Raw genomic sequence first — 72089 nt, 5'->3', positions numbered from 1 at the left:
GTTTAGCCTTGGTTCTATAGAGCTAATTTACTGGTCAATCTTAAATGTTAAGTTTAAGGAAGGTTTTTCTGCCTTCTGTTGTCGGGTGTGGTTTGTGTTTCAGTGAGCTGAGGCAGCGGACAATCGAAGCGCAGGGCTTCCCTTTAGATTAAAAGTTTGGCTTACGGGCGGTGGGCTTCGCCTGAGCTCGGGTGTGCCTCTTCGGTAGCGTTTGCTTGGTTCACATTTTGGTGGTCTACTCGACGAGGGGTTGCAAATGGAGCCACGTCTTGGTTCGAAGTTAAGTATTACTTCTCTCAGTCGGTTCCACCGTTCGTGGTTAAACTTCGGCCTTACGAGCTTGGACCTAGCTTCTAAATGGCTCTAAGCACTATGGGACTCAACTGCTGAGGTCATTAGTCTCCTAGAACTTAGAACTAGTTAAACCCAACTAACCTAAGGACATCACAAACATCCATGCCCGAGGCAGGATTCGAACCTGCGACTGTAGCGGTCTCGCGGTTCCAGACTGCAGCGCCAGAACCGCGCGGCCACTTCGGCCGGCGGACCTAGCTTCTGTTATTACACATTTATCATTGTACAAGGTTGTAACTTTCTATGCCCTAAAGGTCCACCTAACAAGTCAATGGGCATTTGAACAATTTCCTGATCCGCTCTGCAAGATTGCCCAAGTTAAGTTTAATAAATACGTTTTAAGCTTTCGTATTAAAGTTGAGGCTGTGTTTGTCAACTGTTATTTTATATGTGATGTTAAAGTTTGAAATGGGAAGGGTCTTAAATAAAGTGTCTTAACTAGAGTTGTCTGTTAAATTTATGGTTAAATTCAGCCTTGGTAGCCGGCCGGTGTGGCCGTGCGGTTCTAGGCGCTTTAGTCTGGAACAGCGTGACCGCTGCGGTCGCAGGTTCGAATCCTGCCTCGGGCATGGATGTGTGTGATGTCCTTAGGTTAGTTAGGTTTAAGTAGTTCTAAGTTCTAGGGGACTGATGACCTCAGATGTTAAGTCCCATAGTGCTCAGAGCCATTTCAGCCTTGGTGGCTTCTGTCAATTTTGGTGAGAAATCGTGGGCCACATGTAACTTAAAGTTTGAAATTGAAAGGGTCTTAAATAATGTATCTTAACTAGAGTTGTTTGTTAAAGTTATTTATTAACTCACTTATTATTTATGTAATGAATGTCTCTTAAATAATCTTTCCCGAGTGGCACCTGTCAAATTGTATCAGAAGTTTTTTTGGGTAGTTAACGAAACCATTGGAATTGAAATGTTCTCCTTATTGGGTCATCCCTTCCACCCCCTTTAGATTTAAAGCTTAAACAAAACAGCTGTTAAGTAAAAGCGTACCAGCTCCTCCAGACCAATATCTTCAAAAAAGACTTCCTGAGCAATTTATATGAGATGTTAAAATAATTGTCTGATGCGTCACCTGCCGACTAGAACGCGCAGGGGACCCGTCGTACTGGAAGAATATAATCGTATCTGTAGCCAACGGAACGTCTTCCAACAATGATGAAACCTTGTTGTCAAGAAAGTCTGTGGTCTTATAAGAAAATGCGTCAGTCTCTCCATTGTGGTGAAGAAACGCATGAATGTGGAATTGTGCGGTTAGAAAATCGTCTGTCGTATTCTCTATAATAAGCAGCAGAGTTTCCATTACAAAACCCATATGCGCACAGCATACAGGGTGTTTCAAAAATGACCGGTATATTTGAAACGGCAATAAAAACTAAACGAGCAGCGATAGAAATACACCGTTTGTTGCAATATGCTTGGGACAACAGTACATTTTCAGGGGGACAAACTTTCGAAATTACAGTAGTTACAATTTTCAACAACAGATGGCGCTGCAAGTGATGTGAAAGATATAGAAGACAACGCAGTCTGTGGATGCGCCATTCTGTACGTCGTCTTTCTGCTGTAAGCGTGTGCTGTTCACAACGTGCAAGTGTGCTGTAGACAACATGGTTTATTCCTTAGAACAGAGGATTTTTCTGGTGTTGGAATTCCACCGCCTAGAACACAGTGTTGTTGCAACAAGACGAAGTTTTCAACGGAGGTTTAATGTAACCAAAGGACCGAAAAGCGATACAATAAAGGATCTGTTTGAAAAATTTCAACGGACTGGGAACGTGACGGATGAACGTGCTGGAAAGGTAGGGCGACCGCGTACGGCAACCACAGAGGGCAACGCGCAGCTAGTGCAGCAGGTGATCCAACAGCGGCCTCGGGTTTCCGTTCGCCGTGTTGCAGCTGCGGTCCAAATGACGCCAACGTCCACGTATCGTCTCATGCGCCAGAGTTTACACCTCTATCCATACAAAATTCAAACGCGGCAACCCCTCAGCGCCGCTACCATTGCAGCACGAGAGACATTCGCTAACGATATAGTGCACAGGATTGATGACGGCGATATGCATGTGGGCACCATTTGGTTTACTGACGAAGCTTATTTTTACCTGGACGGCTTCGTCAATAAACAGAACTGGCGCATATGGGGAACCGAAAAGCCCCATGTTGCAGTCCCATCGTCCCTGCATCCTCAAAAAGTACTGGTCTGGGCCGCCATTTCTTCCAAAGGAATCATTGGCCCATTTTTCAGATCCGAAACGATTACTGCATCACGCTATCTGGACATTCTTCGTGAATTTGTGGCAGTACAAACTGCCTTAGACGACACTGCGAACACCTCGTGGTTTATGCAAGATGGTGCCCGGCCACATCGCATGGCCGACGTCTTTAATTTCCTGAATGAATATTTCGATGATCGTGTGATTGCTTTGGGCTATCCGAAACATACAGGAGGCGGCGTGGATTGGCCTCCCTTTCGCCAGACATGAACCCCTGTGACTTCTTTCTGTGGGGACACTTGAAAGACCAGGTGTACCGCCAGAATCCAGAAACAATTGAACAGCTGAAGCAGTACATCTCATCTGCATGTGAAGCCATTCCGCCAGACACGTTGTCAAAGGTTTCAGGTAATTTCATTCAGAGACTACGCCATATTATTGCTACGCATGGTGGATATGTGGAAAATATCGTACTATAGAATTTCCCAGACTGCAGCGCCATCTGTTGTTGAAAATTGTAACTACTGTAATTTCGAAAGTTTGTCTGCCTGAAAATGTACTGTTGTCCCAAGCATATTGCAACAAACGGTGTATTTCTATCGCTGCTCGTTTAGTTTTTATTGCCGTTTCAAATATACCGGTCATTTTTGAAACACCCTGTATCTGCGAGTGGACACCACATTATCGGCCTCCTTGACATTTCCAAATACGTGTGGCATGCTTAATCGATACGGAAGAATTGGCCAACAAATTACAATCAGAGTCGAAAGATTCCATAATGTAATCTCAATGACAAATCACAACTTTATCTTCGAACTATCGATGGTTAATAAACCACTAGCAACTGGGCACCTTCTAAAATATTAACTGTTCCTCTTAAAACGCCCTATACAATATAGCCGAACGACATATTCATTCTAGAAAAGCTTGTTCTTCTCAGAGCCTCTCCATATGAATACATCCATCACGACACTGTAAGCAGAACCAGAATTTGTCAGAAGACATGGTGTCACTCCTGTGTCCAATGCTGTCGTTGGGTGCACTGTTGTCTCTTGCACCTCGTAAAATGAAGCCATAACAACAGTCGCCCTGAGGACAGAGTGTGGTGCTCCAGATGTCTTCGCACTGTCCATGTCGACACCTGTCATTCTGCAAACAAGCCCATTTCCTGACTCAAGGTTGGTGATGTGGCTGTACAGTCCTGCGTGGGAAAGCAAACAACTAATCTGTCCTCTCTGGTGCTGGTCACTTGGGACCACTAAAATATTGTATGGAGTTGATCACTGCCCTCCTGAACCCATTGATCACATTTTCGTACGAAAATTGTGGGACTTCAACCAATGCAGGCAGTAATATCGTGGAATGATAAACCACAATAACAAAAGTACACCATCCTGCCGCTGTCAAATTCCGATATGTGCTGGTAGACGTTTTTCCTTCTTAAACGAGGCATAATACCATCTCCTCACGAACAAAATGCATTCCAATAAGATTTCTAAATGAGAAAAACGCTGCATTATCTTTCCTCGTGCTTTTGTGCAGCTCCACTGAAATACTAATCCTTAGCATACCAAAGCATATGGTACACTTCATGTATGTTCAGTATCTCCTCCCAATCACCCAGATCGATTCCAACCAAATTTGTCACACACACAGCAAACTTCAAAAGTAGGTTGGGTTTATAATTTCCTAGCTACAACAGTAGTGGAGATTTGGGAAAATACAAGTTTTTCATCCCCTACCATGTAGACTACCCTGCATGATGGCGTTCCTTATTGAACTGCTCTGCATAGCTGCCTACTGATTTGTAGGCTGCCCAACACAACATGTGTGTTGTGGCAGTAGTATCAGCCTGCTTTATCGACCTGATTTACAGGTGGCTGTTTGTGTGATTAGGCTTGGCTGGGGAAGTTTGTGGTGGACAGAGGAGGGGATGGACTGAGAAGAGGCAGGAGGGGATGGGTTGGACAGTGTGCAGAGAGGCAGGAGGGGATGGATTGGACAGTGTGCAGCAGAGAGAGGAATAGGAAACGATGGACAGAAAGATGAGAGAAGGGGAGAGGGAGAGAGGGCAGGTGGGGGACACAGAGAGGAGAAAGAGGAGACTGATAGGAGAGGGGACAGGAGGAAATTGATGGGGAGAGTGGGAGGGAGGAGATGAAAAGGGTGAAGTTGGGAGGAGGACATGAAGTGAGAAGGGGTTTAGGGGCAGATGGTTTGGGTGGCAGGGGGCATGAGGAGAAGGATGGAGAGAGACAGACAGACAGACAGACAGACAGAGAGAGAGAGAGAGAGAGAGAGAGAGAGAGAGAGAGAGAGAGGTGGAGAGAGGAGAGGACAGGGAGAGGGGGCAGGAATGGATTGGTGGAGTTGATGGAGTCAGAAAGGTTGGGCGGAAGAGATAGGCAGTGAGAGGGGGAGGAGGATATGGGCAGACAGGGGGACCTGGAAGAGATGGACAAAGAGGGGAGAAGGGTAGACAGAGAGATAAGGGAACAAGGATATGATGAGAGAGAAGGGGAGGAAAGGATGAGTAGAGTGGTGGGAAGGAGGTGATGGACCAAGCGTGGGAGAGAAGGGGACGTGTGCAATATGTGTGTTGAACACGTTTTCAGGCGAAACTGTGGAGAAAAGACTAGTAATTAAAGTAAGTCCGCTATTGTAAATTTTTGTTGGTATCCTTGTGAAGAGGAGACTGTTCAGTACTTTATTAAATGATCAACTCATATGGCTAGTAAGGCAACGCAAGTCATATGAACAAAGAGCAAGAGCGCGATTTGAAGGCGATTTTAGCGTCCTGGAGGCTGCCATGCTGCAGGTTTGATTCAACTTAACAATAAAAAAGTTGTGTTTCTCTGATGACAATGCCTCTTCCCCCCCCCCCCCCCCACCTCCTCGCCAGAGTAGGGCTGTGCCACCCTGTGTCCAGAAACAGTACCATCCACTTATTTTTTATTGTCGCATGATCATCTTTGTAAACGACATATTGTTTGGTGTGTGACAGATCGTCTCTCTACAAAGAGAGGAATTCGGTATCGTTACTAAATGTAGCAAAATACAGTATGTGACGGAATTGAACAAAGGCCCAAGGACACTATGTATCGCCACAGACCCCAGCCACACCAGGATGCAGCATGAAGCGAATAGTGACAAAGACAGACGTTATTGTCACTACCACCGACCCGATATCGCCCCACCAGATGAGGTGACACCTGAGCAAATCTGGCTCCTTTTGTAGTTACTGACATTTCTGCTAAATTATTAGCAACTGCTTTTGTGCTCATGTTCCTTACAGACCGTATTTTTCCACAGATGCTTGATTATCGACTGGCTTGACTGTGACCAATGGATGACCAAGACTTCAGTCTGTGAGTGAGTGTACTCTGCCCAAAGTTAACATATCTTTTACTGAAGAAACACTCATCTACACCCGTGCGACAACAAGTCATTAAGAGGATACGCCGATGGAGGTGCAAGAATTCTTGTTATAGAGCCACGATGGCGCATGGGTATTACATACTTTGCAGTAGTAGAAAGTCCGCAGCCTGTGTGGCGATGTCCACTAATGCGCCTCACTTAAAAGCTAAGTAAGGAACTTGTAAGAAGTTCACTATTAAAGAAGAATATTAATGTCAGATGTATGAGTGTTCACTTAATATAAAGAGTGAGGCAGCTTCGGCAGACCATCGAAAATGTATTCAAAACTAGTGAACATACTGAGGTGTGGTTTTGGCTAAATTACGCTGCCTGACCATAAAAGTGAAGCACCTCCAAGACATGGAGGATGCCAATGTAACTTTGTACACGAAGACACCATAATCATCTATGTGAACAATCAGAGTTTCAGTTCTCTCTGAGAGGTAGAACGGCAATGAGAGTCCATAAGTGTTCTTCGTGTTTAGCGTTGTTACCAGGCCTGATCCATACTTCCATATTTATACTACTACATAAAGACAAGTCGTTGTTTAACGTTGTCACCATGAACTTTCAGATAGACATAAAAGTTTTGCATCACCTCGATTCCGAGAGTTCCAGAACCTGTACAGAAAATTGGAACAGAGATCAACGTAAACATCATTTCCATACTCGACAGTTCCAGAACCTGTACAGAAAATTGGAATAGAGATCAGCATAAACATCATTTCCATACTTTTTATTGTTCATGAAAATCACACATTACATGTTGTACCACCATACAGCGAGACCTTCAGAGGTGGTGGTCCAGATTTCTGTTCGCACCAGTACCTCTAATACCCAGTAGCACGTCTTCTTGCATTGATGCATGCCTGTATTCGTCGTGGCACACTATCCACGAGTTCATCAAGGTACTGATGGTTCAGATTGCCCACTTCTTAACGGCGACTCGGCGTAGATCCTTCAGAGTGGCTGATGAGTCACATCATCAATAGACAGCCCTTTCCAAACTATCCCAGGCATGTTCGATAGGGTTCATGTCTGGAGAACATGCTGATCACTCTAGTCAGCAATGTCGTTATCCTGAAGGAAGTCATTCACAAGACTTGCATGATGTGGGCACCAATTGTCGTCCACGAAGACGAATGCCTCGCTAATATGCTGCCAATATGGTTCCACTATCGGTTGGAGGAGGGCATTGACGTATCGTACAGCCGTTACGGCGCCTTCCATGACCACCATCGGCGTACGTCGGCCCCATACGATGCCACCCCAAAACAACAGGGAACCTCCAACTTGCTGCACTCGCTGGACGGTGTGTCTAAGGTGTTCAGCCTGACCAGGTTGCCTCCAAACACGTCTCCGACGATTGTCTCGTTGAAGGCATATGCAACACTCATTGGTAAATAGAACGTGATGCCAGTCCTGAGCGGTCCATTCGGCATGTTGTTGGGCCGCCGGCCGGAGTGGTTGAGCGGTTCTAGGCGCTACCGTCTGGAGCTGCGCGACCGCTACGGTCGTAGGTTCTAATCCTGCCTCGGGCATGGATGTGTGTGATGTCCTTAGGTTAGTTAGGTTTAAGTAGTTCTAAGTTCTAGGGGACTGATGACCCCAGAAGTTAAGTCCCATAGTGCTCAGAGCCATTTGAACCATTTGTTGTTGGGCCCATCTGTACCGCGCTGCATGGTGTCCTGGTTGCAAAGAAGGACCTCGCTGTGGATGTCGGGGGTGAAGTTGCGCATCGTGCAGCCTATTGCGCACAGTTTGAGTCTTAACACGACGCCCTGTAGCAAAGCAAAAAGCTTTATTCAACATGGTGGCGTTGCTGTCAGGGTTCCTCCGAGCCATAATCCGTAGGTAGCTGTCATCCACTGCAGTAGTAGCCTTTGGGCGGCCTGAGCGAGGCATGTTATCGACAGTTCCTGTCTCTCTGTACCTCCTCCATGTCCGAACAACATCGCTTTGGTTCACTCCGAGATGCCTGGACACTTCCCTTGTTGAGAGGCCTTCTTGGCACAAAGTAACAATGCGGACGCGATCGAACCGCGATATTGACCGTCTAGGCATGGTTGAACTACAGACAACACGAGCCGTGTACCTCCTTCCTGGTCGAATGACTGGAACTGATCGGCTGTCGGAACCCCTCGATCTAATAGGCGCTGCTCATGCATGATTGTTTACATCTTTGGGCGGGTTTAGTGACGTCTCTGAAATGTCGAAGGGGCAGTCTCTGTGATACAGTATCTATAGTCAACGTCTATCTTCAGCAGTTCTGGGAACTGAGCTACTGCAAAACATTTTTTGATGTGTGTATATATATTGTCGCAGAGAGGAAGGTGTAAGTAGATGAATGACGAACATTAACTTCACTTAACGAAGGTTTATTCAGTACTTGCACATACAAGAGCACGGATCGAACTGCCTCCAGCCAGAACACATGCGGTACATATACAGCTACAGAACATCCCAGTACAATGATTCTTGCAATTTGTGGATACTTCTAGAGTGTACTCGAACCGGAGATAGAAATTAAAATTTTTAAGTTCAGGTGAGTTTTGAACTCACGTCCCTCGATGCAACAATCGAGTATCATAACCACTACACTACGGCGACTGCTCGGATGCTTCTGCGACATTGCTCCCTCCTTTAGAAAACAGCGTCTCGGTGTTACATCCTTCTAGTCCGGGAACGAGTCATCGGTCCTGCATACTCCGACTCCCGATTACTGATGTTCGCCCTGGCGGTGATCTTCTTAGAACTTCCCTTACCCCTATGTTCTTCGTTACCTTTCCGCTGGAGCTTCGAATTTACCCTGGGTTGCAGGATCCTTATAGGGCTTCATTCGAAGGTCGTGGACCGTATTTCTGATCTTTCGTCGCCTTGTGTCGGGGTTGAAACCTTCAACTTCATAAGTAACATCAGACAACTGTCTTACAACTTTATAAGGTCCACAGTAGCGGCTGAGGAGTTTCTCAGGAAGACTTCCTTCCGAACAGGAGTGAAGATCCAGACAAGGTCACCAGGCTCGTGGACAACAGGGCAGTGGCTCGCGTCATACCTTTGGCGATCGTTTTCTTGAGCCTGCAGCTTGCGGAGTCGAGCTAATTGCCGAGCTTCCTCAGCTCTGGTTAACACCTGGCCGATGTAGTCGTCGTCCACGTCATCAAGATGTAACGGAAACACAGTGTCCATCATCGTCGCCGCCTCACGCCCATAAACCTGGAAAAATGGCGTAAATCCTGTGGTGCCTTGTTTGGCGTTGTTTTAGGCAAACGTCACGAAAGGTAGCACCTCATCCCAGTTGCTCTGCTGCACATTGACGAACATTGATAGCATGTCGGCCAAGGTCTTAACAAGGCGTTCAATAAGCCCGTTAGTTTGCGGATGGTAGGCAGTCGTCACGTGATGAGTAATGTTGCACCAACGGTTTACCTCTGTCACAAGATTCTATTGAAAAACTTTCCCTCGATCCCTAATTAACGACCTTGGGACACCGTGTTTTAATACAATGTCTTCTACGATGAATTTGGCTACCTCGAATGCTTCGGCTGTTTTCACGGCTTTTGTAATGGCATAGTGCGTCAGATAATCAGTGCAAACAATAATCCATCTATTGCCTCTAGCAGACGTTATAAATCGTCCGAAGAGGTCAATCCCAACACGCTGGAAAGGCGTTTCGACTGGTGGAATTGGTATGAGTCGGCCAAGTGATTTCTGAGGAACTGCCTTTCTCCTATGGCACTCTCGACAGTGCGACACATAGTGACGGACACACCTAAATAAAACTGACCAGAAAAATTTCTTGCGGATCCTATCGTATGTCTTAATAAATCCTAAATGTCCGGCCTTAGGTGTGTCATGGAATTTCTGCAGAACATCTAAGCGCATGCGTTTAGGAATCACGGGTAGCCACCTCTTTCCAAACGGATAAAAGTGTTTCTTCCAAAGTAATCCATTAACTACCTTAAATTGTCCTTTCACATCCTCTGACCGATTTAAGGCAAGCATAATTTGAGATATCTTGGCGTCCTTCTTCTGTTCGGCAGAGAGACCCTGGAGTGCAGCGAGACAGTCACTATCATCATCAAAGTCTTGATGGTCTTGCACAGGGTTTCTTGAGAGACAGTCGGCATCTTGCTGTTTTCTTCCACTTTTGTACACTATGGTAATGCCATAATCTTGAAGACGTAGTGTCCACCTGGCGAGTCGTCCTGTTGGATCCTTAAGACCTGTCAACCAACAAAGTGAATCATGGTCTGTAACAACTGTGAATGGACTTCCATAGAGATACTGTCGAAATTTGCACATGGCTCAGATCCCAGCAAGACGTTCTCTTTCTGTAGTTGAGTAGTTTATCTCGGTTTTTGTAAGTGTCCTAGAAGCATAGGCTATAACCTTCTCTTTTCCATCCGAAATCTGCACCAGAACAGCACCGATGCCATACCCACTGGCATCTGTGTGTAGTTCTGATGGTGCTCTGTCATCATACAGACCAAGTACAGGGTCAGTCGCCAGAGCTTTTCGCAGCACATCGAAAGAATCTTGTTGAGCACCACCCCAGGTAAATTTAGCATCGGCTTTTCTCTTGGAGATGCATGGCTTTGATAAAAAAAAGTCTTTGATAAAACGATGGTAATAAGAACACAATCCGAGGAAGCTTGTCACATCTCTAATACTTTTAGTTACAGAAAATTCCGTTATAGCTCTCACCTTTTCTGGGTCTGGCCGCACACCTTCGTTTGACACAAGTTGACCAAGTATTTTGATTTCCTTTGCTCCAAAGACACTCTTTCTTGGATTAAGTTTCAGTCCACCTTGTTGGAGACAGTTAAGAACAGCCCTCAGCCGTTTTATATGTTCATCAAATGTCTCTGAGAACACAATAATGTCTTCTAAATAACAAAGACACATCGTCCACGTCAGGTGACGTAGAAGATTATCCATCATCCGTTCAAAAGTTGCTGGTGCATTACACATTACCTTAAACTCATACAGGCCCTCAGGGGTGATGAATGCAATTTTCTAACTATCAGCCTCATCCACTTCGATTTGCCAGTATCCCGAGTACATGTCGATGGCAGAGAAAAACTCAGCGTCCTTCAACAATAATCTAGTGTACCGTCAATTCATGGCAGAGGGTAAACGTCCTTTTTAGTTATTTTATTAATCTTCCTGTAATCAACACAAAAGCGCCAACTGCCATCCTTGTTCCTGACGAGAACCACTGGTGACGACCATGGGCTCTGTGAATGCTGAATGATGTCATTCTTCATTATTTTCCTTACCTCGTTGCGAATTATTCGACGTTCCGTTGCTAACACACGGTATGCTCTCTGGCTTAATGGTTGATGGTCTAAAGCGCTAATCCGGTGCTTCACCGTCGATTTGTCTAATTTGCTCTTCACCTGTGGATTGAAGCATTCAGAGAACTCATGAAGAATGGCAAGTAGCTTCTTATGTTGTTCCTTAGTGAGACCTGGTGATAGTTGAGCTAGAAGATCTTGTCTCGTAGTGGTAGCTCTAATTTCGCCCACAGACTCGGCATGCGAGGTTTCTATGACGCTCAACTGTTCTGCAATTAAGGGCTCAGCTTTTGCTACACACATGCGTCTTGGAAGGATCTGCGGTTCTCGGTGATAGTTAACTACCCACAATCACCTAATCCGTTCTTAAATGAGACGACAGAGGCTGGGATGACCAAGTCATTCTTCAGTGGTATGCTTCTCTTACATTCCACTACAAGATCCATGGGTTGATGCATGGCATGACACATTACAGCTACCTTTCTAGCGCTGGCTGCAGGAATGATCACTTCATCCAGCACACATAGTCTCCACATACTCTGATGCGCATCTTCCTGTCCACAGTATCTCATCTCGTCTAACATAATCTTCGAGCGACCACAATCTATAATTGCTTGAGAAGCTTTCAAAAAGTCCCACCCGAGAATGACGTCATGACTACACCCTTGTAAAACGATGAATTCTAACGGCTGTGTATGGCCACTTATACCCAAACGAATGACACACCTTCCTGTAGGTTTTGCATATTTCTCACTAGCCACCTTCAGCAGAGATGTTTTGTTGTCGACGAATACGGTTTTCTGCAACCGGCGACGGTACTTCTCCGAAATGACTGAATATGACTATCCGGAGTCCACGAGAGCTTGGGCTGGTCGGCCATCCATGAGGATATCGACGTAGTTTCCTATCATTTTTGTAGTGATCGACGGCAGAGAATTTTTCTCCTCGGCGGCCTCACCTCCAAGGAAGGCCGCACCCTTTATATTTCCAGGTTTCGGAGGCTAGGTAATCGGCTGGAGCTTCTAAACGGCGATGGAGACCTTCAACCTCGTGTTGGGGAGCGTGCTCTCCAGCGGCTAGCTTGCGGCGATGGTGACCTACGTCGTCCTGTACCCACCTTCTCTTGTTCATCTTCGTCGTCCCGTAGTTGGCGTCGTCTAAGATCGGTCTGCTGTCTTCTGGCGCGGGCGTCATCAAATATCCGCCGCCTTTCTCGACAATGGCGTACCACATGCCCTGGTCGTCCGCAGTGGAAACATACTGGTTGGTTATCCTGGGTCCTCCAGACATCGGTCTTCCTTGGTGCCCAAACAGGTTCCTCATGCGACATTATAGCAACGTAACTTCGCCTCGTTCTCGACTTTTTTACTGTATTAAAGGGAAATGAAGGACGAGAGATTGGATTCAATGTCTGTTCCACTTCCTTCCTTATGACCTCTTGAAGCGTCTCGGTTTTTTGCTCGCCGTGCAATCCAAGTGCCTTCTGAACTTCCTCTCTCGCTATCTGACGATGAACACTTGTGAAATCAGTTTCTTCCTCCGTCACAGACATCGATACGACGTTTGGAAGCCGTTCAAACTTCTTGCGTGTAATTCTTTTTTGATGCATTTATCTCGATATACTGACACCATTTTATGAAGTCGTCTGCTGTCGAAACCTCCTTCAGGAGTAGGGCTTGATACATGTCCTCAGCAACATCCTTCATGAGATTTGAAACCTTATCTTCCTCCTTCACTCGAGGGTCCACTATTTTACACGGCTCCAAGACGTCTTGAATGTAGGATGCTGTTGTTTCTCCTGGACTCTATGCCCTGCACTTTAATTCATCTTCTGCCTTGTACTTCTGTCGTTATGTGTCGCTGAAATACTTGCGCAGTTCCGCCTGGAATACTTCCCATATTGTGAGCTTCTCCTCATTGTTCTCATACCATTGCTTGGCAGTGCCCTCCAAGAAGAAAAATAAGTTAGTCAAACATACGGTATCATCCCATTTGTTACATTTGGCTATACGCTCATATACCTTCAGCCACTTGTTTGGATCTTGAACATAGTCACCAGAGAACCCGAAAGGACGTCTCATGTGGTGGCACACAGTTGCTGTCATCGTGACGTCCTCTTCTTCTTCTGTCTCCGATAGATTGTGATCTGTTGAATATGGCTCGAACTCGGGTTTCTCGGCACGTAAACGGCGGCTCTGTCGTGGCCTGATGGGAGCCACTGTGTCGTCGTTAATGTGCGGTGTCACAATTTCCAATACCCAGCGTCTCCACCAGAATAATGTCACGTAGAGAAGGTGTAAGTAGATGAATGACGAACACTAACTTCACTTAACAAAGGTTTATTCATCACTTGCACATACAAGAGCGAGGAGCGAACTGCCTCCGGCCAGAACACGTACTCGGCCTCTTCTGCGACAATATATTTTTAATATATGGCATACATAAATATATGTGTAATATTTAAAGGGGAAACGTTGGTACCAAACATCTCGAAAGGTTCGTGACTTAGTTACTTCAAATTTTTACACTGTGTTCTAAAGAACTATCGGACTGGCATAGGCTACATATTTTGAAATACAGTGTGTTCAAAAAAAAAGTATAGAATACTTTGAGAAGTGGTAGTACTCATCGAAACAAGAAAAATAATTCCAATAACCATGGGTCCAGAAATAAATATTTTAAAAGTTCAATAAACATGTGTCCGAAAATGCATACTTTCTGTGATAAACACGTTTTTACAGGAACGTTCAACGTGGCGTCCATTCATGACAATCCTGTCCCTTACCCTCTGGCTTAATGAATGACGCACCCTTTGAAGCATACCCGGTTGTTGTTGTACCCGCTCGCACGCGTTGAAGACGTGATCCTGCAGTGTCCACACATCATAGATCATCGTGGCGTAGACAAATTCCTTCATGTGTCCCTATAACCAAAAGTCTAAGGGATTGAGGTCTGGAGAACGAGCAGACGGAGGAGCGGGGCCTCCCTGACCAATCCAGCAGTCCTGAAATATCTGCGTCAGATGTTCGCACATACTGTGACGAAAGTGAGTATTTGCGCCATCATGCATGAACCACATTTGTATTCGTTACTGCAATGGCACAGCCTCCAGCAGGGTAGTCAATAGACTAACAAGAACGTCCAGGTAATGCACCCCAGTTAACCTTTGTGATAGGACGTATGGCCCTATTAATCGATCGCCAATTACGACTCAGTGTTGACGCCCTCTTTTCTGAATTGCTTGAGGATTTACATCTGCCGTTACGTGCTGGTCATGGAAATTTACAACGCCTTCTCTTTTGAACCCTGTCTCATCGATAAATCAAATCTTGGCTGTGTACAGTGGATCTGCAGCACACTTCTGCAACAGACATTGACAGAACCACTGTCTGCCATGATGATGAGTACAGCAATTGCTCATGAAGTACCCCCCCCCCCTCCCAGATAAGAAAGTGATACACGCCTTCTGCTGCTGCTAATCATCGTACACTGGTCACAGGGGTTTCTTCTATCGAAAGTATCACACGCTCCTTATATCAGGAGTGCGGACTGTGCTGGGCCGTTCACTGTCAGTCTTCCGAGATGCAAGGGGACCAATGTCCCTCGCACACTGGAAAAGTCTACCGAACAGCTTATCGTAGGGTACTCTGCGCTGTGGATATTTTTCAGCGTAAAGGGCACGGGCTTGCAGGCTAGGTCCATTTGCTAAACCGTAGCAGAATGTCATACCCGCCATTTCACTTGTTGAGTAATAGGCTTCCATTGCTAATAAGTGGTGTAAGAGAGAAAATGTAAAAGTACTGCACCGTTTGTACATACAAACAGCGCAATAACTGAGCCCTGCGTGGCTCCTGCTCATGCCATCTCTTATTTTACATCCTGTTTTTTTTTTTGCATGCTCCCACCTCGTCATGTTAGTATCAATTTCTGTTGTCACTGAGTTGCTGCTTTGTCTGCCCGTGAGCGGTAGCAGCAGCGCCTATTGATATAGCTCTCATGTGTTACCTTTGCTGCACTGCTATTACTTCCCGATTGTCGTCTGTCATGGGGTCAGTTGGAACGTGCCAGTCGTGGTGTTGGAATGTGGCACTAGTCCAGTCGGGTTGGAGCAGCAGTAAGGCCTGCATGTCCATGGCTCACCCGACCGTTGCTGCCACGCATCACTTGAGCCGTGACGGTCTTCGTGGATCGTCAGTCTACTAGAATTGGCTCGCCGATTGCTTATCAGTTGGCTGTGTGTGTATCGACTCCCGATTTGTCTCCGTGATTGCACAGCCACTGCTGAGAGTCGTTCAAGTCTTCGTGCAAGTGTTTGTCAAACTGTGTGTGTAGTTGGTGTCATTTCCACTGACAACTTGTTTTAAATGTTGTCGGCGTACTGGAAGTGGGTCGGTCGGTTGGAGCGGATCAGCAAGCAGTGAAGGAGCGTGTGGGGGCTGTTCCGAGTGCTACGAGGTTCGTGGCTCACCGACCCGGGACATGAAAGTTGAGTGGTGATTTAATTACCGAAGACACGTCTGATCACGTTGTCCCCTAGGTTGGTGGTTCGCTGTTGGCGCTATTCCTGGGAGCAACAGCGAGTGTTCGAGTTGGTGAAGATTTAGCCGCCGTGTGGCGGAATTAACTATATTTGTCGGTTTGAAATTCAAGTGCACCAGCGGAATTTTCTGCCTTGTGGCCGTTAGTGTTCCGGTTACCTGCCCTGGTCGCTGACGTAAAGTCAGGCAGTGTCCTTTCCTCACCTGTTGTCGCTGTCCAACGTGATGTGTAGTTTTTGATAGCTTAATGTATTGTTGGTTGTGGGCGGCTATGTCTTTAACGTTTTGGCTTTGGCATTCTCGTATACGGGTCGGTGGTTAGCAAGTCGTCTTGTCGGTGGGTCCCTGACTGTCTCTTGGTTGTGTTGCCGGCGGAGTATAGTTGGGCCGACTTCTTGTCCCACCGAAGCGAACGTTAAGATTTGAAATCAGATCGAGTCCCCTGGAAACGTCTGAGCACCATTGCCTATATTGCCTTTCTTGTTGGCGTTTAATTGTGTATTTTTAACGGCTCATAGCCAATGATCGGAATTTGTATGCTTGTAACTGTGTTTTTAAAATCAAAGGTCTTCAGCCGTTTTAAAAGCTTTTTCTAAATTGGGCAAGTCTTACATTGTCTGAAGATGGGGCCTTCTGTATGCTGAAAATTTATCGTAGTTGTATTGTTCTTAAAATGATGAGCCTTCAGCCGCTTTAAAATGTTGGATTCTTACTTATCAAGTCTTACATCACTTGGGCTTAAATACTATATAAGGGTAAAATTTGGGCCTTCTGCCTTGAACAATTGGTTGCAGTTTTTTTTAAACAAAGGCCTTCAGTCCTTTTGGAGTGAGGTTTCTTATTGGTCATAAAGCTTGGGCCTTCTGCCTATTGAAAGGATCTTGTAGTTATGTTGTTTTAAATTTATCGGCCTTATATATAGCGGTTGTATTTAATTCATGGGCCTTGAGCCGTTTTAGAATTACTTTTTCTGCCGATAGTCAAGGTTAGGAGTTGATCTGTAATGTTTGAACAACTAAATAAAGTGTTATGTTTGGAGTGTAACTGACAGCCGCTCATTCTGGCCCACTTCCACAATTCCTACTACTTGTCCTGTCCTGCAGGTTTATCAGAGCGTTTCAATAACAGTACAGATGTAAGTGAATCCGCGTTTGTAAGAAGGTAAAACACAATTACATGTATCCAGGGTTGACAGTAGTGTACAATAAGGCACACAAACACGACGAAAACTAACGTAGCCTACAACACGACTCGAACCACACAACTGACTGCAGATCACCTATTAGTAGGTAGAGTACTATGAGTAAGACATAATATTACCCTGCTGATACATACGACGGATTACCAACGCAAGACTGCGCTACCAAGCGTCGCACAGTCCTTCCCACAGACACTCGTTTATCACGGAAAGCATGCGTTTCCGGACCTATATTTATTGGACTTACTTTTCTTGTTTCGATGAGTACTGCCACCTCTCGAAGTGTTCGACACTCTTTCGAACACCTTGTATACATGGTGTCCCAGAAATGTTGCGACAAACTTGGAGGGGTTGTAGGGGATAGGAACCGGTGTCTGGAAACGTCATCCAACAGCGCTACAGGGCGCCGAGTCACAGGCACCAGCGCCTGCCATTAGGCCACCCCTCCGACAGTAAATGTGACTACCGGACAGTAGGTGGACTGTCTCACAATGTTCTTTGTTATTCAGTGACTGCGACTGATCGCCACGATCGTCAGAAGATGGAGGTAGCCGATGCGTAGAAAGGCCTTCTAAAACCTCCAATGCTTTTCAGTACATGGAAAAATAAACTACAAATGGAAACCTGGTCCGAAAACGTCATCCACCAAGGCAGCAGAGCATCGCATTCATAAGAGTCAATGCCTCTCTAGCAGCTAGCTCCATCTCCTTTGGCTATCGAGGCAGTCGGTCGCGATCACCGGATAACAAACAACCTTCCGAGACGTTCCGCCTGCCGGCTGTCAGCGTAAAAAGTCATGCTGCAGAAGGGATGACAGACTGGGAGGCACCAGTGCCTTTAACTTCGACGGTCTGTATCATCGCTGGATGACGTTTCCAGACAAGGGCTCCTACACTCAGTTTGTTCCTCAAGATACCCTCAACAACCCCTGCAAATTTTACTCAACGTTTCTGGGATACGCTGTGTATACAGGGTGTCTCTGCTAAGAATTGTCTCCGGCCGTTGTGGCCGACCGGTTCTAGGCGTTTCAGTCCGGATCCGCGCTACTGCTACGGTCACAGGTTCGAATCCTGCCTCGCACATGGATGTGTGGATGTCCTTAGGTTAGTTAGGTTTAAGTAGTTCTAAGTCTAAAGGACTGATGACCTCAGATGTTAAGTCCCACAGTGCTTAGAGCCATTTGAACCATTTTTAAGAATCGCCAGGAGCTTTTTCTCTATTGTTTCAGCAGACACTTGCAATTTTGTTTCTGCATTGTGTAGTTGGAATCAGACCAAACAAATAGTGCTCGTCAGGTCTTCAGTGGGACGCTTAGTGTGGACGAAGAGCGTCCACTTGTCTCCCTCTATAAACAAAATTATTTTATGTGCCCATTCGACAGAGTGATCCCAGATTAGTCCAGCGTGATATTTGTTTTATCGATGTGTATTAAAAGGGGCAGTGAACAGCAATCCAGTAGGATTCAGCAGCGCTGCATCCTTGGCGGTAGCTGTCAACGAGGACCAGGGAGGTACTGTCGCTGTTGGAGTACGCGTTATCCATTGAGTCTTACTGTCCCTGTTAATACAGGGTCCGCTGTATAGAATGGGCACGACAGATTCCACTTCAATAATCATTTTGTTTGCAACTAGAAACGATGCTTTCCGTCGACCTTGGGCGTCGCATGGAAGACATGGTGAGCACTCATGTATCGGCTGACTCCAGCTACACAATGCAAGACCGAAACAGCAGATATCTGCTGAAACGCCAGAGAAATTCGCCTGACGACTCTTACGAGAGGCAATATTTCCGGTATACCTGACATCAACTTATCAGTTTCTCGATCCCACGTACATGATAAAGGAAACATTCTACAGTCTACTTATCCAACACAAGGATTGTTTTTCTGTCATTTCGACATACTGCATAGATGTCTCCTGGGATACAAATGGAGGACTATTTTAGATCCGGAATATTTTACCCGCGCAAATGCTATCATCATCCAAGTATACAAAAGAGAAGCAAATTATCGAAATACAACGGGTGTACTTTCCCCTTGCTTTCACACGCGTCGCAGTACCAACATAACAAGAGCAGTTTGCCTACCGTTACAAGGTTAGCTCATTTTGTCATCCAGACTGCTGCCCATGAAACCACTGAAAAGACTGTTACCCCATTTCTTAGTCTGACATCTCCATAAGTATCCTTCTTACGAGATTAAACATACAGTTTGGGGTCAGTTATATCCTTGAGGTTCAAATGGTTCAAATGGCTCTGAGAACTATGGGACTTAACATCTGTGGTCGTCAGTCCCCTAGAACTTAGAACTACTTAAACCTAACTAACCTAAGGACATAACGCACATCCATGCCCGAGGCAGGATTCGAACCTGCGACCGGAGCGGTCACGCGGTTCCAAACTAAAGTATCCTTGAGGCATTCAAGTCTCCACACCGCATCAAGGTCAGGAGTTCGTAAGAAGTTTCGTAGGAAGTTTCAAGTCGTAATCCGGAGACCTGAACATTGTCAGTCTCCCCTTTCTAATGAACTACATTTTATGCATATGTTGAGTGGAAGCCTCTTGCAGGTTCTGAACCACTCTTTTAAAGTTTGGTAACAATGAATTGGTCAGATGGAACTCATTAATCCTAGAAAAATATAATTCTCAGCCCTTTCCAAAACTATACTAATTTTCCTATTTATCACAACGCTCTTATCACTGGCAAACAAGACAAATTTAGCATTAGTTTCTCTTGTCTTGTCTTCACAGTCTTTACGCGAAATGTCCATTGCTGGAAATAGAATCGTTCTGCAATCAGCCACAAATACCGATTTTCTAAATTTTGTCAGTATTAATTTTAATTTTAATAATCAACGGCCTCAGTTGCACCGTTTACCTAGAATTTACTTAGGTTTCAGCCGGGATAACTCAACCTTCTTCAGAATAACAGTAACTACCGTTTGTCCATAATACTAGTAATTTCAAGGTCAGGAGTCAAGTTCGCGTCTTGACCCATCAAGTAACTATCATACAGTTTATGCGCAGGCGCAAGGTATTGTGTCCACCTAGGCAGGTCAGTTCCAGTACAGCACTCGTGGCTGCCGCATCGTGGTCGCGAAGAGGGGCCGAGGCAGTTTCAGATAAGTTTTTATAGTCTGACGATAATTTGTAGTTTTAGTTTGACGATGTCCACTATGGACAAACGGTAGTTACTGTTATTCTGAGGAAGGTTGGGTTATCCCGACTGAAACCTAGGTACATTCTAGGTAAACGGCGCAACTGAGGCTGTTGATTACTAAAATTAAAATTAATATTTATACTGTTGCTGACAGGGCCGCGAAATATTGAAGATATTTAATTTCTCAGTATTGTTTTGCGAAAAGAGCGTCGTCTTTCATGATCTCAGGAAGCATCTCCGTAATACTCGAGTGCTGACCTACCTGTAGCAAATCCTGCAACACGCCTCTGAGCTGCTTCGATGTCTTCCTTTAATCCGACCTGGTGGATATCCCAAACACTCGGACAATACTCAAGATCGGCTCACACTATCATTCCGTACGTGGTCTCTTTTATAGACGAGCTACACTTCCCTAAAAATTCTCCCAGCAAACCGACGTCTACCATTCGCCTTCCTTATTACCGATCTTACATGCTCATTCCATTTCATATCGCTTTGCAACGTTACGCCTAGCTGTTTAATCGCGTTCATCTGCATTAACTTACATTTTTGTGCCTTTAGAGGAAGCTTACATTTATCACGCCAACTAGAAATTCTGTCTTAATCATCATGTATCCTCCCACAGTCAGGCAACGATACGCTTTTTAATACACTGCAGCGTCATCAGCAAACAGCGGCACGTTGCTGTTCTCCCTACTCATCAGATCATTTATCTAACTAGTGAACAAAAAATGGCTCTGAACACTATGGGACTTAACATCTGAGGTCATCAGTCCCCCAGAACGTAGAACTAATTAAACGTAACTAACCTAAGGACATCACCCACATCCATGTCCGAGGCAGGATTCGAACCTGCGACCGTAGCGGTCGCGCGGTTCCAGACTGTAGCGCCTAGAACCGCTCGGCCACCCCGGCCGGCGATTCCTTGTTGAATTCATATCACGCCGAGCTGCTGAACTACGCCGGAGAAGGTGGCCTCACACGATATTAGAAGGTATCCACGACTTATGTCACTTCAGTGTATAGTGGAGCGGTCAGACCTTGAGCAGTATACAGTTCCATGTATTGTGTCTTATCTAAAGACATTGACAGTTCATGGGCGGAGAATAAGTTTTTGATTTTCAAGAACATTGTATTTAAATTCCCTTGTGGTGAAGTTTCTCCTTTAACCTTTGTTCTAATACCTGCATCATCAGCAAATAAAATAGTTTATCCTTGTCGAACGTATACTGCCAGATCTTTTACAGTTACCAAGAACAACAGCGGATTCAGTATTATACTTGTGGTACGCCTGCGGCGAATATTTCCGATTCCGAAGTTGCTTTAAATGTTTGCACTTGCCCAGGCGACTTTGCCAATTCGTGTGACGTAACGGCCAACTGATTCCTCGCATCGGAGAAGGCCTCTTACAGGCCCTGAGATTCAAATCACACGCGCCGCGGGACCCTAACTGAATGGTTCCGTTGCGACATTTGGCGTAATGTGCCACACGCCCCGTTCTGAGTAGCTGACGGGACACACATTTCAAAGCGTCCTCGCTCCGGCCGGAGAGAACTATTACAATTCCTGGCAGGCGCGGTTGCCCGTGGGCCTACCGTGCAAGCCGCACGCCGTGGATCACGAGAAGGAACGGCGCTCGGCGAATAAGCCTTCCAGCGACTCAGTAAGCTGCGAGCTCCGAAGAAACGCACGTAGAAGAGAGCAAAGGCAGACCATTTGTGGAGAATTTTCCAGTCTAGTCCCGCTTCCGGGACTTAGCTGTTCTTTATTAAGGTGGCGTTTCAGCGGTCATAAATCACATAAATTTTCGGCAGTATAAAACTGTAACGTTTTTGTTCAAAAAAATCTACTTCCTTGCAACTGTATTTTTCATACAGGTTGAATCAGACCACGCACAGACAGGCTGTTAACAAAACGTGTTCCGTATTTTTTCAGGTGGTAGTATGGACCAATAAACATGGGCACTAGAATGCGAAGCTTAGAAGCTGTGAGCACTTGTTTGTTTTCGATACTGAGAAATACATTTCTTCTGCTGCAAGTTCTTTACTTTCCATATTGTTACAGATGACGGTATGGACCAACACAAGAAAAATGCTCAGTTATTTATTTATTTATTTATTTTAGGTATGGCAATACAGCGACAATATTTTATATAAGTACAACAATATGTAAACGAAATGTATAAAACAAAACAATGTGTAAATAGTACATGTGTAAAAGACAAGCAATAGCACAAAAGCATAAAGTACAAACACTCAAGACAAAATAACTACACGTTAAAAGCTTGGCAAGCCTGACTAGAAACTCATTCATATATTTAAAGCTCAATATCTAGATTGCACAGCCAATCCAAAGCAGAGGGTTTCACATATATAACCTCGGAGACAGGTACGGCGTATCTTCATAAAGGGCATTCCTCAATAATATGGTGGATGTTCTGTCCTGGTGCTCCACAGTCACAGGCAGGTGAGTCGCATAGACCCCACTTGTACTTATATGCATTGCATCTTACATGGTCCGTTCTGATACGGTTTAATTTAGTCCAGTTACATCTCTTCAGGTCCAGAGTAGGATCTTGGATACCTAGTTTATTAATTCCATAATCATTCCAAAAGTGCCGCCACTGCTCCTTGATGACAGGTTGATGTTCTTGTGTATTAACCCATATAGGCTTCCGTGACTTCAAGCGGGCCGATGGTGTTTCGTTCAAAACATCATGGTTTGATAGATTCTGTGGGTAATCGGAGTCATGAATTTTTGACCACTCTCTCGCTGCCGCTACTTGCCTTCTCAATTGTGGAGGTGGGATATTGCTTAGAGTATGCTGCCAAGGGAGTGGGGTGGATTTAATAGTACCCGTTATTATCCTCATACACTCGTTCAACTGGACGTCGATTTTCTTAGTATGAGCGCTCGAATGCCAGACAGCAGAGCAATATTCGGCAACAGGATATACCAGGACTATTGCGGCAGTACGTAAGGTGGATGCTTGAGCTCCCCAAGTCCAGCCAGACAATTTTCTCAGGATGTTGTGGCGACTCTTTAGCTTTTGGCTTACGTTTTCTAGATGTTTTTTTGAGTCAGGGAGCGGTCTAGTGTTATGCCAAGGTACTTGGGATTGAAGTTGTGTCTGACTCTTTGTTCACAGAAGTTCACATTCAGTTCCTGGTGGGCCATTTTATTGATCAAGTGGAAAGCACAAACCTCAGTCTTGGTTGGATTAGGGCAGATTCGCCATTTTTTATAATAGGAATTCAAGGACTCCAGATCTTCTGTGAGTACGTTCGCTCCTTCCCCAAGTGTTTTAGTGTGTACAACTAGTGCCAAATCATCGGCGTAGCAAAATTTCCTGCTGACTGTATTTGGCAAGTCGCTAATATACAAATTAAAAAGGGTTGGAACCAACACAGATCCTTGAGGAAGACCATTTTTTATTTTATACGATCTGCTGGTGTTGTGGCCGATGCTCACTTTGAAAGACCTGTTCGTCAGCATGTTGTTCATTAAGGTTGCCAGTTTTAAACTCGGTATGTGTCTCTTGAACTTAAGCATAAGACCCTGGAGCCACACAGTATCGTATGCCGACGACAGATCAACAAAAGCTACACTTGACTTCATTCTGTACTGGAATCCGCTTTCTATATATGATATTAGGGCTAAAACGTGTTCGCAACAGCTGCGCTTGTTTCTGAAACCTGCCCTAAAACACATACCTTAAGAGCAACTATCACTTGTTCATCTTCACTGCTGTGGAACGTATCTCTTCTACTGAATAAGTGCTCATAGCTCTTGACGTATGCGTTTTAGACACCTTGTTTGCTTCACAGTTTTTTCTTGTTTTGATTCATACTGCCGCCTGTGAATGTTCTTCGGTGGAGTTCTGTTTCATTCAGTATACTGTCGATTTCAAGACAATATTGTCTCATCTTCAGGTGCCGCTTGTTGTAGCATCATTCGCTCCTAACCTAAATTCTGTGATATGTGGTATGATGGAGACAATATTATGTTGAATTCGATAGTACATACATGAGATAAATATCAAATTAAAAATATAGCTGCAAGGTAACTGACTCTCATTAGAATCAATAAATAATAGCTTTTAGTCCTATGGCTGTCCAGTACGTAGTCACCTTCCCTAAAATAAATCTCCAATGCATCTACAGCCATGTTATTTTTATAGAAATCGTTTTTTTGCATGAATGAAACGTCAGACTTGTTTTGCGTTTTGAGAAGGAAACAAGGAAGCAAAGAAGTTTTCGTAACTGATTGGTAAATAATGTACTGTCAGTACACATGAGTGTGTTAATTTTATGCTGTGATAAGCAAGAAAAAAATTTCATAGATACTTATAATATTTTTATCACCTCAAATATTGGAATCGGTAAGTTAATCATTAGCTACTAAATTATTCCAGTTGTCAGTGGTGATTTAATTATCATCCAGCTCCGATATCATAAACTAGTGAATATGTAATGAATTATTTTGTTGTAGCATCATTGGATTACAATCTAAATTCTGCGGTATGATGAAGAATTCGAGGCATCCGAGGAATCAAACCATGGACCTCACGGCCTTAAACCGACAACAACAATTATTTGAATGAGCAGATGGAACAGCCACTAGTTGTCCATCATCAGAATTTGTTCTAGGATCATTGGATTACAATCTAAATTCTGCGGTATAATTCGAGGTATCCGAGGCATCAAACCATGGACCTCACGGCCTTAAACCGACAACAACAATTATGTTAATGAGCAGATGGAACAGCCACTAGTTGTCCATCATCAGAAACCATTGTCCTCGTGGTAAAACGTTTGGGGGTTGAAAGCACAGCTCGTACCACAGTCCACCTCAAAGTGTTATCTGAACATGTTCGCGCCTGACATGTTTATGCACGTAATCGCAGTAACACGCTAATGCAAAGATATAACGTACCATGTACAAGTGTAGGCAGCGAGGTGTATCGCCTAGTTAAAAAAAAAAGATCCTGTTGACCTTCCGTCAAACTATTGCTATAAAGATGTAATGCTAGTAAAGCTAGCCACATTACATGAATGCTAGTGGCATTATAATTTATTATGAGATTCTGTTTGTTGCTGTCACATCGACCCCAATCAGTGTGTCCGTAGACGACATGGTGAAAGCTTACAGGTAGCAGTGACCCTCGAGATCATAGGTTTTCGACTCCTGGTACTATATTGTGGGCAGTTATTGGACATACAATGGGACTGATTTGGTAATTATTGTGCAGAACCTGAAAGCTCACAAGTATGTACCAAAATAAGTAAACCGTCTTGTGATGCCAACAGAACAGACACCATTCAAATTTATACACTCCTGGAAATGGAAAAAAGAACACATTGACACCGGTGTGTCAGACCCACCATACTTGGTCCGGACACTGCGAGAGGGCTGTACAAGCAATGATCACACGCACGGCACAGCGGACACACCAGGAACCGCGGTGTTGGCCGTCGAATGGCGCTAGCTGCGCAGCATTTGTGCACCGCCGCCGTCAGTGTCAGCCAGTTTGCCGTGGCATACGGAGCTCCATCGCAGTCTTTAACACTGGTAGCATGCCGCGACAGCGTGGACGTGAACCGTATGTGCAGTTGACGGACTTTGAGCGAGGGCGTATAGTGGGCATGCGGGAGGCCGGGTGGACGTACCGCCGAATTGCTCAACACGTGGGGCGTGAGGTCTCCACAGTACATCGATGTTGTCGCCAGTGGTCAGCGGAAGGTGCACGTGCCCGTCGACCTGGGACCGGACCGCAGCGACGCACGGATGCACGCCAAGACCGTAGGATCCTACGCAGTGCCGTAGGGGACCGCACCGCCACTTCCCAGCAAATTAGGGACACTGTTGCTCCTGGGGTATCGGCGAGGACCATTCGCAACCGTCTCCATGAAGCTGGGCTACGGTCCCGCACACCGTTAGGCCGTCTTCCGCTCACGCCCCAACATCGTGCAGCCCGCGTCCTGTGGTGTCGCGACAGGCGTGAATGGAGGGACGAATGGAGACGTGTCGTCTTCAGCGATGAAAGTCGCTTCTGCCTTGGTGCCAATGATGGTCGTATGAGTGTTTGGCGCCGTGCAGGTGAGCGCCACAATCAGGACTGCATACGACCGAGGCACACAGGGCCAACACCCGGCATCATGGTGTGGGGAGCGATCTCCTACACTGGCCGTACACCACTGGTGATCGTCGAGGGGACACTGAATAGTGCACGGTACATCCAAACCGTCATCGAACCCATCGTTCTACCATTCCTAGACCGGCAAGGGAACTTGCTGTTCCAACAGGACAATGCACGTCCGCATGTATCCCGTGCCACCCAACGTGCTCTAGAAGGTGTAAGTCAACTACCCTGGCCAGCAAGATCTCCGGATCTGTCCCCCATTGAGCATGTTTGGGACTGGATGAAGCGTCGTCTCACGCGGTCTGCACGTCCAGCACGAACGCTGGTCCAACTGAGGCGCCAGGTGGAAATCGCATGGCAAGCCGTTCCACAGGACTACATCCAGCATCTCTACGATCGCCTCCATGGGAGAATAGCAGCCTGCATTGCTGCGAAAGGTGGATATACACTGTACTAGTGCCGACATTGTGCATGCTCTGTTGCCTGTGTCTATGTGCCTGTGGTTCTGTCAGTGTGATCATGTGATGTATCTGACCCCAGGAATGTGTCAATAAAGTTTCCCCTTCCTGGGACAATGAATTCACGGTGTTCTTATTTCAATTTCCAGGAGTGTACATTTGTCTAAGAGCGCGTCGGCTCCTTGTCGTTTGTTTCATTGCGGTTGCACTAATATCGCCCGAACTCCTACGAAATCAATAATTTGCGAGTAGGCGGTTAATTTACGAGGAACGCTGCTATGCAGCGATATTTGAAAATTTGTGTCCGGATGACTGAAGCGGTTAAGGCAACCCCACATGAGAAACAGTAAATCCGGTTTCGAGTCCCTGACCGGCATAAATTTTCGCCATTGCATTACCACAATGCCCTGTGCGACTCGAAGTCACAAATTCCCATCCATCTTTTCCATTTATTTCTCTATTCTCTATTTCATATAAATGTATGCACGAGCCGCCTGATCAATAGTGGCGTCTGACAGAATAGACAGAAATCAAATACACACAGAGTGGAATTTACTGCAAGAGCGACAAGGAAATGTAATACACTCACGGAAGAGGTAGTTTACCAACACTTCTCAGATTCTTGAGTATTTCCGTCAGCCTGGGATGCCTGCGATGCAGCATTGGCGCACGTAGAGAAGAAAGTTGAGAAGCTTTAGAAGAAAGGAATGTTTTCCACCGCGGATTTGTTTCGCAGCCGCAAGTGCTTCGCACAGACGGTCATCAAATTCCGGTGCCAGGCGTAACATGAGAGGCGTTGTGCTAAAATTCAAAGGGCTTACTTACAGGGAAAGTAATTCATATTACTCCTTCCCACGTACAACTCATAACATGATTATGGTGGGAAAATACCAGAAATTGGAGCTCATACGGAAAAGTAGGTATAACATGTAAGGAAAAATGAGTAATGTATCATACGTAAAGAAACAAAGGGAAAAATGAGAAGAGAAGACGAAGACAAAAGTGTTCGGATTAAAGTTACCGAAACTCAGGTGTGCCGTCTTTCTTTATCTAAGAAGCAATGGTAAAAATAAAAAGACTCGGATTAAAATTGAGGAGTAAGCACATCCGCGATAAGATTCGCTGGTGACCATGTTATTTTCAGAGAACGTGTTGTGCCGGACGAAATGAGGGTCGTCGGCACGTTGGTTGGCAGTCTTGGCACGGCTCTTGCTGGATCGCGCGAAGCGCCTGCGACGGATTTTTTACGTGCGTGCGTGCGTGCGTGCGTGCGATGCACCAATTGCGACGGATTATACGTTGCTGCTGCAATGAAATTTCTTTTATAATTTTTGTTCACCTATCTCTTTACAGCGGTAGATCTTCGCACGTAAACTCCTGACTGCAGCTACTTACGAGATCACAGAAAATCAGTGTTGCGGAGACTGTAACCTCATAGCTACACGCCGGAGGCCGCTATAAGTAAAATTTGCTGAAAATTGTCTATGTACTTTAAAGAAATGATTCGGAAAGAGGATGTCACTCGTACTTTAAACATGAAGTTCAGATTTAAACCTTCAAGTGCAGATATTTTTATTGGTGACTGAGCACAATGTACAGAACAAGATTATGACAGTATTTATTTCATTTCCAGACTAATAATTAAAGCTATTAGGTGTGGTATGTTTTTAGGTAGGTTACTACCTCCAACTGCATGCGATAAGAGCTAGCCATTAATGCTTATTTTCCCCTGGATAGCAGGTCGGGTGTTGAAGGGTGGACATGCGGACGTGAAACTGTTAGAATATAATGACAGGCGTAGCCCACTTAATACTGCAAATTCGAACATTCAGACAACATCACGTAGTAAATTTAAAAATTGAATAAGATACTATATTTAAACTTATGTTATGGGTCTGGCTAGAGGCGAAGTCTGAAATGTGTTGGATGGTACAACACTCCCCCATACTTGGCTGGGATCACATTACTGCAGTCGTAACGTTCACTTCCTGCAAAGTTTTTGGCCATGAGTATAGCGTCGATTTTGGTTCCTGTATGCTACGTGGTTCGCTACAGTGACGTGCCTGGTCAGTATCAGGTGATGACACAAAAGATATCTGACCGCATATGCATTTTACTGCAACAGTCATTATGCAAATTCAGATACTACCACCACCCATGAAGAGAACCCAGTGTCATTAACAAAGGTTCCATTACAGGTTTTCTCTTGTCCACCTTCTTCACACGGAATGATATTGTAGAAATTTGACTATGAACGCCAAGAGGCACTCTCCTGAACTACATTGCCAGTGCATGTTCATTTTTATTTACATTACGCAGGTGGCTGTGGTCAAAAGAGTCTCGAGAAAGATTAATACAATAGAAGAAGAAAATGCACATCGTGGCCGCAGTGAAAAACTTTTTTGAGCATTTTACTTGCCTTGTCGAAAACCAATCCCTTCCTCCCAGAGTAGCATTCACACAAAACGCCTTCAATTATGTTTTGAATGTGTTCCAATCTTTATACCGCCATAATATTTTTTACCTATGCAGGTCCCTGTGGCTACATGGAAGATATTCCGTTATGTCTTAATGCATGTCTTCACATAGCGTCTTTTCTTCTGGTCAGCGTTTTCTGTATACCTCGTAGAGAGATGTTACTGTTTCCCCCTTGCTAATCCACGGTTCCAGTACCTATGTCCTGATGTTTCGTATTGAACCAAAAATATTCGAATATTTTCTATCGATACCAACATTAAACGAATCGAAACAAAACTGTCCATATTTACTCATATTAGTTTTTACCATCCTTATTCCGTCTGGTTCACTGCTTTGATACGAACTGCGGTGACTTCATATCGTTTGCCAACGTCTCCATCCCAAGCAGCGCTTATAACCGACATCCTCAATTACTTGCTGCATATAATCAAATCTCTGTCTCCTCCTGCAGTTTTTTACCTTTTACAACTGCCTGTGGTACCATGGAAGTTATTCCCTGAAGTCTTTAGACATGTTCTATCATGTCCTATCTTCTAGTCAGTGATTTCCATACATTCCCTTCTTCGCCGACGCTGTGGATGGATGGATGGAGAGGGTTTTAATGGAGCACGACGGCAAGGTCTTCAGATTGAGACAGTAACAAATTGAGACTGGCGTCAAGAAAACTCAGAACAATTAGATAAAACAGAACGTAAGGCACAGGAAACAAGCTTGCAAAAATATGTGCCTACCCACACCGAAGCGTGGGACGAAGCATGCCGCCAGCGTAAAACATGGACAACCCAGGAAGAAAGTGGTAGAGGGAGCTAAAACAATATAGCAGATGGAAGTGGCTGACTCTATGTAGGACTTCTTCATTTCTTACATTATCATTATACTTAGTTGCCAGAATCCTTCTACAGTATCACACCTAAAATGCTTCTATTCTCTTCTTTTCCAGTTTTTCCACAGTGCATTATGCACTTCCATACGAACTGCGCTGCAGACCTACGTACTCAGTAATTAGTTCTTCAAATCAGCCCTTTAATGCCAAATTCCGCCGTGTGACAAGCCAGTGAAAACTGTGGCTCACTAAGAGACGAAACAAAACTTATGAGCTGTCATTATCGTCAAGAGACATCAAATGCAACACAGCTAATCAAAGTTTCAGAGTTTTCTTTCAGTGAATTCTCCACACTGTGATTATGATGATATGTTGTGAGTAAAGTAATACGTAAACTCTCCTTTATTGAAATGATCAATTCATGCCATCGTTCTGATTTTTCTTCTGTTTCTAGATCTTTGACGAATAACGAAATCTATATATGTATAAAGCAGCATGTACATAAGTAAGTATGTACATATGTATGTATGTGATCTGCTCCCAAATATCTGGATCGATTTCACCAAATTTGGCACATAAATAGCGAACTTGAGGCGTATTGTCACTGTGGAGTTTATAACCCATTAGCTACATTATAAGTGGAGATACGAGAAACACTGTGCTTTTTTTTTTTTTTCAGCCCATGCCATACAGGCTGTCCTGCTCAAAAGGTGTGTTGTGTAGGAATAATATGAGGCAGAGAGAAGGGGGCAGGAGGAGACTGCCAGAAAGGTAGGGGGGAAGAGGGAAAAAGAGAGGAAGGTGGAGGAGTTGAGCAGAGAAGGGGTTGAAGACGTGATGGGTCAGAAAGAGGGGAGAGGAGACAGAGAAGGCAGAAGAATACTGACAGAGAAATGAGGAAAGGAGGAGGTAATCAAAGTGAGGTAAGGAGAAGATGGGCAGAGTGGGAGGAGGAGGAGATGGGCCACGAGTGGAAGGATGAGGAGATGTGTGAAATATATGTCATATGTGGGTACAGCTCAATGAAAAAGGCTAGGGAAATACTAAATTTATAATTACTATAGATCATATACCCACTCTGTAGCCAGAGTCACAAATGCATACTAGTACGATGGTGCTCGATTCAGAAACATAATGGTTCTAATCCTGCAAGTGTAAAATTTTCATTGCCAGTATCTCACCAGCAAAGGAAGGAGAGATGTTGGGATAACATTCCTGATCACCAGTCGTTGCACGTGGATTAAAATCCAAACTTCTCTGCATGTCTCATGAAATGAAGGCATGTGAAACTTTTGCTGGCGAATTGTCTATTGGATGGGAATGTTAAACCTGGCAGTTCCTTTTCAGCTATCCAAGAGGAGTAGGCTATGTGTCGGCACCTGGTTTCACCCTCTCCCTTCTGTTCATCCATAACAACAGAAACACACCACTACACTGTACAAACAGTCAGTACATTCATTCACATGATGTAGATACACACACAGCACTACATAAGAGGCAGGGAAGGCAATAAAACCACCTTGACCAGGAGCTAGCCTAGAATGGCATGCAAGTTTCCTGCACCTCCTCCTGTAATGTGTGTGTGTGTGTGTGTGTGTGTGTGTGTGTGTGTGTGTGTGTGTGTGTAAAATGAAACTGAATATCAATAACAATGCAGAAATAATAGTTGCCCAACCACCATGTACACATTACGGGAAAACACCTTTTTTTGTTGTGTATAACTGGATGTTAACGCAGAACAGGGAACCAGCGATCATAAAGCGGTTACAGCATCGGTGATTTCAGCCGTAAATAGAAATATTAAAAAAGGTAAGAAGATTTTTCTATTTAGCAAAAGTGACAAAAAGCAGATTTCAGAGTACTTGACGGCTCAACACAAAAGTTTTATCTCAAGTACAGATAGTGTTGAGGATCTGTGGGCAAAGTTCAAAACCATCGTACAATATGCATTAGATGAGTACGTGCCAAACAAGATCGTAAGAGATGGAGAAGAGCCACCGTGGAACAACAACCGAGTTAGAAAACTGCTGCGGAAGCTAAGGGAACTTCACAGCAAACATAAACATAGCCAAAGCCTTGCAGACAAACAAAAATTACACGAAGCGAAATGTAGTGTGAGGAGGGTTATGCGAGAGGCGTTCAACGAATTCGAAAGTAAAATCCTAAGAAATTTTGGTTTTATGTCACAGCGGTAGGTGGATCAAAACAAAATGTCCAGACACTCTGTGACCAAAGTGGTACTGAAACAGAGGATGACAGACTTAAGGCCGAAATACTAAATGTCGTTTTCCAAAGCTGTTTCACACAGGACGACTGCACTGTAGTTCCTTCTCTAGATTGTCGCACAGTGACAAAGTGGTAGATATCGAAATAGATGACAGAGGGATAGAAAAACAACTAAAACCGCTCAAAAGAGGAAAGGCCGCTGGACCTGAAGGGATACCAGTTCGATTTTACACAGAGTACGCGAAGGAACTTGCCCCCCTTCTTGTAGCGGTGTTCCGTAGGTCTCTAGAAGAGCGTAGCGTTCCAAAAGATTGGAAAAGGGCACAGGTCATCCCCGTTTTCAAGAAGGGACATCGAACAGATGTGCAGAACTATAGACCTATATCTCTAACGTCGATCAGTTATAGAATTTTGGAACACGTATTATGTTCGAGTATAATGACTTTTCTGGAGACTAGCAATCTACTCTGTAGGAATCAGCATGGGTTTCGGAAAAGACGATCGTGTGAAACCCACTCGCGCTATTCGTCCACGAGACTCAGATGGCCATAGACACGGGTTCCCAGGTAGATGCCGTGTTTCTTGACTTCCGCAAGGCGTTTGATACAGTTCCCAAAAGTCGTTTAATGAACAAAGTAAGAGCATATGGACTATCAGACCAATTGTGTGATTCGATTGAAGAGTTCCTAGATAACAGAACGCAGCATGTCATTGTCAATGAAGAGAAGTCTTCCAAAGTAAGAGTAATTTCAGGTGTGCCGCAGGGAAGTGTCGTGGGACCGTTGCTATTCACAATATACCGGGTGATCAAAAAATCAGTATAAATTTGAAACTGAATAAATCACGGAATAATGTAGATAAAGAGGTACAAATTGACACACATGCTTGGAATGATATGGGATTTTATTAGAACCAAAAAAATACAAAAGTTCAAAAAATGTCCGACAGATGGCACTTCATCTGATCAGAAAAGCAATAATTACCATAACAAAGTAAGAGAAAGCAAAGATGATGTTCTTTACAGGAAATGCTCAATATGTCCAACATCATTCCTCAACAATAGGTGTAGTCAAGGGATAATGTCCGGAGTTATGGTGAGGCATTGACGTCGGATGTTGTCTTTCAGCATCCCTAGAGATGTTGGTTGATCACGGTACATTTGCGACTTCAGAAAATCCCAAAGCCAATAATCGCACAGACTGAGGTCTGGGGACCTGGGAGGCCAAGCACGACGAAAGTGGCGGCTGAGCACACGATCATCACCAAACGACGCGCGCAAGAGATCTTTCACGCGTCTAGAAATATGGGGTGTTTTTTTTTTTCCTTGGTTCTAATAAAACCCGAGTCATTCCAAGCATGTGCGTCAATTTTTACCTCTCTATCTACATTATTCCGTGGTTTATTAAGTTTTCAAATTTATACTGACTTTTTGATCACCCTGTATATAAATGACCTTGTGGATAACATCGGAAGTGCACTAAGGCTTTTTGCGGATGATGCTGTAGTATCTCGAGAGGTTGTAACAGTGGAAAATTGTACTGAAATGCAGGAGGATCTGCAGCGAATTGATGCATGTGCAGGGAATGGCAATTGAATCTCAAAGTAGACAAGTGTAATGTGCTGCGAATACATAGAAAGAAAGATCCTTTATCATTAAGCTACAATATAGCAGGTCAGCAACTGGAAGCAGTTAATTCCATAAATTATCTGAGCGTAGGGATTAGGAGTGATTTAAAATGGAATGACCATATAAAATTAATCGTCGGTAAAGCAGATGCCAGACTGAGATTCATTGGAAGAATCCTAAGGAAATGCAGTCCGAAAACAAAGGAAGTAGGTTACAGTACACTTGATTGCCCACTGCTTGATCACCGGTGTGGGATCCGTACCAGATAGGGTTGATAGAAGAAATTTAGAAGATCCAACGGAGTGCAGCGCGCTTCGTTACAGGATCATTTAGTAATCGTGAAAGCGTTACGGAGATGGTAGATAAACTCCAGTGGAAGACTCTACAAGAGAGACGCTCAGTAGCTCGACACAGGCTTTTGTTGAAGTTTCGAGAACATACCGTCACCGAGGGAAAAAAAAAGGTTCAAATGGCTCTGAGCACTATGGGACTTAACTGCTGAGGTCATCAGTCCCTTAGAACTTAGAACTACTTAAACCTAACCAACCTAAGGACATCACACACATCCATGCCCGAGACAGGATTCGAACCTGCGACCGTAGCTGTCGCGCGGTTCCAGACTTTCACCGAGGAGTCAAGCAGTATATTGTTCCCTCTTACGTATATCTCGAGAAGAAAAAGAAACCATGAGGATAATATCAGGGAGATTAGAGCCCACACAGAGGCATACCGACAATCTTTCTTTCCACGAACAATACGAGACTGGAATAGAAGGGAGAACCGATAGAGGTACTCAAGGTACCCTCCACCACACACCGTCAGGTGTCTTGCGGAGTATGGATGTAGATGTAGATGTTCCTTTCTAGAACAAACAGGTATTGACATGTTCTCGCCTTTGTTATACAAAACTGGTTTTAGATTCATGAGAAAAGTAAAAATAGGCAATAATTTATAAATTAAATGATAACATGAAAGGAAAGGGAAGGGATTACTGATGTCAGCCGCATCAGGACTTGTGCAGCATCAGCGGCGACGAGCGAAAATGTGTGCCGGATCAGAATCAGAACACAGATCTTCAGCTTAGAAGACAATTGCATTAAAAACTGCGCCACCGAAACACAGTGTTCATTGCAACTGCACAAATCATCTCGGCATGCCTCTTGGCACATTCTCATCCAACGCCACCTACCCACAGTTCCCGTCTGTCCTCCATGCTAAGTACTGAGGGTTTCCAGCAGGAGGCTGGACTAATTGTACATCTGCACTGCATGTGGTGGGTCCATTGGCCATCAAGGGGAATCAGTTACATGAATGCATGGTGCCTGTTTTTCCAGACACGTCCAAAAGAACAGACATAACACCTTCATATCATGTCTGTTGGCCTTGATGGGCAATGCATCCAGTAAATTCAGTATGAATGCACAATTACATCCAACCTCCTATGTGAATCTCTGAATAGCGAGCTTGGAGGGTATGTACAGAGACTGTGGATGTGTGGCGCTGGGTGGTAATTTGGAACGGCCAACGGGTGTGCTGTCATAGTCCACGCAGGCGAGATAAACACCTTTTACAGGTGGCGGAGTTTTTAACGCAGCTGCCTAGTAAGCAGCACATCCTGGGTTCGTAACCTGGTCGGGCACACATTTTCGCTCGTCGCCGATGATGCCACAAGAAGTTCTGATGCAGCTGACATCAATAATCCCTTCCCTCTCCTTTCCATTCTCCTCCTTCTCCTTAAATTTACGTATTATGTTTAATAGCTGAAAATTCCAGTGGTGTCTGTTCTTTTAGTGGTTATCAAGCCAAGAGACGACGAGGAGGAGGAGGAGGAATTAGTGTTGAATGTCTAGTCGACATCGAGGTCATTAGAGACGGAAAGAGACGAGGAGATGCCTAAGGCGATGCCTATGTTTGAGACAACTGATATAGTGATGTCCTCATGCACGTAGCGTATTCGGCCGAGCAGTTTATGCCCACACAGCTCTGGCTTTGGAAATACACCGGTGTGCAAAACTTAAAGATGAAATTAACTTTCATCGTGATCTGTCAATGCCAAGTAAGACAGTTGAGTGAAACTTGGACGATACACTGAAAGAACTGATATATTATAGTTCAGGAGGTAACTGAAAGAAATACGCAATGAGTCGAAAACAAATGTCACTTTCGTTCAAACACAATAATTACATTGAAATCACCACGATTTATGATTATCCCCTGGACATCACTAACGATGCGCCTTGGTTTTTAATAGGGATGTGATCATCTTTGACAGCAACGTATTCCCATGCTGGCCACAAGGCTGGTAAGGGCCGTCCGCGGTGGCCGAGCGGTTCCACGCGATTCACTCCGGAACCGCGCGCCTGCTACAGTCGCAGGTTCGAATCACGCCTCGGGCATGGATGTGTGTGATGTCCTTAGGTTAGTTAGGTTTAAGTAGTTCTAAGTTCTAGGGGACTGATGACTTCAGAGTTCCATAGTGCTCAGAGCCATTTGAACCATTTGAAGGCAGCTAAGGAATTCTTGAGGCAGAGCATTTCAATCCTTCACCAGTGCGGCTGACAACTGCTGGACGGTCGCTGGTGCATCTGGAGGTACTGCAGTAGGTCCCCAACGCAATCCAAAGATGGTCGAGTCCTTTAAGTTAGGGCAACGGTCAGGCCAGTCCATTCGCCAAATATCCTCTCGTTCCAAAAGCTCCTTCACTTGGGCTGCTCGATGCAGTCGCGCATTGTCATCCATAAAAGCGGCGTCAGGTCCGAATACGCCCCTGAAACGGCGCAAACGTAAAAGGAGTACAATGTCACAGTAACATTGACCAGTGATTGTACATCTACATCTCCATGGTTACTCTGTTATTCACGCTTAAGTGCCTGGCAAAGGGTTCATCGAACCATTTTCATACTACTTCTCTAGCATTCCACTCTCGAATGGCGCGTGAGAAAAAGGAACACCTAAATCTTTCCGTTCGAGCTCTGATTTCTCTTATTTTATTATGATGATCATTTCTCCCTACGTAGGTGGGTATCAACAAAATATTTTCGTATTCGGAAGAGAAAGTTGGTGACTGATAATTTCGTAAATAGATCCCTCCTCAAAGAAAATCGACATTGTTTCAGTGACTGCCACCCCAACTCGCGTAAAATATCAGTGACACTCTCACCCGTATTGCGCGATAACACGAAACGAGCTGCCCTCCTTTGCATTTTTTCGATGTCTTCCGTCAATCCTACCTGGTAAGGATCCCACACCGCGGAGCAATATTTCAGCAGAGGACGGACCAGTGTAATGTAGGCTCTCTCTTTAGTGGGCTTGCCAACAAAGCGCAGTCTTTGTTGCACCTTCCCCACAATATTATCTATGTAGTCTTTCCAATTTATATTGCTCGTAATTGTAATTCCTAGGTATTTAGTCGAATTGACAGCCCTTAGATTTGTGTGATTTATCGTATAACCAAAATTTATCGGATTTCTTTTAGTACCCATGTGGATGACCTCGCACTTTTTAGTGCCAATTGCCACTTTTCGCACCATACATAAGTTCTCTCTAGATCATTTTGTAATCTGAATTGATCGTCTGATGATTTTACTAGACGGTAAATTACAGCGTCATCTGCAAACAATCTAAGGGGGCTGCTCAGAGTATCACCTAGATCTTTTATGTAAATCAGGAACAGCAGAGGGCCTAGGACTACCTTGCGGAACGCCAGATACCACTTCTGTTCTACTCGATGGTTTACCGTCTATCACTACGAACTGTGACCTCTCTGAGAGGAAATCACGAATCCAATCACACAACTGGGACGATACTCCATATGCACGCAATTTGATTAATAGTCGCTTGTAAGGGACGGTATCAAAAGCCTTCTGGAAATCTAGGTATATGGAATCGATCTGAGATCCCTTGTCGACGGCATTCGTTACTCCATGGGAATAAGAGCTAGCTGTGTTGCACAAGAACGATATTTTCTGAATCCGTGTTGATTATGTATCAATAAGTCATTTTCTTCAAGTTGACTCATACTGTTCGAGTACAGTATATGCTCCAAAGTCCCACTGAAAATTGAGGTCAGTGATATGGGTCTGTAATTCAATGGGTTAGTCCTATTTCCTTTCTTGAATATTGGTGTGATCTGTGCTACTTTCCAGTCTTGAAGAACAGACCATTCGTCAAGTGAGCGGTTGTATATGATTGCTAAGAAAGGCGGTATTTTGTCTGAATACTCTGAAAGGAAACTGATTGGTATGCCCTATGGACCGCAAGACTTTCCTTTCTCATGTGATTTGAGTTGTTTCGCAACACCTAAGATATATATTTTGTACCGTTTTCAAAGATTATGTCCCCCCACACCAGAAAAGTGCACCCCCAAAACGATCATGGCGAGCGGCAGGAACACGCAGTGTACCCAGAAACATTGTCGAACACAGTCGTCTTTGTGATCTAGATGTTATAGTGTGGCTAGGCATGATTTTGCATGGGAGTACTGACCTCCAAATTATTGAACACGGTAGACTGGTCAGTCAACGTTATTGCGAAAGTGTAGTCTTTCCCCATGTGCATCTTTTCAGGGGTGCATTCGGCCTCACAACATTTTTGTGGATGACAATGCACGATCGTATTGTACAGCGGAGGTGAAGGAGCTGTTGGGGCGAGAGAATATTCGACGAATGGCCTGCTCGTTCGCTTAACTTAAATCCCATACAGCACGTGTGGGACACATTGGGGAGAGTGAAGCAAACCAAGTGCTGTATCGTGTGTGAGATACAGAGCCGAGCGAGTGCGCCGGGACTTACCCAGTTCACTGCTAGTAGCGCCACGTCACCTTAACGCGTCTGCATGTAGCGCAAAAGTATTGCACCACAATTTAGTATGAAATTAAAAATCAAAATTTATGTTTAAAACTTTGTTAAGTTATAGTTTAGTGCAATAATGTTCCGAATACCAAGTCTTGGTGTTCTAAACTTAATACACTCCTGGAAATGGAAAAAAGAACACATTGACACCGGTGTGTCAGGCCCACCATACTTGGTCCGGACACTGCGAGAGGGCTGTACAAGCAATGATCACACGCACGGCACAGCGGACAAACCAGGAACCGCGGTGTTGGCCGTCGAATGGCGCTAGCTGCGCAGCATTTGTGCACCGCCGCCGTCAGTGTCAGCCAGTTTGCCGTGGCATACGGAGCTCCATCGCAGTCTTTAACACTGGTAGCATGCCGCGACAGCGTGGACGTGAACCGTATGTGCAGTTGACGGACTTTGAGCGAGCGCGTATAGTGGGCATGCGGGAGGCCGGGTGGACGTACCGCCGAATTGCTCAACACGTGGGGCGTGAGGTCTCCACAGTACATCGATGTTGTCGCCAGTGGTCGGCGGAAGGTGCACGTGCCCGTCGACCTGGGACCGGACCGCAGCGACGCACGGATGCACGCCAAGACCGTAGGATCCTACGCAGTGCCGTAGGGGACCGCACCGCCACTTCCCAGCAAATTAGGGACACTGTTGCTCCTGGGGTATCGGCGAGGACCATTCGCAACCGTCTCCATGAAGCTGGGCTACGGTCCCGCACACCGTTAGGCCGTCTTCCGCTCACGCCCCAACATCGTGCAGCCCGCCTCCAGTGGTGTCGCGACAGGCGTGAATGGAGGGACGAATGGAGACGTGTCGTCTTCAGCGATGACAGTCGCTTCTGCCTTGGTGCCAATGATGGTCGTATGCGTGTTTGGCGCCGTGCAGGTGAGCGCCACAATCAGGACTGCATACGACCGAGGCACACAGGGCCAACACCCGGCATCATGGTGTGGGGAGCGATCTCCTACACTGGCCGTACACCACTGGTGATCGTCGAGGGGACACTGAATAGTGCACGGTACATCCAAACCGTCATCGAACCCATCGTTCTACCATTCCTAGACCGGCAAGGGAACTTGCTGTTCCAACAGGACAATGCACGTCCGCATGTATCCCGTGCCACCCAACGTGCTCTAGAAGGTGTAAGTCAACTACCCTGGCCAGCAAGATCTCCGGATCTGTCCCCCATTGAGCATGTTTGGGACTGGATGAAGCGTCGTCTCACGCGGTCTGCACGTCCAGCACGAACGCTGGTCCAACTGAGGCGCCAGGTGGAAATCGCATGGCAAGCCGTTCCACAGGACTACATCCAGCATCTCTACGATCGCCTCCATGGGAGAATAGCAGCCTGCATTGCTGCGAAAGGTGGATATACACTGTACTAGTGCCGACATTGTGCATGCTCTGTTGCCTGTGTCTATGTGCCTGTGGTTCTGTCAGTGTGATCATGTGATGTATCTGACCCCAGGAATGTGTCAATAAAGTTTCCCTTTCTGGGACAATGAATTCACGGTGTTCTTATTTCAATTTCCAGGAGTGTAGTTTACGGAAAAATGGCGTTTTAAGAGAAAAATCAGAGGCGCTAAATAATGACGCTAGGAAGCCAGAACTTGGTCAGAAGGTGCAGTTAGAAGTTATAAATGAGTGATGCTGGTTTCCAAAACCATAAAACAAAAGTTAACGCCAGAATCCACGTCTTTCGGAAAAATCAGAGAAGCTAAATAATGGACATAGAAACTTGAAAATTTATTTTATGCTTCAGTGCACCCCAAAAATAATAACAAAGTGTCCACGTTAATCTACCTCTTATAGTTTTTGAGTAATTAAATAAAAACTAATTTTGTAACTAAAATGTACCTAAGTGCTGTAGAAGGTACTTGAAATTTAATGATAGAGGATTTTTGTTAAACCAGATGATCAAATATATCAAATAATAGAGCTACACCAAGTTTAAAGATTTGTAACATAAATAGCAAAGGTATGGTTCAGAGGTAACAATGTACCGTTAGTTCCATTAAATAAATTCTATTAAGCAAAGTTTTCATTCTAGCGAGCTGAAACTTTCTACGTGCTTTCAAACTGCTTATCTGCATACCAGCAAAAATTAATAAGTTTCTGAAGTAATTGGTAACTATAGTATTAAAGATTATGTCCCCGAGATAGCGGTCGTTTGTAGACTGCCGCCGAATGCAAATAGACAAGAGACAACAGATGTTTTCTCGGCACTCCGCACCGGCACCTTATAAATACAGACCCTGAAGCAGTAGAAAGGTTCACTTCGCTCTCAGACACTGTGAGGTCCACGCCAGTTAAGCGTCTGGTCGCGCTCTGCCTCGGATGATATCAGAACCGAGCTGTGAGAAGCACATATTTGCCAGTGAAAACGGATAGTGAACTCGCGAGGACTGTACACCGTCCTGGATCGTTTAGAATCCGGTAAAATAACTGTTTGCAATTTTGTCATATAATGACATGTTGGAGACCGTGGCTGTTTTTGAAGACAAATGTTGATCGTGTTAGGACAGCAACCAGCCACAAATTTACTTTGAGTTCCTTTATTCAAAGGAAACCGGTTTCCTTTGAATAAAGGAACTCAAAGTAAATTTGTGGCTGGTTGCTGTCCTAACACGATCAAAATAACTGTTAGTGTGCCGTCCGTGTGAAATTCAATTCCGCGTGGCAAGTGGTGAATTTATTTCCACTTTTATGGCGAGCATTAATTTTTGAACATTTATTGCGAACTTTCAATTGAGTGATGTTAGTCAGGGTGAAAAACAATCTGGTAGGAAGTTACCGTAGAGGTCGCCTCTGAACTGCTAAAGGTGCTGTTAGATTACAAAGCCTTGTTTTCAGTTGAACATAACACAATTTTAAGTGTTGTTTGTGAGAAACTTTAATTAAATTAGATCTTGATTGGAGCTTTAAACTTTTACTGAAGTCATAGTCCTGATCCCGCAAACAAATGGGAAATAGACACTTTTCTATCAGTGGACTGGACCGGAATGTGGCCGTGCAGACTGGAAACTAAGGTCAGTATGTTTCCCTTCGCTTTCTGGCTGACCACTAAATTTGTTGCCAGGCTCACGTGATTAAAGACGGCATTCAAAACTTTAAACCAGTGAAGTAACTGACTCGCCGCCCCGCGAGAGCTACTGCAGCACATCCACATGCGCCGACAACCATCCAACAGTTGTTGGTCACGCTGGCTGAGGAATGGCACGCTCTCCTTGCCAGCCAAGTAGGCAGCATGGCATCACGTTGCAGAGCATTCATTGTCTTAAGAATCATGTTCCGCCCCCTGCAATGTCCAGGTGACCATCATGAATCACAGTGATTTCATTGCAGTTGTTGTCTCCGAATAACAGCGTCGTTTCTTTTCGTCTCACCGGTATTTCTTTCTGCTATCTCCTGTAATATACTGTAGCAGTTCTTTCTGTAGATGGTCCAAGTTTTCTCGCGGTGTGTTCTTTGGCGCTCACATCGTATGAAAGTTACTCTCGTCCTTAAGTTTCGCACACCTGTGTACGTCCCACCCAGCTATCTGGCGCCCACTCCGGCAACCTGTTGACGTCGAGTCGGCGCACACCGCCCGGTGGAAATAAACAGCCGCTCCGCGGCGTAGCGTAATCGGCTGGCAGCGGCTCCCGCCAGAGCGTAGCCTGAGGTGTGGAAGGTGCGCCCCGCCGCCATTATGCGCGGCTAATTCTGTCGGCCGGTGGGCTCGCAGTCGGCTCACGCGCCCGCCCGCCGCCGTAATGGTTTCCTTTAATTGTGGGCGCGCGCCGGCCGCACACTGATGAGGCGTATGACGTCCGCCACGTCTGCGGGCCGCCCTGCCACCCACCACTCACCTCTCGTCACCGGGCGCAGTCCAGTGTCTCCACGGCAGCAGGTGTCGGTCCGCGGGGGAACCACGAGAGAGAGAGACCGCTAAAATTATCCTCACCGCTGTTGCATAATTCCGAATTATGCTGACAGAAAAAAATCACAACACCAAAAAATAATTACTGCAGAGTAATCAAATTACTCGAATACATCTGTCTACGTAACATACACTACTGGCCATTAAAATTGCTACACCACGAAGATGACGTGCTACAGACGCAAAATTTACTCGACAGGAAGAAAATGCTGTGATATGCAAATGATCAACTTTTGAGAGCATTCGCACAAGGTTGGCGCCGGTGGCGACACCTACAACGTGCTGACATGAGGAAAGTTTCCAACCGGTTTCTCATACACAAACAGCAGTTGACCTGCGTTACCTGGTGAAACGTTGTGATGCCTCGTGTAAGGAAGATAAATGCGTACCGTCACGTTTCAGACTTTGATAGGGGTCGGATTGTAGCCCATTGCGATTGCGGTTTATCGTATCGCGACATTGCTGCTCGCGTTGGTCGAGATCCAATGATTGTTAGCAGAATATGGAATCGGTGGGTTCAGGAGGGTAATAAGGAACGCCGTTCTGGATCCCAACGGTTTCGTATCTCTAGCAGTCGAGATGACTGGCATCTTATCCGCATGGCTGTAACGGATTGTGTAGCTACGCCTCGATCCCTGAGTCAACAGACAGGGACGTCTGCAAGACAACAACCATCTGCACGAACAGTTCGACGACGTTTGCAGCAGCATGGATCATCAGCTCGGAGACCATGGCTGCGCTTACCCTTGACTCTGCATCACAGGCAGGAGCGCCTGCGATGGTGTATTCAACGACGAACCTGGGTGCACGAATGGCGAAACGACATTTTTGCGGATGAATCCAGGTTCTGTTTGCAGCATCTTGATGGTCGCATCTGTGTTTGGCGACGTCGCGCTGAACGCACTTTGGATGCGTGTATTCGTCACCGCCATACTGGCGTATCACCCGGCGTGATGGTATGGGGTGCCATTGGTTACACGTCTCGGTCACCTCTTGTTCGCATTGAGGGCACTTTGAACAGTGGACGTCACATTTAACATGTGTTACGACCCGTGGCTCTACCCATCATTCGATGCCTGCGAAACCCTACATTTCAGCAGGATAATGCACGACTGCATGCTGCAGGTCCTGTACGGGCCTTTCTGGATACAGAAAATGTTCGACTGCTGCCCTGGCCAGCACATTCTCCAGATCTCCCACCAACTGAAAACGTCTGGTCAATGGTGGCCGAGCAACTGGCTCGTCACAATACGCCAGTCACTACTCTCGATGAACTGTAGTATCCTGTTGAAGCTGCATGGGCAGCTGTACCTGTACACGCCATCCAAGCTCTGTTTGACTCAATGCCCAGCCGTATGAAGGCCGTTATTACGGCCAGTGGTGGTTGTTCTGGGTACTCATTTCTCAGGATCTATGCACCCAAATTGCGTGAAAATGTAATCACAAGTCAGTTCTAGTATAATATATTTGTCCAATGAGTACCCGTTTATCATCTACATTTCGTCTTGGTGTAGCAATTTTAATGGCCAGGAGTGTATTTCAGTATTTAACATTGCAAGACAACAGATTAATGTAAGCGCGAGATTGGCCATTGCAGAAGTGAAATGCTGGTACATTAATACCCAGTGTAACCTCTAGTATATCGAACAGAAGCATGCAAATGTGAATGCATTGTGTTGTACAGGTGCCGGATGTCAGTTTGTGTGATGGAGTTCTATGCCTGTGGCACTTGGACTGTCAGTACAGGGACGGATAATGCTGTTTGTTGTTGTCCGATGATGACCCATATGTGTTCAACTGGAGAAAAAAATAGTTATCGAGCAGGCCAAGGTAACATGTCGACACTCTGCAGAGCGTGTTGTATCACATTAGCGGTATGTGGCAGAGTATTATCCTGTTGGGAAACATCTTCTGGAATGCTGTTGGTGAATGGCAGAACAACAGGTCGAATCACAAGACAGACGTATAATTTTGCAATCAGGGTGCGTGGGATAACCAAGAGAGTGTTCCCGCTGTCATACGAAAACGTACTCCAGACCATAACGCCAGGTGTACGAGGGGCGTTTGAAAAGTCCACGCGAAAATAAAAACTGCTTACGTGTTTGGGGTAAAACTTTTTCATTTCGGACGTAGTCTCCTTTAAGACTTATACACTTCGTCCAACGCTGTTCTAATTCGTTGATCCCTTCCGAATAATAGGAATTGTCCAAGACTGCAAAATAGCTATTAGTTGCTGCAATCACCTCCTCGTTTGAATAAAACCTTTGTCCTGCCAGCCATTTCTTAAAATTGGGGAACAAATAGTAGTCCGAGGGAGCCAAGTCTGGAGAATATGGGAGATGTGAAACGATTTGGAATCCTATTTCCATTAATTTTGCGGACACAACTGCTGAGGTGTGTGCTGCTGCATTGTCGTGTTGGAAAAGGACTTTTTTGTGGTCCAATCACCGGCGTTTTTCTTGCAGCTCGGTTTTCAGACGGTCCACTAACGATGCATAATATGCACCTGTAATCGTTTTACCCTTTTCCAGATAGTCGATGGGGATTATCCCTTGCGAATCTCAAAAGACAGTCGCCATAACCTTTCCGGCCGAAGGGACGGTCTTCACCGTTTTTGGCGCAGAGTCTCCCTTGGTAACCCATTGTTTAGATTGTTGTTTGGTATCAGGAGTAATGTATCCATGATTCATCCACAGTGATGAAACGACGCTTAAAGTCCTGCGGATTCTTCCTGAACAGCTACAAACCATCCTTGCAACACTTCACACGATTCCGTTTTTGGTCAAGCGTGAGCAATCGCGGAACCCATCTTGCGGGGAGCTTTCCCATGTCCAAATGTTAATGCAAAATATTATGTACCCGTTCATTCGAGATGCCCACAGCACTAGCAATCTCACGCACCGTAACTCTTCTGTCATCCATCAACATATCATGGGTTTTATCAATGATTTCTGAGTCGTAGCTTCCACAGGGCGTCCAGAACGTTCAGCATCACTTGTGCCCATAAGGCCACTCCAAAAATTTTGAAACCACTTATAAACAGTTCTAATAAAAGGTGCAGAGTCACCGTAATGTTTATTAAGCTTATATTTAGTCTCCTGAGGCGTTTTCCCTTTCGTAAAGTAATGTTTAATCACTATGCGAAATTCTTTTTCGTCCATTTTTTGACAATCACTCGACTTTCTTGATTCACATGAATGCCAAACGCAAAGAAATAGACAAATATGGCTGAAAATTGGTGTGCGTTCTTTCCAAAGATGCTACTAACTAAACATGACCTCGATACGCGCCGGTGGTGCCATCTCTCGGACTCTGCACGGACTTTTCAAACGCCCCTCGTAGGTCTAGTACGTCTAGTAGGCAGACAGATTGCTTGTAGGCCCTTAACTGGCCTCCTCCCAACCAGCACATGGCACCGAAGCAGAACCGGCTTTCATCAGAAATCACAACAGACCTCAACTCCGCCGTTCAATGAGCTCTCGCTTGTCACCATTGAAGTCGCAAATAGAGATGGTTTGAGGTCAGTGGAATGCACAGTACAGGGTGTCTGCCTCGGAGCTGTCCTTGAAGTAATCGAATTATAACAATTCGTTCTGTCACTGTGGTGCCAACTGCTGCTCAAATTATTGTTTCAGATGCAGTACGATGCGTCGGAACCATATGGCGAACACGATGTCGCCCTTCTCAGTAGTGCAACATGGCGGTCTGCTGCCCGTTCTTCTTCCGACCGTACAATCTCATGACCACCGCTGCCACCAGTCATTTACAGTGGCCAGATTCCTGCCAAGTCTCTCTGCATTATTGAAGAAGGAACATCCAGCTTTTCGTAGCCCTATTACACGACCTCGCTGAAACTCAGTGGGGTTATGATAATGGAGTCTTTGTCGCCTTAAAAGCGTTCTTGGCTAACATCATTTCACCACGTCTAATCTCTCAGGTAACTAACTTTCAAGACCGTTACTTTGTGTATTTAAAGCGAACCTGATTTGCATCCTCATAAACGGCGCGAAATTTCAAAAGACATCATCTTTCAGGGGCAGAAACACGCCTACCAACTTTCGTTTATGTCGCACAATTCGTTCTTAGTGTTACGATTTTTTTCCGTCATTGCAAATGCTGCCACTTTTAAAGTACGAACATCTCCCCTATAAAAATGTATGGACTCTGCTACCTCGTTCTGCTTGTCCACGAGACACGCGCTCACGTTGACGCCGTGTTCGTCGACTTCATTTAATACAGTTCAACACTCTCGATTACCGAGAAAGGTGGCGCAGCCATTAGCACATTGGAATCGCATTCGGGAGGACGACGACTCAAACCAGCGTCCGGCCGCCCTGATTTAGGTATCCCGTGATTTCCATAAATCGCATCAGGCAAATGCCGCGATGGCTCCTTTGAAAGGGCACGACCGGATTCCTTCCCTATCCTTCCCTAATCTGATGGGACCGATGACATCGCTGTTTGACCCCCTCTTCCAGACCAACCAAACAACCGTTCCTCTTACGCCGTCTAAATACTATCCACCGTCGTAGCATCCGTTTGGCCACTGGGGCCTTTTACACTAGCCCAGTCGAGATTCTGTATGCAGAAGCTGCCGAACTACCGCCGTCCTACCGCCGTCACTTTCTCCTCGGCAGGTATGCATGGCGTTTGTCTGCCGCGCGGCCACCCATCCTATGCTTTCTTCTTCGATGACTCCTTTGATCGACAGTATGGGGCGCGTCCGTCTTCTCTGTTACCTCCTGCAGTTCGCTCTCGGTTCTTGCTCCGGCGCTTCAGTCCGGAACTACGCGACTGTTACGGACGCAGGTTCGAGTCCTGCCTCGAGCATGGGTGGGTGTGATGTCCTCAGGTTAGTTAGTAGTTCTAAGTTGTAGGGGACTAATGACCTCAGATGTTAAGTCCCATAGTGCTCAGAGCCATTTGAACCCATCTTGCTCCGGAATCTTAACTTCACGCTATCTGTCACTTTGCCGGTGAGTATGAAACCTGGGCCACCTTGGCTTCTTGCGGCGGCGCGTGTTCACCTTAGCCTTCATTCGCTTCCTAAGGACACTACTCCATCCTCGCTCTATCGCCTTCAGTTTGACGACCTTCGCATGGAATTTCGCGGTAGTACCTTTCGTTACATTGACGGATGTCGGACTGACCGTGGTGTCGGATGTTCCTTCGTCATTGGTACCGACGTTTTTCGGTATCGGAACACTGCTCAGTGTTTACAGAAGAGCTCTTCCCCCTGTGTCAGGCCCCGCATTACAGCCGGCGACACAGGCTTTTCAATTGTGTCATCTGCTCAGACTCTCTCAGCTCCCTTCAAAGTCTCTGTGTGCTGCACATCGTCCATCCCTTGGTGCAATAGATCCAGGAAAGCTGTCACTTGCTCACTCTTGATGGAGCCACTGTGAACTGTCCGATAGAACGCATGTCGAACCAGCTCCGTTCCAGAGCCGGGCATCTGAAATATCAAGGACTAACAAAAGTTGTAGACCAGTCTGCCTTAATAGAGGATACAAAGGCTCCATGACCCTCCACCCCCCCCCTCACCAAGGGAGACAGTGCATGCATTCAGGCCAAAAGGATGAACTATGGCATGGAGACGCGATCCATGAGGACGCCGGACTCATATCCATTCCTATGGCACACTCATGCGGTACAATTATACACTACTGGCCATTAAAATTGCTACACCACGAAGATGAGGCGCTACAGACGCGAAATTTAACCGACAGGAAGAAGATGCTGTGATATGCAAATGATTAGCTTTTTAGAGCATTCACACAAGGTTGCCGCCGGTGGCGACACCTACAATGTGCTGACATGAGGAAAGTTTCTAACCGATTTCTCAAAAACAAATAGCAGTTGACCGGCGTTGTCTGGTGAAACGTTTTTGTGATGCCTCGTGTAAGGAGGATAAATCCGTATCATCACGTTTCCGACTTTGATAAAGGTCGAATTGCAGCCTATCGCCATTGCGGTGTATAGTATCGCGACGCTGCTGCTCGCGTTGGTCGAGATACAATGACTGTTAGCAGAATATGGAATCGGTGGCTTCAGGAGGGCAATACGGAACGCGGTGCTGGATCTCAACGGCCTCGTATCACTAGCAGTCGAGATGACAGGCGTCTTATCCACATGGCTGTAATGGATCCTGCAGCCACGTCTCGATCCCTGAGTCAACAGATAGGGACGTGTGCAAGACAACAACCATCTGCACGAACAGTTCAACGACGTTTGCAGCAGCATGGATCATCAGCTCGGAGACCATGGCTGCGGTTACCCTTGACGGTGCATCACAGACAGGAGCGCCTGTGATTGTGTACCCAACGACGAACCTAGGTGCACGAATGGCGAAACGACTTTTTTCGGATGAATCCAGGTTCTGTTTACAGCATCATGATGGTCGCATCCGTGTTTGGCGACATCGCGCTGAACGCACATTGGAAGCGTGTATTCGTCACCGCCATACTGGCGTATCACCCGGCGTGATGGTATGGGGTGCCATTGGTTACACGTCTCGGTCACCTCCTGTTCGTATTGACGGCACTTTGAACAGTGGACGTTACATTTCAGATGTGTTACGACCCGTGGCTCTACCCATCATTCGATGCTTGCGAAACCCTACATTTCAGCAGGATAATGCACGACCGCATGTTGCAGGTCCTATACGGGCCTTTCTGGATACAGAAAATGTTCGACTGCTGCCCTGGCCAGCACATTCTCCAGATCTCTCACCAACTGAAAACGTTTGGTCAATGCTGGCCGAGCAACAGGCTCGTCACAATACGCCATTCACTACTCTTGATGAACTGTGGTTTCGTGTTGAAGCTGCATGGGCAGCTGTACCTGTACACGCCATCCAAGCTTTATTTGACTCAATGCCCAGGCGTATGAAGGCCGTTATTACGGCCAGTGGTGGTTATTCTGGGTACTGATTTCTCAGGATCTATGCACCCAAATTGCGTGAAAATATATGGATCACAAGTCAGTTCTAGTATAATATATTTGTCCAATGAATATCGGTTTATCAACTGTATTTCTTCTTGGTGTATCAATTTTAATGGCCAGGTGTGTAATATGTAATGAATGTCATTGCTTAAATCAAAAATAAATCGACTGAATATTAATATCTTGGTTTCTAATCGATTCCACCGCTATGGCATTGACAGTTAGTCCGTGACGTATTGTTCTGCCGTCAGGGTTCCCTCAATCACCACCAGCCGTGACTTGAAGTGATAACCAGTGGATTCCTACACAGCGGCGCTCGCAGTAAACACTGGAAGAATGGGATATCTCCCCAGGACACCGCCATACTCTCCGATGATAGTCATTCGGGGTAGAGCAGAACTGCAATTCATCGTTGAACTTAATGCGACACTGTTAATCTGCAGTCCATGCTTCCCAGTCACGGCATCATTCCAGACTCAGCTGTTTGTGTTGTTGCACCAACTGCAGCCGATGCACGAAACGGTTATTCCCTAGTCCAGCCACTGCTAGTCTGCAACCAATGATGCGGGATGACACAAAATGTCGCAGGGAATCCATTACTTGTTCTTGGATGGCAGGCGCAGTTGTGCAGGTGTTACTATGTGCTTGAGGGCGATGTGGCCGAGTGGTTCTAGGCGCTTCAGTCTGGAACCGCGAGACCGCTACGTTCGCAGGTTCGAATCCTCCCTGGCATGGATGTGTGTGATGTCCTAAGGTTAATTAGTTTTAAGTAGTTCTAAGTTCTAGGGGACTGATGACCTCCGATGTAAAGTCCCATAGCGCTCAGAGCCATTTGAACCATTTACTATATGCTTTGTGGGCAATAAGACGTCATCTCATGTGGTAATCACTCAGCATCTAACATTGTTCACGTTCCTTTTATATTCTACAAGGCCAGGTATCAAAACTAAACAGCAACAGTACTAATGCGCTCCAGTGCCGGTTCTACCTGTCACAGAGATCTGTTACTCTATTCCTTTACGTACCTTCCGATGGTATGTATAGTATGTTACGGTGGCCTCCGACAATCCCTTCCGAATGCTTAATTTATTTTTTTTTTTTTTTATTGTCAGACCGTGTATATAAATGTTCTAGTGCATACTACCGAAAGTACCTTGAGGGTTTCCCTGATGGTACGGCTGTCTATAAGAAGTTAGCAACGCGGGAAGACTGTAGCGAAAGACCTTAGGAGGATTGGTGAATGAAGCAGGGACTGTCAGTTGATCCTGACTGTAAATAAATGTCATACACTCCTGGAAATTGAAATAAGAACACCGTGAATTCATTGTCCCAGGAAGGGGAAACTTTATTGACACATTCCTGGGGTCAGATACATCACATGATCACACTGACAGAACCACAGGCACATAGACACAGGCAACAGAGCATGCACAATGTCGGCACTAGTACAGTGTATATCCACCTTTCGCAGCAATGCAGGCTGCTATTCTCCCATGGAGACGATCGTAGAGATGCTGGATGTAGTCCTGTGGAACGGCTTGCCATGCCATTTCCACCTGGCGCCTCAGTTGGACCAGCGTTCGTGCTGGACGTGCAGACCGCGTGAGACGACGCTTCATCCAGTCCCAAACATGCTCAATGGGGGACAGATCCAGAGATCTTGCTGGCCAGGGTAGTTGACTTACACCTTCTAGAGCACGTTGGGTGGCACGGGATACATGCGGACGTGCATTGTCCTGTTGGAACAGCAAGTTCCCTTGCCGGTCTAGGAATGGTAGAACGATGGGTTCGATGACGGTTTGGATGTACCGTGCACTATTCAGTGTCCCCTCGACGATCACCAGTGGTGTACGGCCAGTGTAGGAGATCGCTCCCCACACCATGATGCTGGGTGTTGGCCCTGTGTGCCTCGGTCGTATGCAGTCCTGATTGTGGCGCTCACCTGCACGGCGCCAAACACGCATACGACCATCATTGGCACCAAGGCAGAAGCGACTCTCATCGCTGAAGACGACACGTCTCCATTCGTCCCTCCATTCACGCCTGTCGCGACACCACTGGAGGCGGGCTGCACGATGTTGGGGCGTGAGCGGAAGACGGCCTAACGGTGTGCGGGACCGTAGCCCAGCTTCATGGAGACGGTTGCGAATGGTCCTCGCCGATACCCCAGGAGCAACAGTGTCCCTAATTTGCTGGGAAGTGGCGGTGCGGTCCCCTACGGCACTGCGTAGGATCCTACGGTCTTGGCGTGCATCCGTGCGTCGCTGCGGTCCGGTCCCAGGTCGACGGGCACGTGCACCTTCCGCCGACCACTGGCAACAACATCGATGTACTGTGGAGACCTCACGCCCCACGTGTTGAGCAATTCGGCGGTACGTCCACCCGGCCTCCCGCATGCCCACTATACGCCCTCGCTCAAAGTCCGTCAACTGCACATACGGTTCACGTCCACGCTGTCGCGGCATGCTACAAGTGTTAAAGATTGCGATGGAGCTCCGTATGCCACGGCAAACTGGCTGACACTGACGGCGGCGGTGCACAAATGCTGCGCAGCTAGCGCCATTCGACGGCCAACACCGCGGTTCCTGGTGTGTCCGCTGTGCCGTGCGTGTGATCATTGCTTGTACAGCCCTCTCGCAGTGTCCGGAGCAAGTATGGTGGGTCTGACACACCGGTGTCAATGTGTTCTTTTTTCCATTTCCAGGAGTGTATATGTGCATAAACAGGTAAAGGAATTCACTTAACGTACTACTACGCGTATGGTGAGCAGTCGCTGGAAACGGTAATTGCCGTAAAATACCTAAGACTAACCATCTAGAGCGGCGTAAAACGGAATGTCCATATATAACATATTGTGGGAACAGCAGATACTAGGCTAAGATTCATAAGAATAATCTAAGGGAAATGTAATTCATTCATAAAAGAAACGGCTCAGGAAAGACATATTCGACAGATCCGTGAGTTTCGCTCTTCAGTCTGGGAACCTTAGCAGATAGGATTAATAGAAGAGTTGGACAAGGTCCAACGGAAATCGATGTGTAGATTAAACAGTAGGAGTGAAAAACCACATCCCTGTCTTACAACCTTTTTAATCCGAGCATTTCGTTCTCGATTTTCCACTCTTATTGCTCCCTCTTGATTCTTGTACGTGTTGCATATTACGTGTCTTTTCCTGTAGTTTAGCCCTCTTTTCCTCAGTATTTCAAACATCTTGCACCATTTGACACTGTCGAACGCTGTTACGATGTCACAAATCCTATGAAAGTCTCTTGATTTTTCTTCACTCTTTCTTCCATTATCAATCGCAACGCCACAAATGCCTCTCTGGTGCCTTTACCTTTCCTAAAGCCATACTAATCGTCTAATCGTCGTCTAACACAACCTCTATTTTCTTTTCCATTCTTCTGTATGCTATTCTTGTCAGCAACTTGGAAGCATGAGCTATTAAGTTGTATCTGCTATAATTCTCGCACCTGTCGGCTCTTGCTATCTGTGGAATTGTGTGGCTCATGTTTTTCCGAGCCTGATGGTATATCGCCACAAGAACGAGAATAGTCGTTTTGTAACTACTTCTCTCAATTATTTTAGAAATTCCGATGGACTGATATTTATCCATTCTGCCTTATTTGATCTTAAGTCTTCCAAAGCTCTTTTAAATTCTGATTCTAATAATGGATCCCCTATCTCCTGCCTGTTGATTCCTGTTTCTTCTTCCATCACGTCATTGGACAAGTCATGCCCCTCACAGAGCCCTTCTTTGTACTCTTTCCAACCATCCGCTCTCTTTTCAGCATTTAACAATCTAATTCCCTTTGCACTCTTAATGTCCCCTTGCATTTAATTTCACCGAAGGTTCTTTTGACTTTCCTATATGCTGGGTCAGTTCCTCCGACGATCATTTCTTTTTCGATATCTTCACGTGTTTCATGCAGCCATTTCGTCTTAGCTTCCCCTGCACTTCCTACTTACTTCACAACTCAGCGACTTGTATTTCTGTATAACTAAATTTCCCTGAACATTTTTATACTTCCTTCTTTCGTCAATCAACTGCAGTATTTCTTCTGTCACCGATGGTTTCTTCACAGTTACATTCCTTATATCTATGTTTTTCCTTCCAACTTCTGTGATTGTTCTTTTTAGAGACGTCCATTCCGCTTCAACTGAATTGCCTACTGAGCTTCGGAGAACTTCAAGCATACCTCTTCATTTCTCAGTACTTCCGTGTCTCACTTCTTTGGGCACTGATTCTTCCTGACTAGTCTCTCAAACTTCAGCCTGCTCTTCATCATTACTAAACTGTGATCTGAATCTACATTTGCTCTCGGCTGCACCTTAAAATCCAGCACCTGAATTCGGAATCTCTGCCTGACTACTGTGTAGTCTTCCCATGTGTCCCGGCGTTTTCATGTATATTTCCTCCTCTTGTGATTCTTTAACGGGGTGTTCGCTATTACTAACTGAAACGTATTGCAGAACTCAATTAGTCTTTCTCCTCTCTAGTACCAAGCCCATATTCTCCTGTAACCCTTTCTTCTACTCCTTTCCCTACAATCGCATTCCAATTCCCCGTAACTATTAGATTTTTATTTTCCTTTACGCAGTGAATTATCTGTTCAGCATTCTCAAACATTTCTTCTCTCTCTTCATCTTCTGCTTGTGAGATCGGCACGTATACCTGAATTACTGTTGTCAGTGTTGGTTTGCTGCCACTTCTAACGAGATCATCCCTATCACTGAACTGTTCACAGTACCTCTCTCTTTGCCCTACCTTCCTGCTCATAGCGAATCCTACTCCCATTATACCATTTTCTGCTGCTGTTGATATTGTCCTATACGCATCTGATCAAAAATCCTTCCCTTCTTTCCATTTAACTTTACTGATCTCCATAACACCTAGATTGAGCCTTAGCATTTCCCTATTCAGATTTTCTAGCTTCGTTACCACGTTCAAACTTCTGACACTCCACTCCCAGACTGGTAGAACGTTACCCTTTCGTTAGTTATTCAGTCTTCTTCTCATGGTCACGTCCCAGAGATACTAGTTGGAGACTATTCCGGAATGTTTTGCTAAGGGAGATATTATCGTGACAATTTTTCACTTACAGGCCACATGTCTTGTGGATACCATTATGTGTCTAATGCAGTGCTTTTCATTGCCTTCTGCATCCTCATGCTGTTGATGATTGCTGATTCTTCCGTCTTTAGGTGCAGTTTCCCATCCCAAGGGCAAGAGAGTGCCCTGAACCTCTATCCGCTCCTCCGTTGTCTTTGATGAGACCGTTAGCAAAACGAAGATGACTTCTTAGGCCGGAAGTCTTCGGCCGCCAGTCTTTTTCTTCTCATGGTATTACAACTCTGTGTAAGCTTGTGACTTATTAAAAGCTATTGTACGTGTTGCAGACGTCAGATTTCGCCGCTCTGTTCTAACAGATACGTTCATCGTGTAAGACGTGTATATTTCTATTGTCTATTGTCAAACCACAATTTATGAAAGATGTTTATATTTTATTAATAGGATTAAGTAGGAATAATTAATATTTGTCATTTTGGAAATAATTGTGGTAGCAGGGAATGTCTGCACCAAAGTATTGTTGGCGGGAGAGGCCGCACATTGATATAATTTTAAAAAGGGCGGGAGAGACCGCGTATGGATACATTTTAAGAAAAGAGCGGGAAATACCACTCATTCACACATTTTGTAATGGTAGCAGGGATTGTCTGCACCAGAAAGCATTGATGGCGGGAGAGGCCGCACTTTAGCCTTCGTAGGAAGTCAGTAGTAAGCGAGATGTGAAGCGAGTCGGTAGCAGGTCTGAGGCGAGAGGTTGAGAGGAGCGGTGTGCCTGCCAGCCACCAGCTATGATTTACAAGAAATTATAAACGGATGTACAGAGACATCAGCTAACTATTATCATAAGAGGAACTAATAATATTGAATTAATTTTTTGAAAAACTCAAGACTACTGAAGGTATGTTTGCGCAATGCTAGTTGTAAGATTGTTGGAAAAAGTAAGTCCCATTTGAACGTTTGTAAAATCATTTCATTACCAGCAGTAAATATTTGAAGAAACGTTTTCAGAATATAATTAATTTTTGCCAGCAATGTTGCATTGCTGATTATAATCCATCCCAACAACCATCAACGTAAAACTTTGCAAAATTTTATTGTTGTCAAGAGATAGGTTAACTATGAATTACGCAACTTCAGTCAAATTAATTAAAGAGTAACGTCAGCTTTGGTAAGAAATACAGCCACTTATTATGACAGCCCACCAGCAGCTAATAGAGTATAGTAAAACAGAGTAAGTATATTCATGTGGCAGTTCGATGTAGCAGTCAGATGGCGATCCAGTAACAGTAAAAAAGGTAAGGAACAGTTTGAGGTTACTGCAGGTAACGACTGAGGGCCACGACGAGACACATTCTATGTTTCGTCGAAATAATCAGAAAATTACTTTTAATAAGCAGCATTCAAATTTGTATGCGAAGATTGAGAAAGAGAATTAATTTCAAAGGGGAGATTTCATTTGTTATTATTAAGCAAGAGATAGAAATCCTAACGGATGGTTTCATAGGTTATTGTAGAAGGGAAGGTTGCGTAACAAAAGAGATACAGAGGAGATGGGAAGGTTTCAATCGTACATCTCACATTGATTTCTGCCATTGCTTCACGCGGTGTTGCTTATCTGTTAGCACTGACAACTCTACGCAAGCGCCACTGCTCTCGGTCGCGAAGTGCCCACCGGCCACTGCGTTTTCCGCGGTGAGAAGTAACGCCTGAAATTTTGTGTTCTCCGCACATTCTTGATACTGTGGATCTCGGAATAATGAATTCCCTAACGATTTCCAGAATAGAATGTCCCACGCGTCTAGCTCCAAAGTCTGTCAATTCCTGTCTTGCATCGATAAACACGTTGGAAACCTTTGACATGAATCACCTGAGTACAAATGACGATCCATGAATGCACTGCCCTTTTATACCTTGTGCACGTGATACCACCACTATCTGTCTATGTGCATATCACTGTCCCACGACTTTTGTCACCTCACTGTATTTCTTTCCGCAGAGCTGTAATTTAAGTGTAACTACGATAAATAGTAGCGAGCGCGGGCTACGCGACCTTAGTCACAACAGACCACCGTATATCCTGCCTCCTGCGTGTCCCCACCACCTCCCCTCCATCCCCCCCCCCCTCCAGCCCCCCACCCCCACCCCACACACACATTTTTACGTGCTTTCGCCCAGTTACACCTCTACATATTTCTGCACTTGATAAAACTAAAAGTTTCTCGCCTTCAACGTTACAAAATATTTATTCAACTTTTGACCGGTGTTCCAAATGTATTTTTCTAATTTGGTAACGCATTTTATATACCAAGCATTATCACCAAAGCGCAGAATTGATTGGATGTTTTGAGCCGCGATAGAACAATACCCTGATTCTCACATGGAATAAATCACTGACTACCTTACACAAAAGTTCTGTGCGTTTTTGGTTCCAACCAGTTTCCACGACAACAATAAGCCGCAGTGAGACTCTAAGAGAGCTGTGTCCCCTTACCATCCACTTACCAAACGACTTCCTCTGAAAAATCTAACCAAATCGACGAAGATTAGTCGCCAGTTCTGAGGGAGTAAATTTAAATTCTACGTTTCTGAAGGAAACGTTACTCCAATTAAATTTTCACACGTGAATTTTCCTGAGTCTTCATATAAAAATAATTAATCTTACATTTAAACTGAATCATTTACTTATTCTACGTTAAGCCTTTCTGCAAACTCAAACACGAGATGGATGAGCTGACTTTAACTGTAGAACACACTACCAATGCAAAATGTGACTAAAAGCATTTTCATATTTACAATTATTTTAGAAAATTCGCTCGGGAAAATTTACTTTAACTGAAACATATTCTCAGAATATTTAAATACGAAAAAGTGTCCACAGATTTCACTAACAACTCTTTAGCTCTGAAGGAACGTTCAACATTGTATTCTTACGATGTTTATGGAAACAAGTTTTTGTCAAAATCGTGAATTTATGAAACACATTTATATACTCAAACTTATTACTTACATGTAATTGAATAGAGGACACAGTGACTTGTTCAGGTAAATAACAGTTTGAAGGCAATTAGCGAAAATTGCTCTGTATCACATATTTTGAAATACTGACTGTTCCCTTTGACAATTCTGAAAACGGTGAGCAAATGTAAGAACTGCCTTGAGTATGTATATTTTGAGATGCTGCTGCTAAGATGAGGTGGGAGAAGATCGACGTCTTCACCTCTTAGTATGAATGACCATTAGTATGAATGACCATTTTTAAACTTTGTACTCATTGAAGACATTATGTGTTCAGAAAATCTTATATTCCACTACTTAAATAAGAGAGACGGCTTTTTCCCATCATCTGCTGCTGCCACTTCCGATATTAGACTTCCTTGCACTAATTCTGAATTCTCATCATTATTAATGTGAAGATGGAATTTGACTCACGTCTGCACCCTCTGCTTACCTGTCGGCATCTGCCTGTTTTACCACTTGCAAATGGCCCGGCGTCGCATGGTGGAAATTAAAACCCAAAGTGGATTGCCGTCATAACTGCTGTAAGATGGCAAGAACTATGCCCCTTACATGAAGTCATTAAAGATCACCTAACTCACGTTGAGCGAACAGTAGGCCTGGACAAAAATGATTGACAAGGCACAATGCATCTTGTAGAGGGTATAGTATGGACGTATTGGAATAATTAATGTTGGGTCGTGGTTTTAAAGTAATTCACACAACATGAAAACATTGTGAAAACGCGTCGATTTACTGGAGGCTAGTTTATCCCAGGGAAATATTCAAGTTGACCATGGCCATCTGGGGACCGTGGCCAGCTGGGGAGTGGCTAATGGAATCGACAATAGGCAGCTTAGGGCGGCTCAAGCTCTGCGAAAGCGGTAACGGGGCGCGACCTCCAGCTGCCTTAAGATGAGTGACAGTGAGTGGGTGGTTGACCCCATGCTGGTATACCGGGAAGCAGACAGAGAACTTGTACGCCTGTTGATAAATGTCCGTCGTCCCGTTTTCAGTGAAACATGCGAGTAAGCTGCACACTGAATTCACGGTCCACAGAGTCTGAAGTAAATCAGGTGAAGAGCGACAGAATGAAATACTCCGGCCTGCAATGGGAACATAGGACCAAGGAATCTGAAGTACTCTCCTGGGAGTCAGAATTCCGGAAAAATTGGTGTTTTGTGCAGACGCCAACCTTGATGGGTGGCCTGGGAGGAGCTAAATAGCAGAAGTTCAGAGGAAGGGAAATTTTGTGGGAATTTGTTCAATTCCCAGAGCAGGCATTGGTCGGTGCTGGGAAGCAACGCATAATTAATGCGACATGCACTGCAATTGGCGTAAGTGATCTTGCTGGATGGGAAACTTAGGCGACGAGCGGACTGGGAGAAGTCCCCATAGAAGTCTTCCGTTCCCAGCTTGCCTAGAGTGCAGATGTGGCGTTCTTTACTCAGCTTGCCTGAGAGAGAGTGAGCATCTCTGCAGTTTAGGACTTAGCAAATGGAACGATTGAGGATGGAGATAGAAAGTTTTCGTTCAGCTATGTACTGAGCAAGATAGCTAGAAGTGAGTAGACAACCGCAGCCTTGCAGCACCACGAGGTCGGCCGACGCCCGCATAACGACGCTTCGCTGCCACACTGATTTCAGTGATATTGCGCCCGCTCCGGCCACTGATTAATTTGTTGGGTCACGTCGGCAAAGTTTCCACGAGGGTTTCATGGGCCGTGTATTGTAGAATTCTTCTTGCACTTCACTTTACGCCTGGGTCAGTCGATAGGAATTACTTGTGATTTATCGTGCTTTACTCCACGCAAACGCAATTTATTACCACTGCCTGTTAGGAGAGTCATGTAATGTGATGACTGAAGGTCGTGAGTTAAAATAAATCTGTGCTGATCGATTGCATCTTTTTTCAATCAAATAGTTGAAATCCCAAGTCAGTTTCTTAATTAATTTATGTTCAACATTTGCATCTGGTGTTCAATAGCTGAATATAACATTAATGTGCACCCCTTTTTAATTAAAAGGGATCAATTCTGAATCAATTAATGTCAACACTGCCTCCGCTGTTCAATCAGGAGTCACAGGGCCTTGTTACTTTCTTTGCATTATCCGACATTGCAGCAGTTTTGCACTCTCTGTTGATCTGTTAGTCAATTACCTGGGGTGAACACAAACCAAAACCAGATAAGTGACGGGTGGGGTGTTTCACTACGTCTACATCATTTTACTGATCAAGGACTATTAAATCTTAGATAATGTCTGTCAGTTCCTTTTACAAAATAACATTGATCAACTTCAAACTATTAACGTTTATTGCATTACAAACAGGGTGACAATTATTCAACTATATGAAAAAACCTAAACTAATTACAAATTAAGGAGTGCACACACTTTATTCAACGTGTAAACGTCACTACAGATATTCGGATGTAGGTTATGACATGTTCGATATGCCTGCCATCACTGACGATGATGTGGCGCAGACGAAAAGCGAAGTCGGCCGCTGTGGCCGAGCGGTTCTAGACACTTCAGTCTGGAACCGCGCTACTGCTACGGTCGCAGGTTCGAATCCTGCCTCGGACATGGATGTGTGTGATGTCCTTAGGTTAGTTAGGTTTAAGTAGTTCTAAGTCTAGGAGACTGATGACCTCAGATGTTAAGCCCCATAGTGCTTAGAACCATCTGATCCATTTGAACTAAAAGCGAAATTCTGCATGACCGACTGAAGTGTCGGAACATCGATGCTGTCGGTGACCTCCTGAATGGCTGTTTATAGCTCAGCAATGGTTCTGGGCCTATTGCTGTACACCTTGTCTTTAATCTAGCCCCACAAAATCCGGTCACATGTGCTCAGATCAGGAGAACATGGCGGTTATCGATGCCCACGCCAGTGGCTTCTGGTACCCCAGAGCCAGAATGCGGCCCCCAGAGTGCTCCTTCAGGACATCGATTACTCTCCTGCTTCGATGGGGTCGAGCTCCGTCTCGCATGAACTAAATCTTGTCGAAATCAATTTGGATAGTGGGTATGATATCATCTGCCAAAACCTTCATGTACTGTTCGGTAGTCACCGTGCTATCAAGGAACACCGCACCGACTATTCCGTGACTGGATATTGCACACCACACAGTCACCCGTTGATGGTGAAGAGACTATTCGATCGTGAAATGCAGATTCTCAGTCCCCCAACTGCGCCAGTTTTAATTATTGACGAAACCCTCCAAATTAAAGTGGACTTCGTCGCTAAACCAAACCATACAGCTTGCGCATGCGCATACTAATTCCCATCATCCGCCGCGGCCAACCATGTAGTTTGAACGTGCTAACGCAAACCGTTCAGAAGTTATGAGGATTTTATTTCACATAGTTCAATAATTGTCATCCTGTACCTTCATCCATGGGTCGTAGCTTCGCCTGATATGAGCGTTACCATTGTTATGAGAAATTTCTCGCACAACTTTTTCTTTTAAAAACCATTAATCATTCTGACATAATTTAGGTTACATTACAACTTATAAAACTTTTTGTTGTTGCTAGTTACTGTATTACAGTAATTTCTAATAGGTACTTTATAAATTGACACACTGCATTTCAGGTATGTGCAGAAGCAGTCCAAAACCGACAGAGTCGTGTGTCATTTTACTCTTGCGGAAATGAAGTGCGATACTAAGTAACTTAAAGCTGCAATCGACATTTCTCTGCTGAGTTAAGAATTGAGCGGAACGCTATTGGTTCAAAAATGGCTCTGAGCACTATGAGACTTAACTTCTGAGGTCATCAGTCCCCTAGAACTTAGAACTACTTAAACCTAACTAACCTAAGGACATCACTCACATCCATGCCCGAGGCAGGATTCGAACCTGCGACCGTAGCGGTCGCGCGGTTCCAGACTGTAGCGCCTAGAACCGCTCGGCTACTCTGGCCGGCGAACGCTATTGACTGTGACTCTAATCTTAACAGAACTTACCTGACTTCTAATCTGACTCCTGGATACACCTGACCCAACTAGTGCTGAAATCTGATAGCTGAGTTACCTACTGGTGGAGCTGAACAAAGATGTTCTAGGAAAATGAAAGGGCTTATCTGTTGCTTGAACGCTCTTGCATGGCTTCGTTAACTCCTGATGCTTATGCTGAAGTACTTAGTTTAGACGGATCCCGCTTAATGACTGTCCACGCCTGAGATGCGGTGTGTAGTCGCAGTTGGTAAAAGGCAAAACTAAATGAAGAGGTGAATAGCCTAGTGGCCGAGATTCTGTTCATGCAAACTCAAAAGTATGAACTGTAAACAAGGCGATGACCGGAAGGGAAATAGATGCATGCTCCAACATGTAATTACGAGCTTTTCGGTTTGGATTCGACAAAAAGCGCAGCCAGTTTATGGAGCTCAAGTAGGTACTACAAACAACCAAATAAGATCAGACGGAATAAGCATCGTTTAAACAGAACTTGAAAATCCAACACTGAACATTTAACTCTTTGTAGTCCAAACAGCTGGCAACACTTTAAATAAACGAACATGCAATATCTAGGAAGCGCATCTTCGAAAATGAAAACCAAGTACTGTGCGATGCGAAAATACAAAAATAATTTAAATGAAACTGGAAATACCATTATTCAGTCTTCAAGGAGGCTCACAGAAAAAGAACTCGGCGCGCTGTGAGTGAAAAACAGCTTAAACACAGGGTTTGGTCTCAGCCGGTTAGTCCACGTGGACGCTTGTAATGCTAATACACACCTCAAATGTGGCTACTGCCGAGCACAGAAAATACGCTAAGTCCAACATGAATACAAAACGCTGCCCGCGCCGTGCATGAAAAATAGTTCGAACAAAGCGTTTAAACTCAACTGCTTAGTCCGCACGGACCTTCGTAATACTAACATAAACATCTAATGTAGCTCGTGTCGTGCACAGAAAACATACCAAATATAGCATGAATGCAAAATATGGCCCATGTCATGCATGAAAAACAATTTGAACAACGCGTTTAAATTCAACTTGTTACTCTGCGTGGACATTTGTAATGCTAACGCAGATATCAAATGCGGCCGTCTGGGGAAGCTAGTCGGAAAATGACAAGATGCCACGCAACAATAGCAAGTGAGGCAATGAATTCTGGGACGCAATAAAACGGTCTACCAAATACTGTCTGGCAGCGGTTACCGCTGACCGTTAGTACCTACAGAAATGCGTAGCGCAAAGTTATTCTGACCTTGCTGGGAAAAGGGTGGGGTTTTGGCGGGGAAAAATATGAAGGTTATCCACGAAGTAACAGGCGTTTTGGTCTATCGCGGAGATGGGCAGGGCTACAGCCGCCATCTTGGTGGCATAACGTTCCTACACTAGGGTGACCAAACGTCCCGGAAAACCGGGATTCTCCCGGTTTTCATCCCTGTGTTCCGGTGTCCCGACAATTTGTTTCGGGACGCTCAAAAGTCCCGGAATTCAGTTTTTTAATGCATTTCGTGAAACTTTCTCAAATTTTTCGGATTTCGCTATGTTACAGGAAATACAACACAAGAAATTAATATATTTTAGCTTGTTTGTCTAAAACCTCCATTGTCCCATACTAGTAATCACAGTATCAGTATTGATACACTCAGGCAATAATTTACTTTGAGCGGTGCTTTGGGCAACAAGAAGTAAGTTGAAACTTCCTGGCAGATTAAAACTGTGTGCCGGACCGAGACTCGAACTCGGGACCTTTGCCTTTCGCGGGCAAGTGCTCTACCAACTGAGCAACCCAAGCACGACTCACTCCCCGTCCTCACAGCTTCACATCTGCCAGTACCTCGTCTCCTACCTTCCAAGTAAGTTGTATTATTGTAACAGAGCTATGAATCCGTCCGATCGTCGCGCCATTTACACACTCGTTGTCAGAACAGTGTAGTAGTTGATGTTTTGTCAGACAAACTGCAATAGTTTTTTTCTCATATTAGTGGTATTATTGCTGCAGTACTGTGAAACGCAAAGCCGAAACGTGCCTGCAAGTTCAGCGACTGTTATTCCAAAGAATGGAATTTCATTAAGAAAAGTCGTTTTGATTACGAACCAGGGTGTTCCGTATGTAACTGTTTTATTAGTATAAGTCATAGTGGACGTTCCGACACAGTTGATCACATCAGGTCAAAGAAACACATTAACAGATACAGTGCACCGAGCTGCAGTAAAGCTCTACAAAATTATTTTGTGAAACATCAGTCAAGTGAAGAGACGAAAGATCGAGCATCCGAGCTTACACTAGCCTACCACAAGGTAAAAAATCACCAAACTTACAGATCTAGTGATTGTACTAATAAGCTTAATAGCATTTTGTTTGATGATTCTTCCGTTGCAAAAAAGTTTAGTTCAGCAAGAACTAAAGTGTCAGCCTTCGTGAAAGGAGTTATTGCTCCCCAGAGTGTAAAGGAAAGCCTTGAATACATCAAAAAGTCTTCTTTCTACGTGATATCCACTGATGCCAGCAATCATAAAGCCACTAAAATATTTCCGTTTATTGTTCAGTTTTTCGATATTAATCAGGGAATTCAGACCGAACTTTTGAAGGTGAGTTCCCTACCCAATGAAACATCTGACGAAATTTCAAGATTTTGTATGAATACTATCGAAATGTTTGATCTTGAGAAAAATAAATGTGTGGCATTTTGTGGAGACAACACCAACACAAACTCTGGTGGTTTAAAAGGACAAGGCAAATGCAACGTATTTACCAAATCAAAGGCAACATTGCATGAAAACATTGAAGGCATAGAGTGCCCTGCACATGTTTTACACAATAGCGTGCAGACATCTGCTGACAGTTTAAGCTGTGATGTTGAAACTATCGTCATGAAGGTATACTCACACTTTTACATATATACAGGGTGGTCCAAAAGCCCGGAAACACCCTCATAAAATTCAAATGGAGTAGCAAACAAGGAAACAGAGTCCCTACACACAAGGAACTGGAAGGGGGAAACTTTATAGGCTATGCCACCAATATGGCGGCCATCTTGAAAGCCGCCATATTGGATTCAACTCCAAATCCTCAAATGGGAATGTGGTCCTGTGAAATATCAGACAGATAAAGAATTTCACCAGAAAAACAATGCCGTTCTCATTTTAAACATAGCTTTATTCATTCTTGGGTTATAGCCAATTACTTGCGGCAGCAGTGGGACGCTCGGCAGCGTGAGTATTACGTACTGAGAAGTCATAAAATGGAGTCTGAAACGGTGCAAAGTGACTATCCCATGCCTGATATGTTACATGTGATTCACTGTTAGGTATCATTTACTCACGCTAACGTTTTAATCATTGTTTCCTTATTTACAGGTCACAAAATGTCCTTAACACATGAAGAACGCATTGAAATCATCTTGATATCAGGAAAAAGAAGCACATGGGTCATTGCTGAGGATTTCAACAGTCATGACCCAACCAGACAGCCCATCACTCACAGCGCAGTTGCCAAGCTTTTGGCCAAATTGCGACCAACAGGTTCTGTCGCAGATAAACCTAAGGCTGGAAGACCAAAATCCGCCACCGATGAAGCAAAAACAGTGAGCGTGTTGGCATCATTTAGCAAGAGTCCGCAACGGAGTACTCGTCGCCTGTCACAAGAATGTGGGGTTAGCTGTACCTCCATACTGCGAATTTTATCGTAGCACAAATGGCACCCGTACAAAATTCAGCTGCTCCAACACCTGAATGAGGATGACCCAGACCGTCGGGTACAGTTCGCAGAATGGGTGACACAGAAGCTGCAGATAAACCCATGTTTCCCCTATTAGGTGCTGTTCAGTGATGAAGCCAATTTCTTTATCAATGGTGAAGTGAACAAGGAGAATCACAGATACTGGTCCGACACAAATCCGCACTGGAATGATGCTTCCAAAACGGTCGCCTCACAAAAAGTGATGGTCTGGTGTGGCGTGTGGGGTACCAAAGTCGTTGGACCTTTTTTTTTTATTGATGGTACGTTAACAGCCAACGGTTATCTGAGGTTATGGGATGAAGAAGTGTTTCCCTCGTTGTTAACGGAGGACGGGACTTTTCCGGAATTCTTCCAGCATGATGGAGCCCCACCACATTATGGGCACAATGTGCGAGCATACCTGGATGTACAGTTCCCTCAAAATTGGATTGGTCGTAGGGGTGCTGTGTAGTGGCCACCACGTTAACCAGATTTGATTCCTCTGGATTTTTATCTTTGGGGTCATGTCATAGCACTGGTTTATTCTGTGAAAATACCGGATCTGCATCATCTAAAGCAGCGCATTGTTGATGCGTGTGGTCAAATTCAGCCAGATGTGTTGGTCAAAGTTCATCAGGACTGGGTTCGGAGGATAGCATTAACAATCCATCATAATGGACAACATATCGAGCCATTCCTATGACTGTTGGTGGTCTCTCAGGACTGTGTAACATCGGCATAATGTCTCCTCGGCACATAACACACATGCACCCGAGCGTCCCACCGTTGCAACATGTAACTGGCTATAATTCGAGAATGAATAAAGCTATGTTTAAAATAACAGCGGCATTGTTTTTCCGGTGAAATTCTCTACCTGTTTGATATGTCACAGGACCACATTCCCATTTGAAATTTTGGAGTTGAATCCAAGATGGCGGCTTTCAAGATGGCCGCCATATTGGTGGCATAGCCTATAAAGTTTCCCCCTTCCCGTTCCTTGTGTGTAGGGACTCTGTTTCATTTTATGAGGGTGTTTCCGGACTTTTGGACCACCCTGTACTGTTAGAACAGCGAGGCTTAAGGAGTTCTGTGATTATGTGGGAACTGAATATATGAATGTAATGTGTCACTCGAAAATTCGCTGGTTATCACTGTTTCCAGTAGTTGAAAGAGTAATCCGCCTGTTTGAACCGTTAAAAGATTTTTTCCTAAATGAAGGCAAAGCCCCCAAAATATTGATTCAGTTTTTCAGTAACCTTTTAAGTGAAGCCTACTTATGGTTCATTCACAGTCAGCTTAGCACTTTGCAGCATGGGATAAAGGAAATTGAGGAAAGCACGAAAAGTGTAATAGAGGTAAATGATGTTTTGAAAAATACTATGGAAACTGTTACTAAGAGGAGAAAACAGCAGTTCATTTCTTTTAATGTTAAATCTGTCCTTAAAAGAGCAGAAGTATCAGAAGCAGCGGAAAGGAGTTTCAGAGAAGAAGTTAACAAGTTTTATGACACTTGTGTAGAATATCTCAGCAAGTGGAGCGCCTCATATTTACCCTCATCCCCGGTGTTTGATTGGATGTTACTGAAGAGAGTGCCAAAATGGGAAAGTGTTGAAGAGACAGTTTCTTATTTGAAGAGTAAAGAGATTGAAATCGGTGATTCCATTCTCTTTGATCAGTTCGGCATACTGACAAATTTTGTTGAAGTAAGTCTTCACAAGTGGAATGATGAAAAAAAACACCATTGGAATGTCATGAGAAGTGGGTGAGTTTTTTTAAAAGCTGTGACTGTCTTCAGCATTACTCTGAGTTGGTAATAATTGCAAGGCATTTATTTGCAATCCCAGCCCATAATGCCAATGTGGAAAGAATATTTTCGTTCATGAATATCCAGTGGACTGATGAAAGAAACAGAATGGAGGTGGACTCTCTTGAAGCAATCCTCCAGATCCTGTACAACTACAAAATACGTAGATTGTGCCGAGTTTTTTTCACTGTGTCTCAAAGAACAAAGACACGTTCAAGAAGGCTGGAGGCAGTGAGAATTACCCTTTTCTCCAAGGACAGTCAATTCCATCTACAAGTGCTCAGTAATATTAAAGCTCATGTTAATATTAATTGATTAAAAGATGAATGGCTGTAATTTTTTTTAAATTGTAATACATTTCTTTATTACTGTATACGTTTATTAAATGTCATTAATTATACAGATAATCTAGATTATATCAATCTTTTGTATCCTCCTATTAGTGTCCGCAGCTCGTGGTCGTGCGGTAGCGTTCTCGCTTCCCGCGCCCGGGTTCCCGGGTTCGATTCCCGGCGGGGTCAGGGATTTTCTCTGCCTCGTGATGACCGGGTGTTGTGTGATGTCCTTAGGTTAGTTAGGTTTAAGTAGTTCTAAGTTCTAGGGGACTGATGACAATAGATGTTAAGTCCCATAGTGCTCAGAGCCATTTGAACCATTTGAACCTCCTATTAGTTATAATAATCGGGTTAACAAAATCTATCAACAAAACATTAATATTTAAAATTAAGAAACCTGGGTACATGTGGAATGAGGTGTCCATTGGCACCCGGGTGAATGTGTCCCGGCTTTCACCGAAAATAATTTAAAATAATTTGGTCACCCTATCATACACCCAGAACGTATCCCGCGATGGTAGCGTGTAGTCCGTCTCTCGGCTACTTTGCTTTCTGTGACTAGTTAAAATGTGCTCTGCAATAGAAAATCCCGCCATTTGTGAGGTGGACTCTGCGCTTAGGTTTTTGTTGGCAAAAAAAAAAAAAAAAACTGCAAACCAGTTCAAATTTAATGCGACCCTTGTGATGTGTACGGTAAAGGAATCAAGCGTGATAGAAGTGTGAGGCAATGGTGCACTGATTTTAAAGATGGCCATACCAGTGTTCACGATGAGGACCACAGCCCACCCTTGTGACTGAAGAAAAAAATAGTTCAAATGGCTCTGAGCACTATGGGACCTAACATCTAAGGTCATCAGTCCCCTAGAACTTAGAACTACTTAAACCTAACTAACCTAAGGACATCACAAACATCCATGCCCAAGGCAGGAATCGAACCTGCGACCGTAGCGGTCGCGCGGGTCCAGACTGTAGCGCCTAGAACCGCTCGGCCACACCGGCCGGCGTGACTGAGGAACTGATGATGAAAAATTGTGAAAATCATCGTTTCACGATTACCGAGGTTTTGCACAATTTTCCCCTAATATCACGGAACTTGGTGCATGAAACTGTGGCGGGGAATCTTGATTATCACGACTGCAAGAGAAATGGTAAGAAAGTTATCGATCGTATCGTAACATAACGAGACTTGAATGAAGCATATCAATCTTGAAACAAAAAAGCAGTCTATAGAATGGGGACACACAAATTCCTCCCAGAAACAAAGGAAGTGTTTGCAAACGCTTTCAGCAAGAAAGATCACAGCTACTGTGTTTTGGGTCTCTAAGGGAGTGATTCTCGTTAATTTCCTTGAACGCGGCACAACAATTAATTCAGAGAGGTATTGCCAAACACTGACAAAGTTAAGGCGAGCGATACAAAACAAGCGTCGGGGAAAACTTAGAGTAAAAGTAGAGTTGCTCTTTTTTTTTTTCCACAACGCTCGTTCACACACGACCAGTCGTACACGAGAGCTCCTACGGGTTTTTGGATGGGAGGTGTTTATCATCAACCATACAGCCCGAATTTGGCGCCAACGACTATCACCTCTTCCTAGTAACGAAGAAATGGCTCGCTACATAACACTTTCATACTGACTCCCAACTGTATGCCGTTATAAACTAGTGACTGTAATCGCAGACGGCAAATTTTTGCAGAGACAGTATGAAAAACTATTGCCGTGGTTCGATAATTGCCTCAATTTAAATGGCGATTATGTAGAAAAATAGCTTAAGAATGTACCTTAAAATGTATATACACTCCTGGAAATGGAAAAAAGAACACATTGACACCGGTGTGTCAGACCCACCATACTTGCTCCGGACACTGCGAGAGGGCTGTACAAGCAATGATCACACGCACGGCACAGCGGACACACCAGGAACCGCGGTGTTGGCCGTCGAATGGCACTAGCTGCGCAGCATTTGTGCACCGCCGCCGTCAGTGTCATCCAGTTTGCCGTGGCATACGGAGCTCCATCGCAGTCTTTAACACTGGTAGCATGCCGCGACAGCGTGGACGTGAACCGTATGTGCAGTTGACGGACTTTGAGCGAGGGCGTATAGTGGGCATGCGGGAGGCCGGGTGGACGTACCGCCGAATTGCTCAACACGTGGGGCGTAAGGTCTCCACAGTACATCGATGTTGTCGCCAGTGGTCGGTGGAAGGTGCACGTGCCCGTCGACCTGGGACCGGACCGCAGCGACGCACGGATGCACGCCAAGACCGTAGGATCCTACGCAGTGCCGTAGGGGACCGCACCGCCACTTCCCAGCAAATTAGGGACACTGTTGCTCCTGGGGTATCGGCGAGGACCATTCGCAACCGTCTCCATGAAACTGGGCTACGGTCCCGCACACCGTTAGGCGGTCTTCCGCCCACGCCCCAACATCGTGCAGCCCGCTTCCAGTGGTGTCGCGACAGGCGTGAATGGAGGGACGAATGGAGACGTGTCGTCTTCAGCGATGAGAGTCGCTTCTGCCTTGGTGCCAATGATGGTCGTATGCGTGTTTGGCGCCGTGCAGGTGAGCGCCACAATCAGGACTGCATACGACCGAGGCACACAGGGCCAACACCCGGCATCATGGTGTGGGGAGCGATCTCCTACACTGGCCGTACACCACTGGTGATCGTCGAGGGGACACTGAATAGTGCACGGTACATCCAAACCGTCATCGAACCCATCGTTCTACCATTCCTAGACCGGCAAGGGAACTTGCTGTTCCAACAGGACAATGCACGTCCGCATGTATCCCGTGCCACCCAACGTGCTCTAGAAGGTGTAAGTCAACTACCCTGGCCAGCAAGATCTCCGGATCTGTCCCCCATTGAGCATGTTTGGGACTGGATGAAGCGTCGTCTCACGCGGTCTGCACGTTCAGCACGAGCGCTGGTCCAACTGAGGCGCCAGGTGGAAATGGCATGGCAAGCCGTTCCACAGGACTACATCCAGCATCTCTACGATCGTCTCCATGGGAGAATAGCAGCCTGCATTGCTGCGAAAGGTGGATATATACTGTACTAGTGCCGACATTGTGCATGCTCTGTTGCCTGTGTCTATGTGCCTGTGGTTCTGTCAGTGTGATCATGTGATGTATCTGACCCCAGGAATGTGTCAATAAAGTTTCCCCTTCCTGGGACAATGAATTCACGGTGTTCTTATTTCAATTTCCAGAAGTGTAATAAAATTCGATTTTTCCATGTTGTTAATTTTTAATTTCAAAACATGTGTTACTTTCTGGACAGCCCTCTTACACTGATTAACGTACCTATCCATGGCGCTGCAAAATTAACAACTAGAGGCCCAGCTGAGTCGAAAAGCGGACTCATTTCAGCGACTAGAAAGGGCTAAAAGAGATTTCAACATATGAGCTATTAAATGCGGGAAAAGCCATCTGGTCCTGTGTCAAAAAACTGGGTGCGTGCCAAACCAGCCACTGCAAACAGCACAAGACCGACTTACGAAAAGTTCGCTCAAGGTCAGCGGCGTGGCGCTCAGGCTCTGTCTCGCACCACTTGTATTCGGCCAAGCTGTAACGTTCTTCCTACACCATTTGAACATCGCTAGCACACCAGAAAGAATGCCTAGCTTTGCACGTAGGCGGGAATTCCTGGACAGAAATTCGCTGGGACAGTCTCGGCGGTGAGGGAGAGATATTTGTCGTGAATGAAAGTAGTACGCAGCGATACGAAGTCTAGCACACACTTTATTTCCAAGACACAGAACACGTATAACTAAAAAGTCATATCTTAGGAATCGGCAGCACTAATCACAGGTACAAATGTCTTGACTACATCAATTCCAAACATCCTTCACAGCCTGGTCAACCTCCAGTGGGGGTGATCAGCTTAACTGGATGTGCTATTGTTGTCCTGCTCCCACCATCCTCCCCACCAAGACACCCGTGCTGCAATGAACTTCCAAGTGATTCCGTTTTTGGCGACGAAGCGGTGGGTCTTTGAGGTGACAAGTGAGTAGTCTCACGAAGTGATGGGAACCATCAAGATGTATTGAATGTCGTTGCTCACTGGTGAGGTCTGCAAACTGTAATCTACATCCCAGGCGAAGAAGTCCATCTTCAGTGAAAGTATGAAAGCATCTAACTATAGAGTATTACGACATAGGTTTACCATTCTGGAATGTGTGAATTTCCTGCGTGAAACGTTGGCGTTGAAATATTTTGATCTAATGTGCGAGTTTGCGAGCTAGACTGCTGTCAGCTCTCCAACAAGTATATCGTTGTGACGAACCTTATGTGTGAAGCGAAGGACCCAGTTTCTTGTATGAATTAGTCTCCGGTAGGAACTGAATTTGAAAACGTCTATAAGGCTTGGAGGTGTAGTAAGTGCCATCACATGTTTTACATTCTTTTTTCCGTTCCGGGAGGTAACGACGAGCATTTGGAGTACCACATGGGCATTATTCTTGTGCGTCTGCAAGTCGTGGCGGTCCTTTCCACCAAACATGTGCAGATTGGATTTTATTGCTAAGAAGTCCCCGTGTTCGGCGATCCGTTGGGTTACTATGCT

Source organism: Schistocerca serialis, chromosome 7 (genome assembly GCF_023864345.2).
Source record: "Schistocerca serialis cubense isolate TAMUIC-IGC-003099 chromosome 7, iqSchSeri2.2, whole genome shotgun sequence".
In the NCBI taxonomy this organism is placed as follows: domain Eukaryota; kingdom Metazoa; phylum Arthropoda; class Insecta; order Orthoptera; family Acrididae; genus Schistocerca; species Schistocerca serialis.
This window is presented reverse-complemented; position numbering follows the sequence as displayed.